Genomic DNA, 69,076 nt, shown 5'->3' on the forward strand with positions numbered 1-69,076 from the left:
GCTCTCTTCAGCTCATTCCACAGCATTACTGTTGGTTTAAGGTCTTGGATCTGGTTGGACCACTGCAACAGGTGGATTTCATTCTGCAGTAGATTTAGTTTGATATTGATGGTCATTGTCCATGAGCTTCAGCAGGTGTACAGCCACCCTGACATTATCCTGTAAGACACCTTGATAAACTTATTTTCCCCTCGAAGATTTGAATCTGTCCAGAGGCAGCAAAGCCCCAAATCATGAAGCTCCCTCCACCGTACTCCGCCTTTGGGATGATGCTTTCATGTTGTATACAGAGCTCTTTTTACCTTTTTACACTATACATAATGCTGCATGTTCAACCTTAGTCTCATCGGTCGATAAAGCATTTTCCCTGCAGTGTTGTGGAGAGTCAAGCTGCTCTCTGACAAACTTCAGGCCTGATGTTTTTTTTGGAGAGCAGCGGCTTCCTCTGTGGTGACCATGGCAGGACACCGTGCTCCATGCAACCATCATTTTTGTGTGTGGCAGACTCATGAGCAGCGATGTGAACCAGCTCCACTGATTCCTTTTAATCTTTTATCTATTTCTCTGAGCTCCTTTGTTTCATCACTGCTCATTCTGTGTTGAGATTTTTGGAGTCGTCTTCGCTGGACGCCCACCTCTGTGGAGAGTTGCCACATTCAGACTAACTGTCTCCATTTATAGACATTTTGTCTGACTGTGGGCTGATGAATACCTAAACTGTGATTAGACTGACTCTGTAACCCTTCAAGCTTTATGCAAATCAGCCACTGATCGTAAGTCTTCTTAGATGTCTTTTGCGAGGCATGTTTCACATCAGCAGATGTTTCTTGTGAATATTAAACTCAAAATGTTTGAGTGTTTGTTATAAGTCTCTAACCAACTCCTCCAGTCTGGTTTCATTGTTGACTCCAGTTATCTTTTTTTTAATGCCATTAGCCGAGGGGTTCATATACTTTTTCCAATCCACGCTGTGAATGTTTGAATGATGTATTCAATGTGGACAAGAGGAATACAATGATTTTTGTGTCGTTAGTTAAAATAGATTGTGTTTGTTCATAGTTGTAACTTGGATGAAGATCAGACTGTATTTTAGGACAAATTTATATCTAAATGAAGATAACTCAAAAGGCTTCACTTACTGTTTCTTGCCACTGTATGAGCATGCTTACACACTATTTTTAAATGTATATATGGTGGCTTTAAATTTAAAATAATATTTGCATGGCAAGAGATCATGCATTTGCAAATATGGACATGTTCAGGATAAACGCAAGCAGGGCTGCAACTAATGATTAATTTTGCATGAAATTGACTGAAACAATTCATGATTATCAAAATACACTGTTGCCCATTAAGTTGGAATAATATTGTTTTCAGTTTAATTGTGGTTTCATTTTCATTGTGATGTTTGGAAGAGATTGACTACTAAAGTTTTGAGAAGATATACACTTTATCTGTCAAGAATAAATCACATTGTCACAATCATTTCATGGAAAGAGGTAAAAGATATTTATATTCCAACTTCATGAGCGACAGTGTAGTTGCCATTATTTTTGATAATTGCCGAATCGTTGCAGCTCTAAACACAAGTTTGGTGTGTAGGATTGTTCTCACAGTGTTGGAGCCCACTCGGTGTTTAGTAACGCCACCATAGCTTTGAATACTAAACTCACCAGTAATGGCAGAAATGTAAGTACTGTTTGCTGAAGACATTGAGCACGGCACAGGTGTACAAATACAGTCTGAATTTTATGCCAAGGTACAGCGAGAGTTCACCTCGTATTATCTCTTCTGTCACTGCTTGTCAACACTCAAGGTTTTCAAAACTGGGGGTTTTTATTTTCCCCTGATTACAAGTCGAGGCAAGCTGAAAGGTCAAATCTGTCAAGGTTCCTGCTCTGCACTTCTCTTCTCTCACAGTGTCTCTAATCTATATACCATCATTAGTTGGTTGTAGACATTGTGTTTGATAAATCATAAATGTATAAATCAGCTTTTATATTATGAAAAAAAGATACAAAAAGATAATGAAGATATACAGCATATTATTTGTAATTAAACTGTGGCTTTGCTACAGGTAAAGTCTTGTTTATGATACACTAGAGACTGCTCAGAGGTCAGTATAAACAGGATGCCTTTCAGAGACAGACAAATGGAGCAGATGCAGTTTTGGGGATTCCTACGTGACAAGGCCAAGGATTTTATTTTGACAAAGAGCCCACACTGTAATAACAGTTCCTCCATAAGAAAACCTGGTGGAAGTTTAATCCACCCTCGCACACGTTTCCGGTGCTCGCCTTGTTCTTTTGTCATTGCACAGCATTCGGGCTGGAAAACAAAAAAGAGAGGTGAGAGCGGTGCCAAGTATATTCAGTAAACAGGAGCTGATGAAGCAGATGGGAAGGGAGTGGGTGACGAGCTGCCAGACAGTCTGAAAATACCCAAGAGAGAGTCAGAGATCAACTGAACAGAGATCAGTGTTATATGATCTACATATATATATATATAAAATGATGGTGTGTACTGAATAAAGAAATAAAAAAGTTTGGATAAAAAATAAAGTGTGACAGCCACATACTGCTGGAAGCATAATGGCTCTTCACATGCACTGAATCAGACTATGACATGCTTCACTGTACTGTTAGATAATCGTACTGTCGTCTGATCAGATATCATCACTGATGATATATTTATTTTAGTTTTACTATGTTTCATTTTACTATTTTACCATACAACACTATACTGTACTATACTATATTGTACTGTACTTTGGTATGCTATACTAGTACACATATTATACTACACTATACTATACCATGCTATATATTGTTCTATATTTCACTGTTCAATAATGTTCTATATTATTATTATACTATACTATACTATACTATATACTGTACTTTATTATATTATATTATATTAAATTATAATATACTATACTATACTATACCACTCCATACCATGCTATACTATGCCATACTGAACCATGCCATACTACTATGCTGTACTATACTATACAATACTATGCTATACTATACTGTACTGCACCATACTATACTATACTATATACTATACTATGCTATACTATACTATACTATACTATACTATACCATGCCATACCATAGCATACCATACTATACCATACTACTATGCTATACTGTACTATACTATACTATATAGTAGGTTATGGATGGCACTGCATGACACATCTTGGATCAGGTTTTGTGTTTTGAACCCAAGGTGAGAAAGTTGTGCAGTCACGTTTTTATCATTTGAGAGATAAAGCCAAGGTTAAGTTTTTTTATTCCAGCCACATCCATGCTTTTCTTTGACTACTCTAACTCCCTTTATACCTGTCTCAGTCAGAAATCAATACACCGCCTACAGTTAGTTCAGAACGCTGCAGCTTGGCTCCTCACTCATTGTCAGCTTCTCTACACTGGCTTCCTGTTTATTTTAGGATTGATTTTCAAATTCTTTTGATTACTTAACTTTAAGGTCACTTTGATTTGTTTGGATGTTTTGTATTTGACTCATGTGAAGCACTTTGTTCCTTGAATTGAAAAGTGCTGTAGAAATAAAGTCAAATTATCATTATCATTATTATTATTATTATCCAGAGGCTTATATCTCTGCATATAAACAAGTTCACCACTGAATCCCAACCAGTCATTCCAAATGCATTGGTCTTGGTGTTTTTATAAGGCTCTATTTTCTTTATGCTTGTGACTGAGACTAATGAAATCCATTTATTAACCACATGCCATTGAACACTGGCGTTTTCTGATGCATTCTCAGCCACTGGCAACATCTGATCAAATGACACCAGTGTGACCGTGTCCTTGAATGAAGTTGTTTACTTGAGTGGTCGGCAGTCAACTGCCCTCAGTCTGATGTACTGTCAGATACTGCAGACAGACAGCCATAGATTGACCTTGAATCAACTCTGAGATCCAAGGAGAGAAGAGAATAGAAGGCAAATAATTAAAAAAATATATATACAGTATATATTGCTTTATGTCAGAATAATCTACATAGACAGTAATAATTCAGGTAAATGTGAACTACATTAATACTTGCTACAATTACTAAGAGAAAAAGAACTGATGTTACACTCACACCTACTGGCCAGTGGTTGTACTAGCTCTGATTTTTGGATCTTGTGTCACCAAGGACTTTTTACTGGTATTCTTCCTCTTTGTATGAAGCAGTGTTAGTAAAACCAGCTGTCTTTGGTTTATCCCTCCGTTATTCATAACTAAATATTTGTAATGCATTCATTCAACAACAACAACAACAACAACAACACCAACAACAACAAAACTTTCCAAAACGTTTTTAATCGTGAATAGACCCCTGATCTGTCCACAGCGTACGTGGAAGTTACGTCACTCAAAAGTTTCTAACAGATGATGCCTTCATGGTCACTCATAAATGTCAAAACTATAATTTGAACAGCCACGCAAACTATTTAAAAAAGTTTTTATAGTAGCGTAGAAATGTGTATTTTATAAGCTAAACTACTGTTATTGTGAGGTGGTAGCAACTATATATAAAAGTAAGTCAATTATATAATTCACTGTATTTCTAATTAAGACGGACATTAAAAGCGTTTTAATGTGTGACTGTCGCACTAATGTGTAAACGTCAGATGTCAGCGCTCAGGAGGAGGACGTGAAGGCAACAAAAGTTCACTCTACAGAGTTGTGATATCTATGGCCATGGAGGAAAAACAGTGCAGTACGGACGACAATTTTGCCCCAGGTACCACATAGGATTTGTTTAATAACCCCTCCAATATAGTTCATATAATTGAAAACAAATGTGTTTAAATTCATGACGTAATGAACGTTAACTCTGAACCGTTAGCTAGTTAACAGCCAGAAGCCGCACGGTGACTAACAGCCAGCTGTTTTTAGCAGCTAACGTTAAGTGTTGCGTTCACTGTTTTAAGTTACACGGACTTTATTTGAAATAAAGGCTGTAAATGATGTTTAATAAAAACCCCGATGTGGGTCATATTTTAACAGTCTCTGTATGTTGAATTCAGGTCAGTTCATCAGAGACGAGATTAAAGGCACAAAGTTAAAAACTCTATGTAACCTAGTTCATGTAGCTATTCTCTTTACGAGGCTAAAACGAAACCTCAAACCAAACTGCATTGAAAAAAATCGGACAGTTTAATGCTGCGTTTCTCATAGGTCACATTAACAGACCCTGAGGAGCGTGACATGAGACCCTTATCAATCATTACGATCTCCTGATAAATTCGGCATGTGGCTGATCGACCAAACTGCATTTGGAATAAAAACATTATACACATTGTATGTGTGTACGCCCGAGTGTAAATATAACATCTTTGAGGTTCCTGCTCATGATTAATGTGTCTTGGACGTGTGCTAATGTGTCATGTGTGTCTACGATGTGGCTGAATCAAACTGCTGCCTTAAAGTTAATCATTACACTTTGTCCATTGATCACCTCAGATCCAGGGGGGGCAGAGACCACACAAGAAACCCTATGTGACCAAAGCCAGGATAAAGTTAAAGGCAGACAGCTGAGTGAACAGGGCCGGTTTGCTTATGCTGCACTGTGTGGTGTCTCTCTGGGCCAGTTGTTTACTGGACCTGACAACAGGTAACAGAGCTACAATGTCCTTCTTAGTAATATCAATGTGTTCATTGTGTTGAAGGGTACATGCTTCAGTTTTTTATGGTCAGCCATAAACCGCCATTCACCTTCTTCTCCCATACAGAAATGTAATATATGACATACAGTATATGTCCCTATATCAAGAGTGATGTTGCCATATATGTCACTTATAAGGGTTAAGGTCAGTTACTAGCACATATACACATCCTCTGGAAATATGAAAATATAGGTTTAGAACATATATGAAACGCCCATAGTAAAATTTGTATATGTACACATGTTTAACATATCTATGTGATGAATTTTTAATTAGAGCACGTATGTTTTCTATGTAAAAATCGTGTGTTAACATGTTTTAATATTATATATAATATTTAATTTATTATATGCAATTTATATGCAAGTTTATTAAAACAACATACATTAAAACATTTCTATATTATTATATATGTTTTTCTTATTAATTTTAAACATACCTACACATTCTGGGAAAGTGGTCTCAGACTTTTGGCCCCTACTGTTTATTATATCAACATATATTGACAGGCTTTGGGATGGATATATATTTACGTAACATCTGTCTACTGTCTATATTTGTATAGGCTAGATATTTATATGTCAATATATGAAATTGTTCCAATTTATACTGGGTTTCGTACATAATTTACACATTTACATGTATGTACATATAAAATAAAATTCAATGACAGCCAGATATTTACAAAGGCTTGATTTTGAATTTTGAAAAAAGTGAGCAGCAGTAGCCAGTTAGAACCTCTAAGAAATCACAAATGAAAGCTGCTTGTACTTTCCTTTGTCCACCATTTGGATTAACAACAAAACTGTGAAAAATAGTGTTTAAACTGTGACTTGACTTGACCTGTTACTTGTCTCTCAGTGTTTTCAGGGAGCAGTACCTGCAGGGCTTGGTCCGTTGGCTGGACCTGGACGAGTCGGTGATGCCGGTTATGGGGGCTTTCCTGTCGGGCCTGGGCTTCGAGGGCTCCGACACCTTCCTCTCCATCCTGCAGGCTGAACCTCTGCTGGCTGCAGGGGCCACCCCCATCATTCAGGTGTTTGTCACTCTAACAGAGGATGTGATGACATTTAACTGTAGTGGATGAAGAGTAGAAGTAGAAAGTTTAGAGTGAATTGGTTGTTTGTAAATTATGCAAAAAAAAAAAAAATAGATTAATAGTAAAAAGAGCTGTTTCCTGCAGGAATTCATGTGTAGCTTTTATATCTACATAGAATTTTATTGAATCATATTTAAATCTATTAACGGTCAAATGTGATTTTATTTCATGGTCATGCTAACAGATCAGTTCAGCTTTTTGCTTTGCCTTTTATTAAAATAATTAAATTTTATCGGAGTCATCTTGTGGCTGGATTTCTACAAACCTGTTACAACCAGCTCTTGTTTTGTATTTCAGGACCTGGTGTCTTTTTCTGTGAAGGATGGTAAGAATCTTAATGACACTGAAAACTGGTGTAAATTCATACAAGCCTGTAACTTTTATAACTTTCATGGTCTGTCATCCACATAACCGTCAGGCCAGTACGACGCCAGGTCGAGGGTTCTCATCCGTCATGTCAGCTGTCTGCTGCGAGTCTCTCCACAGCAGCTGGAGGAGTTTGAGGAAACGCTGGGAGAGAGACTGAGGGAAGCAGGGGAGGAGAGCGAGTAAGTTGTGATTGGATGGTGGGATGGAAGGATGGATAATGGATAATGTGAATCAGTAGCTATGTTCGCATTTTATCTTACATTTAGTCTGAAAGAGCTGTTGAACCTCAGTTGATGTAAATGTTAAATGATACTGCGGTGTGTTTTGTTTTGTTGAATCTTGTGTGTGTGTCAGACTGACTTTAAACAGCACAAGCACTGTGCGTGGCACGGCATAAACAAGGAGCTTATGGTTCAAGATGTCTCCTTAAATGCACTGGGGGCTCGTTTATTTTTAAAGCCAATGATTATTTCACTTAATACCGATGATCCGTCTGACTCTGTTCCCATTAGAGAGGAGTCTTCTCGGCGGCAGAGGAGAGAAAGAGGGCGAAAGTTACGGCGTTACCTCCTCATTGGACTAGCCACTGTGGGCGGAGGAACTGTGATTGGTGATTATTGCTGCTCCAACTTCAAAATTGACATTTAAAACATCTCGTATCTCATATGAAAGTATAGGCTTCACTTCATAAGCTAATCAACTGATAATTAAATCACCATAGAGTGTTAAGACTAGCCTTTTTTTTTTCTGTACTGATTGTCATCTTTGCACCTTTGCCAGGTGTGACAGGTGGGCTCGCGGCCCCTTTGGTGGCAGCAGGGGCCAGTGCCGTTCTGGGGGCTGGTGGCGCTGCTGCTCTGGGCTCAGCCACCGGTATTGCAATCATGGCCTCCTTGTTTGGAGCAGCAGGAGCTGGATTGACCGGTAAGACATATGATTGACATGATGAAGTCATCATCTTTGACCCCTCTTTTACCTTTCTTTAATTTTCACACATTGTCGCTCCAGGCTATAAGATGAATAAGTGTGTCGGGGCGATAGAGGAATTCGAATTCTTGCCGCTCAGCTCTGGGAAGCATCTTCACCTGACCATTGCAGTGACAGGTTGGCTCTGCAGTGGTAAATATAGTAAGTATGGCTTCTGTTGTCTAACTACAACCACAACATACAGTTTGTCATTTTAGATGTCACACTTAAAACATTACAAATACTCTGTATGTAGACACATATTGTATCGGGTTGTACGTCCCGTTCTCGTGGACACGACATCTCAGTAACGCCAAGACGGAACTTCCTCAAATTTGGCACAAACGTTCACTTGGACTCAAGGAGGAACTGAGTAGATTTTGGTGGTCAAAGGTCAAAGGTCGAGGCCACAGTGACCTAACAAAACATGTTTTTGGCCATAATGACAAAATTGAGGAGGTGGATGGTGAGGTAAGAAACCAGTCTAGGGCTTATATTAAAACCTCACCTCAACGTAAAAAATGTAAATCACAAACATGAGAGAGAATAAAAAAGAAAAAGAGAGAAAAGAAAAAATGTCTAGTTTCGGCTAATCAATGAAATATTAAACATAAATTTGCCTTCCTGCTCATTGATTCACAACATAGCCCACAATGCTCTTATACGATGAGAGATATCACAGGAAACATGATATGGTAATGGTGAAATCCCTGAAAGATGATTTCATGATTTATACACACAGTTCTATCACTAATAATCATATATTACATCTAAGCTCTTTGCACACAATTAGAATTGAAGCATGATAAGTGGCTAATATTTTGCATGCAGAAGTGGGAGACAACGCAACCCTTCCAGAGACCCTGCACATGTACGAAGTCTGTTATCAGAGCAAACACTTTACCTTCTGCAGCAGCTGCTCTCACCATGGCAGTTAAAGCCTGTAGAATACGGTTTACAGAGCAATGAATGAATTACAGTCCCGTCAGAGAGGAGGTACAAGTTCCAGGGCCGTTGTTGCTATAAGCATAAAGGAAACAAAACTTGGTACATTAAATAAAGGTGAAGAAAAATATTTGATAAGAAAACATGATGTAGTAACGCTGCTGCAGTGCTTCGCATAAACATCAGATTATGCAAGCCACTTAAATTTTGCTCTTACATAAAACAATGCACCCCCCCCCCCCCCACCACCACCACCACCACCACCACCACTAAAACATACACTCAATGACAAGTTTCACATTCAAGTACCGCTTATCCGTTCAGCCTACCTTACATAAAAACACAAGTGCTGTCTTCCAGGTTCGTTCCAGGCCCCGTGGTGCAGCCTGGGCGAGTGCGGGGAGCAGTACTGCCTGGTGTGGGAGTCCCGGTTCCTCCGGGATCTGGGCTCGGCCATGGCCTCTCTGTTGGACGGGCTGGTCAGCATCGTGGCTCAGGAGGCTCTCAAGTACACAGTGCTCTCAGGTAGGAGGATGCTCACGCAGGAATCGCATTGTCTTTGTTCAGTGGACCTGTGTTTTGACACAGGAGTGTTTGGAACCAAATCTCCTGCCTGTGAAGAGTTGATTTGAGTTTAACAATCGCGACGATCTCATCAAGCCAATGTCCTTCTGTTGTATTGATTATTGTCACTCCGGGCAGGCATCGTGGCGGCTCTGACGTGGCCTGCGTCTTTGCTGGCGGCAGCCAGCGTCATCGACAACCCTTGGTGTGTTTGTCTGAACCGCTCCGCTGAGGTGGGGAAACATCTGGCACAGGTTTTGAGAAGTAGACAGCAGGTATGGTTCTACATCTACATCCTGTGTTATCACACACTTTACTGTAGTTACCACAGCACTGTGTCAGCTGTCACTGTAAAAGGGGTAGTTGTATATTAATAAGTGATATTTCTGACATTAGGAGGATGACAGTTACTTCAGAGTTGTGCATCTTTCTTTTTTCTTTCTTTCTTCCTTCCTTTGTTACTTCCTTCCTTCCTTCCTTCCTTCCTTCCTTCCTTCCTTCCTTCCTTCCTGTATGTGAAGGGGAAGCGCCCCGTCAGTCTTATAGGTTTCAGTCTTGGGGCAAGAGTTATCTACTACTGTCTGCAGGAGCTTGCCAATGACCAAGGTATGAACACTTTTTTCCTAATGCTGACTGACAAAATGCTGGAATCATTTAAATTTTTTAAAATGCGTTTATACTTTTTGAGATATCCCTGAGCTGAAGTCATGATTTTAAAGGCCACACTGATAAACAAATCATCATGTTTTCTACTAAATCCTCGGAGAAGCAGAGTCAAATTTTCATGTTGATGGCCCTAAACAATTTAAATATGGTTTACCCTTTGGGATCAAACTGTAATCTAATTCAGTTTTTAATTTTCCAGAGGTTTTTACATTCTACATTGATTTGATGAACAGGTAGTGAAGGGGTGGTGGAGGACGTGGTCCTCCTGGGGGCCCCAGTGGACGGCTCTGAAAAGGCCTGGGAGAGAATGACCAGGGTAGTGGCTGGAAAAATAGTAAACGGATACTGCAGGTAAAACTGAGTTAATGCTGTAAAATGTTGACATTTTTAAACTAAATGTTTTTTTATGTACTCATTGTTTAGTCATTGTATATTACATTGTATATTGCAGTGAGGGGGTTTGTCTGCAGTAGATTTGGAAACTACAGTACTAACAGGAATAAATGACTTCTCTGTATTATCTCTGAATTATCTCCCTATCAGAGGAGATTGGCTCCTGGGGTTCTTGTACCGGAGTTCAGCGGCACAACTGTCTGTTGCTGGGCTACAGCCAATCAACGTCCAGGATCGACGCATAATCAATGTGGATCTTTCCTCTGTGGTGAGTCACAGCTCATATTTAAATTAGGAAAGTTTCTTTAATGAATACATTTTCAGGTGCATGCTGTATGAGCTGAAGGTTGTTTCACATCTCAAGGTTTTCACATTTTCAGAAAACCCATATGCAGCAGTCGTCTCAAACTGACACTGCTCAAGGTTCGGTTTGTGTTCAGTGCCACATTTGTTTGCTGGATTAAAGTCTCTGACATAATACAAGGTGGTCTTTGACTACTTTTAATAAGAGGGAACAAAGCTCACACAGTCCTAGATAAAACATTACTGACACACAAAACTATAATACATCTGCAGCTGCTCTGTCCTTCGGTTATAAAGGTTTAGACAAATAATTAAGTCAGAGATGTTTTTTCTCTGAAATTATACTTCCCATTGGTAAAAGTTCGCTGTGCTTTCTCTGGGAACAGGCTGCGATCCACAACCGAAAAGCACTCCGAGCACATACCTCCACCAAGGCCAAACAATCCTACACGTGTGTGAAATCCAGATTATTGTCTGGATCTGCACCAAATTGCACAAACTCATAAATCTCAACACCATAAATATATCTGATTTTTTTACATCAAGATCCGAACATTATTTCCTGACAAATTGACTAATATCAATGTCAAAAAACTGCCCTATCTTGTAATGTTAAAGGAGCTATTTATAAGTAAGCTACATAGCCAGCGTTAGCATTCACAGCTGTTTACCTACCGGTCTAGAAGACGTGTTGCAAGTTCAGCATCGAACTTCATTCCTCTTCTCACCCAGAGCTGTCTCCAGAGGTGGAAAGAAACACCTCGTCTCTATCACCTCTTTTCTTCTATGGAAGTTAGCGTGCTAACCAGCTAGCCTCGACCCGTCTCATCACTTTCCGATATCGACTCACTGTAGCCTCCAGTGAGTAGACGTAGCCCATTTTTTAAGATAAACATTCCTGGATCCATCCTTTTAACTGGATCAGCAACAGATTTAATGGGATAATAATCCTGCCGTCAAACAAACAAACAGACACGGGTGAAACATAACCTCCTTCAGGTAGGAGGTGGGAAGTAGGCGGTAATAATCTTCGTCAAATCATTCTCTTATTCTCAACTGTTAATTTTTGTAATCTTACCATGTCCCTTAATGAGAATTAATTCATTTCTATTTTATACAACACTGAGGAATTATTACTGAGGAGTTGTTACGGCTAACATTATGATAGCAAACTGTTGCCTATTTACACATCCGGAAGACACAGAGTAACATTAGTGTTCATTTGGAGTCGTAAACCTAATATTCACTCTGTGTAGCTGTTTTTGTCTCCATTGACTCCATTAGCTGCTAACTGTCTGCTGTCCGATGCTGGGCAGGTAGCTTACCCTGGCTTTATTCGAGCTTTCTCACTGTCAGCAGCTGCTTCTGGAAACAAGATTTATGGGAGCGGCGAGAAATTAACTAAAGCAGTGAAGTTGCATGGACATAAAACCAAAACAGCGAGCTGTAAGACGTTAAAACACTATAGAGCTAGAAGGAACTACAGAGTCTGGTCTCACCATGAACAACCCTCTTCTATACACATAATCATTTCACCTATTGTTCATGTAAAAACATTGGTTAGTGCAGCTTTAAACAAACACCCACCTTGATGTTTTTGTGGAAGAAATGTGTATTTTAGTAATTAATTAGAAAACTGTTGATAATAAATGTTATTAAAATGATATAATAAAATATATTTTTTTATGATGTAGTTATTAAATACATGATTTTAATAGCACTTTAAAATAGACAGGTATGTTGTTTAAATAAGATTAAAAGATAATAAAAATAATAAAAAATAAAAATTTAAAGTAAGGCCCCCTGCTGGTCTGTTTCAGCTCACTGCAATGCCTGACCGTCACCCTTCAAATCAACATGAGTCCACAAACTTGACACTGAGTATTTATCATGGTAGATGTTTTGTTGAACCAGGTAAAGCATCAGAGGTTTAAACATTTCACACGACTGAACATTAAAAAAGGACAGTAAAAACATACTTGACATACTGTATGTGAAGCACCAAACAGTATAAACTTGGGGAATAGTAAAACTTGCTGTACAAAAAATAATAATAGTATTATAATAACCTGAAGTTACAAAAAGATTTTACACTGTAATTTACAGAAATATGTTTTTTTAGTCAGACATTAAAGCCGTGTTTCTGCTCCCCAGGTGAAAGGTCACTTGGACTACATGCGTCAGATGGACACCATCTTGGTGGCAGTAGGGGTTCCCACCAAAGAAGTCCCAGGAGCCTCCTTCACTCTTCCTCAGCCTGTAACAGTTACAAAGGGGACAGTGGACGTCGCTGACCAAGCTCCCAGTGAGACACAAAACCCAGCTGAGAGGGCTGAGACTTGTACAGAAAACAGTGGACACATGAAGGAGGCGGAAGAGAACGAGGAGACGGGGGACGGCTGGGACATCCCTGATATTTCAGACCTGCTGGACTCTTTGAATGATACAGGAGCGGAGAATCAAATCGCAGTCACGAACAATTCACCACCTACGTCCAAGGACAAGGACACAAATGACGACACAGCGTCTGCTTTTAAGGCCCAGTGTGACGGTGCGGAGGAGGCCGACCCCGATAATGAACACATATCATGGAGCTGGGATGATACACACTGGACTACGGAGCACACGCACGAACAAAGGCGGCCGAATGTGTAAAGAGCATGTTACAGGACCAGCTGCCTCCTTCTCATCTCCTCAAGTTTTCCTCTGCATCAAAACCCAGAAAATATTTTTTACATTCACAACACACTGACATACGGCAGCTTCAAGTGAAAAGCCCCCAGAATTAACCACTAACGGGTATTTTTAGACGTATGTAATAATTCAATAACAATTTAGAGCAGATTTTGTTTTTTTTTTACGAACTGTAAATAGTGTCGTAATTTATTTTCTAAACTCAATGTGAGATCAAATACCTGTACATATTGCTTGTGTTTTGTAGGATTCAGCGGATGCCACAAAACAGGTGATAGCTCATCTAACTTTCATCCGTCGGCTCAGTTGCTATGGATATTATCGCAGCAATTGGATTTCCATAAGGCCGGCGGGCAACTCAGTGAATATGTCTTCTTCAAGGCCTTTCCTGTCTCTCCTCCACCTGTGCTAATGTGAAGTGCTGCTCACTTTAGAGCTTACATAAGGTGTTTACATTGCTTACATAGTGTACTGGCTCTGATAACTGGACACAGCCTTAACCCTGACTGTTTTGTTTTAATAATACTCCTCTAGTGGTTTTCCAACATTTCATAGATCAAAATTATTTTAAATTTGAATCTTTTTTTTTTTTATCTTAAACCTAAATGTTAATAATTGTCATGAACTGAATTGAGTCTCAATACTTGTCTTGAATCACTCTTCCACCATAAACCTTCACACAACACACGAGCTGACCTTTATTTTATTTTTTTTAACTTCTGTTCAATCCAGGTTGTCGACCTGATTGGGCAGAAGCATAGGCAGCTCAATCCCAGCATGCTCAGCGTCAAGCAGGTTGACGGCATCAGTGGCGGTGGCAGGAGGGTGGGTGGGGTCGGAGGCCAAGGGAGAGGTGGGGCTGCTGGCAATGTTAGGCTCTCCCGAGTTGCGTAGAGAGAGCGACAGCGCCGGCGAGGGTCGTCTGGGCGACTGCGAGGAACAGCAGGGCAACAGCTTCCCCAAAGCTCGCTTGAAGTCTCTCATGAAGAGCGGGTAGATGATTGGGTTCATTGTGCTGTTGCAGTAGCCCAGCCAGGTGATGGCGTCGAAGAGGGCAAGAGGGACGCATTCGCACACTGCCTGAGTGAAGACGGTGAAAAGAACAATCAGTTAATTTTGTGGTTAAAATGTAAAAATAATTAATTACAGGAATAAAGAAAATAAATTAGATAAAGAAAAAAAATAATTTCAAGGCACCCTGCAGAGATTTTATAATTATGTAATATAATATGATATAAGATTTATTTATAACCTATTGATGCGTTTATTTTTCCTTTTTGGGAACGTTTATTTCTTTTTGGCAAATGAACATTTATGAATGTACTTTCCCTGTTCCAAATCCCCATCCCACAACTGAGTTATGAAATCTTTACAAAAAAGACAGAAGACAGATTCTTTTCTCTTTAATCACTTGGACTGCTCATCACTTTTTTCTGATCTTGAACATAACAACCAGGTTTAGAGAGGGACAGAGAAGGAGGAGACAGCTGTTAAAGGAGAGCTTCCAATACTACCAAGATGAGACAGGGAGGCGGTGGGAATAGGACAGAAAGGAGGGGTGACTTTCACACACCACATTGAGTGTGAAAAGGAAAGAGAGAGCAGACACAGTCAAGTCTCTGTGCTCTATGTTAAGCAGGGGAGAAGCGAGAGGGCACAGATGGGAAATCAAAATGACTGGATCATTGAAAGCTTGAAAAACAGGACAAGTGTCATTACCAATTTAGATGGAACTGTTTCCCTGTTTTTGTTTTTTTGGGTTTTTTTTTTAGCAACGAGTGCGTGTGCTCAATCTAGTCAAATTAAAATCAACAACAAAAGAATATAAATTATAAATGGTACTTCTCTAGGTTGTTTTCTGGGCTTTGGAATGAGTCTGCTACATGAAGCTGAAACGCCAATCTAGTTCCTCGTCGGATGGCTTGGCAAAGCTGTGACGCCAAGGCTGGCCAATAAAAAATAGATCTGTATCCAAGTGTTTTTTTTTCTTTCTTTCTCTCTTTTGCATTTATTTCACACCGTTTTTGTGCTCGTCACACATAGGAATTTGTGAGAAAGAACCTCTGAATCAGAGATATATGAACAAAGACTGACTTGTGAAATGGGGAGGGAAATTGTTGTAGGCCCTAAATGGTGAAGACAGAACATGAGTGTGAATAAAGGCAAAACTGAATAGATTTGTTTCATATATCAGAGGGACACTAATATGTCATGTTACCTGTATTTTTTCCAGTTCACCTCTGTGTCATATCTGTGATGGAGTCAGTGTGTCGGTGCCTCGACTGACCTGAGCCATGTTGGTGATGAAAAAGGGCAGCCAAGCGCTGAAGAAGAGTCCCAGGAGAACTCCCAGTGTCAGACTGGCCTTCAGTGCCCTCCGACCCTGCCTGTGAGCCAGGCGGCGCTCACTGTTCACAGACGGCTGTGGACAGTAGAGAACAAGAAGAATTATAATTGATTGTATTTAAAAGAATTACAAATGTGAATCTCTCCTTAACACTCTGGGTACCTCTTTATGTCTGAATACCCCTGTGCATTTGATTAACGGTTTGCATAAAGATTACGTTTTTATCAAGTTAATTAATTTAGCTGAAAGAATAGTTTATTATTTTGGGAAATATGCATTTGCTTTCTTGCTTAGCGTTAGATTAAAAGATCAACCCCACTCTCATTTTTGTTCACTAAATATGAAGCTGCAGCTAGCGGCTAGCAGGCTACTAGCTTAATTTAGCACAGGGAAACAGCTAGCCTGGCTCTGATCAACACTAACAAACAAAAAATACAACAGCTAGCACCTTTAAAGCTGATTAACATGTTATACTGTAAAAAATAAATAAATAAAAACAAAATGTAAAAAACAATAAGTTTGGTGAAGAGAGTTGCGTGCTAGTACTATTTCATGGCTGTAAAATCAAACTCTTTGGCTAGCAGTTTCCCCTTGTTTCCATTCCTAATGCTAAGCTAACAAGCTGTGCGGTATCAATCTTCTTATCTAACTCTTAGCAAGAGAGCCAAGTGTATTTCCCCAAATTCACAAAACTATTCACATAAAAATGTTATCAAATACAAATATTTAATGGTAGCCAAATGGTTATGATGCATACCAGATACCAACATATAGGATGTGGTGGCCTTTGTGCTTCCTTCCCATGTTTCCTGTCAGCCTCTATACTATCATCATAATTTCTTCTATGTCTATTTTTTTTATTTTCTGTTTTTTTATTTTATTTATTATTAGATATTATATATTATATATATATATATATATATATATTATTTTTTGTTTTTATTTGTTTTGTTTTTATCATTACTTTCTGTCACGCTATTTCACAATTTTAAAAAAAGGAATGTGTCAGATCTATCTACTGACTGCAACATGTGACTTGAACAATCACAGTGTCACTATTTTAAGAAAAAAACAAAACAAAAGAAAAACGATTATTTTTCTTTTCCCTTTCTCAAAAATATCAATGTTATGAGACCCTTAAACCACATTGACCGTCGGGCCAGCCAACTCATGCTGTGCAGCCAATCATTACTGACACCCACATCTAGGATATTTCCATTTAATGAAATAGTGCAGTTGTAAAAGGTTTGCACTCAGGTTATAGCTGCAGTGAAGAGTTGAAACAAGTTGACACAAAATATGAGTGTGAGACAATGAGGAATAAGGTGATTTAAACCAGTTTTAATGGGAAAATTGAAGGTTAAAGGGTTAAAATTCACTAAATTCCTTGAGCTTGTTCTTTGAGACTTAATTTAACTGTCTTTTCTAGTGTGTGTGTGTGTGTGTGTGTGTGTGTGTGTGTGTGTGTGTGTGTGTGAGTGTGTGTGTGTGTTTGTGTGCGCTCTTTTACCGCACAGAAATGTGACAGACTTTGTGGCTGTGATCCTTGCAGCACATCACATCTGACACTGTCTGTACTTTTCTCACCATGGTTTCTGGGCAGGTTTTTACACCTCTTCCATTTTCCTGAGTCTCTTTTTTTCTACATTTTTGTGTTAAGACGAACGAAGAGCAAAACATTTCTCAGAGTGCAACTGACTAATTCTTTTGAAAGAGGCTGATAATGAATAATACACACACCTATAAACAATACACACACATTCCCTCTATTGGTTTCCATCCTTGCTCAGTAGGTTCATGTTTAATGACATTTACCACATATACTTACATATTTTAAATATTTTTTTATATTTTATTGTCAAACTTGACTCGCAATACTTACTTTATCTTTCTTTATATATTTCTACTTAAAATGTTTATTGTCAGACACCAAAACACCAAGGCGAAGTCCTCATGTGTGAAAACCTGAGTCAGTCGTACTTCCAAATATACTTCCAAACTAGGTAAAAGCACATCAGGACACTTGTGCAAAAAGTGGGTATAGACTCAAAACTTAGATCCTAGAAGGATTTTTTTTAAAAAAGTATGCTAATTTGACTGCAAAAAATTCATACCGTGGCCTATAATCATTAAAATAACCATCTCCAGGTTTATAATTGCTGCACTTACAAGATATTGAACTTGAGAGAGGATTTCAACAGTATAATTGCCATTTTAAGGGAAAGGCATGAGAAGTAGAATGAACTGTATTATGTAAAATCCTTAAAAATGTCAAGGAGAACTCTTACATTAGATGGACAACTGTAATTTGGTTCTGATCTTGGTGCTACCCTTTTCCACTCACAGAATCAACCTTTTCCCTCTTTATGCTCATTAAGATCGGCTCCATTTAAGGGTCAGTGTACTATTTTAACATCACTGCTTTTCATCAGGTGCTGCAGTTGAACTTTCACTTAGTAATTGCCCTGTTCTTGTTCATGTGCTGGTCGGCCCTCATACACTGAGCATCCTGGAGAGTATAACTGCCCTTTCTGGTTTGTTTCACTGTTTCTTTCTTACCGGTACATTTTGTGACACAGGAGGCTCCTGGTACCTGCAGTCATCTCCGTCCTGCTGAGCTTGTGCTGCCGGATTCCCAGGTGAAGGGGGCCGGGAAGGTTCCCCGAGAGAGGGATGTGGGTGCGGTGGGTGGCTCAGTGCTGCTACCCTCTTCGCCTGCCTCCGTGCTGCCAGAAGGATCCGGCAATAGGTGAAGCAAATGGCGCTGGAGGGCAAAAAGAAGGTGAGCACAGATGCCACAAAGGCAAAGGGCAAGGTGACCCGCAGGCGGCACTGGAAGGAAAGGCCTCCTGATGGTGACACTTGAAAGTAGGATGCTGGGTGCAGTGTGTCAGAGTAGGAGCTGATGTTGCTACCGCTGACCCCAGGAATGGACAGGTGTCCACTCCCGAGGCCTAAGCTGTGCCATTTCATCTCAATGGGCAGAAAGGAGGCCAGGGCTGCCAACCCCCAAGCGGCTCCCACGAGGAGTAACGCCCGAGGTGGGGTCATCCTCTGCTTGTAGCGCAGCGGTGAGATGATGAAGAGGTATCGGTCCAGGCTGATCACACACAGGTTGAGGATGGACGCGCTGCAGCACATGACGTCGAAGCAAAGCCAAATGGGGCAAAAGGCAGGCCACAACACCCAGGCCCCACACAGCACGTTGAGCATGGCCGGGGGCATCACCACCAGTGCCACCATCAGGTCGGACAGGAACAGAGACACCAAGAAGCAGTTTGAGGTACAACGCAAAGAGCGATGGGCGAACACCAACGCGATGAGCAACATGTTGCCACAGACTGTCATGAGGATGATGACAGTCAGCATGAAGGCCAACAACCACGGGCCGCTGCCGGTGATATTCCAAGCACTGGTGGTGGGAAAGCTGCCGTTGTAGCTTCCTACGGAGCCAGACAAGTGAGAGTCAGCCATGGTGCCAGGTTCCCAGCGATCAATCAACCAGCTCCTGAGGTTCCTGTTTAGCCACCTCTAAATGTTAAAGCGTTAACCTCCCGGCCAAAGCTCTCACTTCAGGAACATCGTTGAACAAAAGGAAGCCAAAGAGGTCGTGTGTTGAGAAGCCATCCAATCCTCTCCCAGTCAAGGTCAGTCGGACTGTTCTCCATGAATAAACATCTCCATCTTCCTTTGGCAGGGAATACGTCCGGGTGCCCCGAGGCTTACTCCCACCGCCACCAGGAGAGTTTCATTCATCTCTCCATGTCCCTGCCTCATCCACAGCTAAGAGCCAGAATGAGCCATTCGACGGCTGACAGAGGGTTTTCGAAGCAGCATGTCACAGTGATGACAGTCACTGGAGGAGGGCACACGGAGAGATGAGCCTTGACTAGGCATATGAGAGCAGTGCCGGCGAGAGGAACTACTGAAGATGAGGAATACAAGGACCAAATCCACCAAAGAATTATTCCTCACCTCTTAGAAGTGGCATTGTACAGCTTCTGCAGCTCCTTTGCTGAGCTGGTGCTCTGCTGCTTTTCACAAGTCCTTTTATTCAGGGAAACGGCACGCTGGGAGCAGAAAGCAACACAAAACTGTGCGGCAGTCATTTGTAAGCAAGGCTCCGTTCATAAGAGCTCTACAGGTACTGTGGTCCTTGTAACGCTGCCTTTATACCGCTCGCTCCTGCTAATCCCTGTGTCGGCCACTCCAGCGTACCTCCCAGCCTGAGCGCACACCTACTGAGAAGGAGCGTGTCAAAGCATTGAGCTGTTAATGCATAACCATGCACAATCACAGCCAAGAAATGCTCATTCTGCATCATAGGAACTGGTGTGGGTGGTCTTTCGTTTGCTCGTGGTATTTTTAACTACTGAGGTACAACTATTACAGCATTTTTTTATTTTTTATTATGCATGATAAAGATTTGATGTGAATGATTTTTCTTTAAAGTTAAATCTATGATCTATATATATATTCACCCTCTCTGACTGTTTTAAGTTTTAATGATCTACAATATTGAATAACACTAGTTATAATTAATCTTTTATACTTGTCCTCTCTTCTGAGTGATAGTCATGCCATAGTCATCCTTCCTTTTATTCAGTAACCTTGGTTGGATTTGTCTGGAAAATTTTTTTTTTTCCTTGTCTAACTTCAAGATGTAGTTATTGACAACAGACACAGGTGTATTTCATCTCAAACCACCTTCCACCTTCATTAAACACAAAAGATATACAGCTTGTGAGATCTTGGCTGCACCAGTCGTGATGATTTAGGTGCATCAGAGTAAAGGGTCTGAATACAAATATTACTTTTTTTTCTCTTGTCAGTGTCAAAAAAAGCCTAATTGATCCACTGTAACTCAGTTTTCCAAACAATGAAACATGAAAAATTCTTTAAAAGCCAAAGATAAGGAACATTTTGGTGCCACAAACAGTTTGTCAATAGTAGATAAAGGTTAAAATAAAACTCACATTTCCTGCTCAACAATCAGAAAACAAAGTACCTTCACCTTGCTCCTACTTCATTCTGAAGCTAAACAACCAGATGACGTGACAACAATGATTATTCATTCCCTGACAGGAGCACTTGAATATTAAACATGAGACAACATCATTCGCAAGGGTGAAGTCCAGTGCACTCCAGCGTTTCAATAGCATTGTCAAATACTAAACATAATACGCGACGCTCTCAATTTTCATTCGCCCTCATGACTAATCTCCACCATCGCTGCGCCCCAGTCATCTGCCACATCACATCGGCTGCTGCCAACCCTCTGACCCCCACCCTCTCACCCACACCGAGCCCACCACCTTATGGGACAGCGTTTGCATCGCTGCTTCCTCCTTCCTCCCTGACACATTTCAGAGAATCGCTCCCACTCGTGTTCACAAATAAACGGAAAACACGCCTTTTCAAAGCTGCATTGACACTTGACTCTTATTACTTTTTCAAGTATCACCAATACAACTTGAACTGCATGAGTTATGATCTGGCTGTCGTAGTCCATCACATACTTCTTGTTTTGGTTTTTTTTTGTACTGTTTTTATGAATTGTGAGGAAACATTAATCACCATGGCATCGTTTTTGTTGATATGATTATTTTATTAAATAAACCCAGACTGTACTGTCCTGATTAGGCACATACAAATCATACAGAGTCATACTAGGGATGGATGGATCGACAGGGAGATATTAATCTAACTGTAGAACAGTGCAAATGGTGACTCTCGCACAGACAAAAACAAAACAAAACAAAACAAAAAAAACAAAACAAAAACAAAATTAGAAAAAAAAAATAAAAGTCCCTCGTTGACTTGCTGATATTAATCCTGTTAAAGAAAACAGAAGTCAGTTACACACATCTTGATTTACGTAAACAACAACACAGGGCTGTTATTTTGAATTAGAAATAAGGAATTATTTCTGTAACTTGTTTTAAGATCCATATGTATTTTATTGCACAAACTAACCTTTTCGCCTCTGTGCAGCAGATAATGTGACCTTAGGTCATTCTGACAGTTGGCATATGCCATCCCAAGTCCCGCTCCTGAGCCGAATGAAATTGGCCATGTGTGCCCTACAAATCAAACAGATAACTTTATATCTCCTTACACACTAAAATACACAAACACGCACTTCACGATGTGATTTAAAACAAACCAGACATGGTGTGTGAAATCCTTTTCACTCCATTTTTTCTATATGTAACTGTAATATTCACATTTCTTTTTCTGCTTTCGTCTTACAAACAAAAGCACTAAATACTCCTAATAATAAATTATCATTGAATTATGTGTCCAGTTATAAAAAAATAAAGAAATGAAAAAGCCTTTTTAACTGCTAGTAAAGTAGCAAACAGAGCATCACTCCCAGCTCTGCTCCTCTTGTCAAGGCCCTCGGAGCCAAATTAAACATTCAAGATGCACTGCAGCAACAATTCACTGAAACTACTTACGTTTAAAGAACAGAACAGAAAACACGATTCCCAGCCCCAGTCCAGTGCCTGAAAAAAGAGGAGAAAATATGACAGATGATTAATTAATTAATTAATTAGCTATTATATTATTATATTTTTACTTTATATTGTAGGAATATGCTCTCATGCTGTCTCTGACTTATGTACATTTATTTGAATGTATTGTATATTTTTCATGTAGCCATAGTACATGATAATAATAATAATTAGATGTTAAGTCCTCTAACAGTTTCAAGAGCACATGTCTTAATGTAGTAGATGATGACGTACTCCATTCAAATATCTAGTTATTTTGAGTGCTTTCATTATTGGCAGTAGCCTACGTGCATGACTGCAGACTTTTTGCGATAATGCAGAATTCACTGGTCTATAATACCAGTTATTCATCAAGCAACGCCTTGTTTTAATAAGTAAAATTAACTTTAACCAGCTCACTGCCGGCATTTATATCTAGATATGTTCTTTACAGAAAACTGTTGAGCTCTAAGACGAGACAATGTCAAATTTACATGGTATTAAAATATTTGCTGGTGTTTTGTACATATGCTGAATTCAGTTGTGGGCACTACTGTCTCATAAACATTTTAATTAAATAATGCAAAAGGTGTCAATAAGCAAAAAGCATCAAATTAAAATTTTTCTGAATGGCGTTTCCTCTAAGGTTCCTTCAAATTATAAAATCTAAGGGAGACGTAAATGTGAATGAGTATAACGTTAAAGCAACAGCACCCATGTTTAATGAAACATAAAAAATTATACCTGTCGCAGTTAATTAAGTCATAGATATCTGGCTGGTCGTACAGTTGTCCTTTACAAGCCCTTTGTGGCTAGCTAGTTAGCCTCCCAGTCAATGACAGCAGTGGACTACAGTAAAAAAAAATGCTGCTTAGTTTTTCCTTATTCTGGGACAAGACACTGTCGTAAAATGTGGAAGAATCAGGGGTATTTACCGAGTTTAATGGCACCGTCTGCCAGGCATCGGTCCCACTTTTTCCCCAGCTCCTTTTCAGACATGCTGAACATTAGCTTGTGTCAGGCTAGAGGTGTCAAACGTAGCTCTGATGCTGCTTTCACGTGCTGTAGGAAATATAGATTTTTACATTTTCCAACACAGAGGAACAACCAAGTGACGAAGTGCAGAGGGTTTTGTGACGCCGGTTTAGAAGATGTTACTTATTCTGCTTGATGTTGTTAATAATAATAAAAAAATATATGAGAAAAGAAAAACACCTGAAAAAAAATGAAAAAAGACGAAAGCTCGGTTATGCCTTTTCTTGGAACATTGAACGCAGCACTAAGTCACTCCTGCAAACCTCGCGATGCGTTATAGCCAACGCGGCTTAATGTCGCCATCGTGCGGTAAAAGGGTTGAATGAACCAAAAACTAATTCACCTCCATATCATTGCTGCAGGTTTCCGCCACTGAAGTACACTGAGCTCTTGTCCTTTTGGAAATACTTGGAATATTTTTGTTTAATTATCCTTATCTTTGCATTTATTTATTTATTTATTTCTGTATTGTCCATATAATTTTACTATGTATGTTATTTCAGAAGTTATGTTTCCTCCATTTTCAATGTTTAATAGTTTTTATTAAGATGAAATGGAAAATGTTATGAATACTGGAGAATTTTGAAAAAAATAAAAAATACACTGAGGTCATTGTCGTGTTTGAGATCAGTTTGAGACTACTTTTGTTTTATGACATTGTGCATCATCATGCTGGAAGTTACCCACCTATCCCAAGAAAATATTCTCCACACTATTAGACCACCACTAGGACTGACAGGTTGGGTCCATGGATTCATGCTGTTGATTCCAAATTCTGACCCCACTGTCTACAGTTGAAATCACTGGGAACACATGATTGGCTGATTGGATAAATGCATGAATAAGCAGGTGTACAGGTGTTCCTTATAAAGTGCTCTGATTTGTTTTGGCAGAAAAAACATTCATGTTTTTTTATTGCAAATTTATTTTAAAGTTTCTGAATGAAATTTTGTTTGACACAAATCAATACACTGTCATGAAGTCAATACAGCATGTTCACCTTATTAACACCAATTTCCTGAGATGACAATATACAATTTCTGGGAACATACAGTGTGCAAACATTTGATATCCATTACACAAAAAGTTGGCATATTTTGAAATTGTTACCATTAAATAACAACAGCTGGAACATTTGATTACATCCAAATCTGACAACTAGAATCAAAGTACTAAACATGGAAGTCATGTTATATATGAATTCTACAAACAGACTGACAAACGTATCAAATTCATAAAATGAGACAACCACATATAAATGATCCACCGTCACTCCCTCAGCAGGCAAACTGTGTGAAACAGCCATAAGTCATCATGTTGGCAGAGTGATTATCAAGCACAGCTTCTTAAAATGGTGCAACCTACGAGTTGGCTTCTTAATATGATTTTGAGTGAACTCATAGTTGGGGGTGTGGGGTGTGGGGGGTGCGGGGTGGGGGTCATGAGCATTTTACACATTGTGAGTGTGAGTGAACAGCAAAGGGGCAACAAAGAGGTAGAAACTGTGTCCTTGATGAGTAAATGCATCTTTGGCCAAAACAAAATTAATCCCCTTTGCTTTTACTGCATTTACTCCAGTACGTGTGTGTGTGAACATACGTATGCTGTACATATGAAAGCTTACAACAGCTACCATCCAGATACACCCACAGGTAAATGCTACTGATAGCCAAAATATTGTGTTAAAGTGGCCTTCACTACAAAAAAAAAAAAAAGATGCTGTGGTCTGACTGCATTCCATCTTATGTAGAAAAAATAATTGGGTGAACACAGGTGAAGAGATCATCAACCCTGTCTCCTGGTCCTGAAGGACTTGATTCCCCATTCACAGTTCACACTGAAGCTGCTCTGTTCACTCGTCGGACCCTGGCTGAGGGGACTGTTCTTGTGCTACTGTTGCTGGCTGATCGGTTTCTTCTCTCGCTGTCTTCACAGAGCTCTTGCTGATGACCAGGAGGTCTCGCAGCTCTTTGTTCTCAATCTGAACGTGACAGGATAACCGTGCATTTAAGGAAAATAGTGTTCATGTGTAATATTGAGTGTTAAAGGGGGCATCTGAGTGGCTAGTGATATCTAGCCATGCAGACAGTTTAGGTTTTATTAGTGCAGGTTTTGATAAATCTGTCTCTGGGATTCCCCCTCCCCATTCCATAGTCAATGGAATTACGTTTATAGCACTGAAAAATTACAAAAATGTAAAATTAACTAGAGGTGTCCAAGCACCCAATACAACTCAGAAATTAAACAAACTAAACAGGATCATCGACTTCCAAAAACAGTGTCTGTTATATGGATAATCTAGAGATTATCATTGGAACAGTTATCATTGGAACTATTTTCTACCAAAAAAAAAATAGTCCCTTAAATTAAGATTTTTCAATGCAGTGAGTGGCACAAATGTGATTTTGTTTAACCTTGTTTGGGTGGCAGTACATATCTTAAGAGATGGACGTCACAAAACCTGGGCAAATAAAACCAAAACTGCTAAATGAAAAAACATATTGTTGTTGTTATTGTGTAGGTGAACCAACTCTTGAGTAAAATGGACAGAAATTTGGCTGACTCTGAATATAGAAAATAAAATGCATTATATATGTATATAATATATACAATATATAAGATAACATAAATAAATGTGTGAGAGTGAAGAAAAAACAGCTGCAGTATAAAAGAGATAAAAAAAGTGAAGGAAACACACAGAAGTTAAGGCTAAAATATGTTTAAGAAAAGGCATATAGTATTTATACCATATCCAAATGAACACATCTATAAGTTTTATACATATACATAAAGTGCTGTCATGTAAATTGTTTTGTATTAACACAAAATAGTCAATTACGGTATATTTATATGGTAATACAGAAGCACAGGTTCACTCAGATAAACATTTACAGTTGTTTTTGGTTCTACTGTGCTCACCTCTAGCTGAGCGAGCCTCTCTCGAATAGAGCAGTAGTGCTGATCATCCACCTGCACTGCTCTCCTCATCACCTGGCCCATCTCGCATATCCGCTCCACCTGGCTCTGCACTTCCTGGAGAATGAAGAAAGCAGGACATTTCCCAAAATCAATGTATTTCTAACACTCAACATCTATAGCTTTGTAATACTGTCCCGTGAATGACTGAGCAAACGCTAAAAGCCAGTGTACTTTTGCATGGTCCTCATGGAGGCTGAGCACAGGTTTGGTGTCCAGCTCCTTCTTTGCCATCATTAGCTGAAGCATCTGCTTGCGGTATCGACCCATGATCAGCTCCAGCGCATACTGGTGTTCTTCAAGAGACAACCATAGCTCTGCGGAGACAGTCATGAAGAAGGTTACCAGAAATACACCACCTTTTCATGCTGCTGCCCTCTGGAAGGTGATACAGGTCCTTAAGAACTGGCACTTCCAGTTTCCTGACAAGTTTTTTATCTGCCATCAGAGCACTAAACTGTTGAATATCAGGCTATAATAAGTACATAACCCATGTCCTGTACGCGTGCATTATTATCTGTGCAATTAACCTAAGTGCAATATTACTGAGTACATGTACTCACACTGCTTTTATACCTCCGTTTTTCATTCCATTTATTGTTTGTTTTTATTTATCTATACAGACTGTAATGTGTCCACTTGTCTTGTAGTTATGTTTGAATTCAACTGAATTGAATAACCAGAAATATAAAACACCAGCCTTACAATCAACAGAACAGAGTGGGTTTATTTTTTTTTTACCTTTGTTCTCCTGCTGTAGTTCCTTGATTTGAGTGTTTTCCTGAGTCAGAAGGACATGAGGCTTGTATTTGGTCAGCTCCTGAATCTCTGAAGTATCTTCTATGTGCTGAACGGAGGGAGCAGTAAAGGGGCAGTGGGTTACATTTTTCTCAGAATTGAGGGCTCAACTATATCCTGTTCCACCATTTATGTGTGCAGTTGAGCAGTGCAGCATTAAATGCCCATGTACGTGACTGAAATCTGTTTGTAACCGTCCTTACACTTGTCCTTACCTTGTCTGGAAGGGCATTTCCCACCTCTCTCATGCTCTGCACTCTCTGGCTGAGGGCCCCGGACTGTTCAATCAGTCCCTCGGCGGCCGTGTCGTGCTCTTTCAGCCTCTCAAGAAGGGTCCGAGCATCGCCCAACACTTTCTCTAAAGTGCAGGCCATTTACCGGAGACTGCCAACTCCTGTGTGTAACGTAAACAAGCTACTTCTCTCTACCAGCGAGGTGAAAACACTACGCAATGTTAGCTTACGTTGACTGTCTAGCCTTAGCTAGCCGAGGCAGCTCCAATGCCCTTAAAGCAACATGTGCGTACTATTGTGGGCCTTCGGAAATATCTGTCTGTAGAAAACATAAGAGGAGTACATTCAAATGAAAAACCAAACACTCTATTTTGTTGTCAAGTCTATCGTTTTCGTGAGACTGAACGATAACGTCACTTCCGTACCTTCTTCTTCACTGGTGTAAATCGAGTATCGTAAAACCAAATGGACACCGCCATCCACCGGAGAGTTCTGATTTTATGTAAGTTTGTGAGGTAGCAACTGTATATATTGATTGATTCAATGTTATTAATTAGTAATGACAGTCTATGATCCAAAAAAAAAAACAAAGCAAAACAGCTGTACAAAAGGGGACGAAAATCTAGGTGAATTTGTAAGAGTCGAGGACATTAAAACGAAAGGAAATTAAGGAAAATGTTTTTCTTTAAATGTGCAATTATTTCCAGAAGAAAGACAAATTCAAAATGTCTAATTCAAAGGTGCTTTATTGGCATGAAACTTTCAAAAACAATGTTGCCAAAGCAACAAAATGCAATTTAGCCAAGAACACAATATAAAACAACAGGAAGATCAATATTAATCACAACATTGTTGTTCATGTCCCACAATTGTGGTTTCAATGTTGACATACATAAAAAGTTAATTCACTTACAATTTTAAACTGTTTCATGTAAATTAAGATTTATAAATATGATTTTTTTTCATCTAAATGGTCTGTCCCAAACTTCTGAGTCCATACCGCAACACTGAACAAATGTCATATAGAAAGTTTTTTTCAATTTCTACTTAAACAAAAGTTACCAAGTGAGCACATGGTGCACCTGTAGTCACTACCTGCGCAGAAGACTCAAATGTATGAATTCTAAAATAAATTCCGATTACTGCTGAATTAATGTTTATTAGATGCTAAGAGTCAAATGCTAATGTAGCAGACATCGTTAACTAACATTTATCTGCAAAATTATTTAAAACTTTTGTAACATCTGTCTTCACGCAGCAGTTTTAGGTGTTCAAGTTCAGTTTGATGCCAGAGCTCTGCTATGAATTCTACTTTCAGAAAGCTTATCATTTTAATAAAGTTTTTCTTGACACTTGACGTTATAACTCTAGTTTTGTTTATTATTTAGGTCACAGTCGGTGGTGGTGTTGTATTGGTGTGTTTTTAAAATTCTGCCTATGTAAATGGGATGCACAAAATATTAGGAACACCTCTCAACATAACACCACTACAAACTACAACCTCAATAATAAATATGTAGTTAAATTAATACCTCTCTGACAGTGACAATCAAAACTTAACATTATTATATTTCTAAATGCAGCATTTATGGAAAAGCTGTAGCATCATATTAGATTGTAGACGAAATGAAGTGAGTGTAAATTATATTGATTCATACTAGAATTAGTTGATTACTAATGGTGAAGTGGTATTTGGTTTCATGACATCCAGAATGTTTTTGAGAAAATCATATAAGTTTTTTTTTTTTTTGTATTTACTGCCAGGGCCCAGTTCTGGCAGTACCTTTTCTACTATGTTCAGCTATTTCTGTAGTCCTCGTTCTGTAGGAGATATTAGCATTATTGTTGAAAACGTCTGTAATTGGAACTCTTAAGGAATTAAATGGACTGGAACCAGTCGACTGGAACTTGTGAAGGACATGCTGATGACTGTATTTCCTGTGAAACTGTCGTATGACTCTATCTGCTTTCGAGCCCAAATAGCAAGTAATTGAAGACATTGCCATTATTATACGCTACTGTATTCCAAGTCTCCCATGGATCATTGCGAGACCACGTTCGAGGTTACTCACCAGCAATTGCTCGGTTGTGGCCACTCCTTCCTATAGGCTCTTTGGTTAGCCTAACGTTGTCAAATATCGCGGTAGCCGCCTCCCTAATCACTACGTAATGTGCCGTGCTGCTTCTAGCGGCGCTGGTGACAGTGCTGAAAGCTGTTGGGGTGAGTTTTTATTAATACTTTTTCCCCATTTCATATAACAGTTGAAACATTTGTTTGTAACGTGCCAGTAAGACATTTTCTCTGTCTTATCCAGTAGGACTTTAGAAGTGAAGGGTTTATCCAGCGCTAAGTCATACGCAGAGCTCGGGCCTGGGTGGAGGCAGGCGTATTTTTCCTCACCATAAATCACCACACACAAGGACTAAATCCAGCAGCATGCTAGTTAGCTAGTTAGCTAACTAGCTAACTGTAGCCGCTATTAGCAACTTAGCATTGCCAACGGCCTAGTTACATTGTTAACGGTCTAAATAAACAACTCGGTGAAACGTGTCCCAGCGTACCGGAGACACAGCCCTTGTGTGAAATTGTTGTGTTAAACATTAGCGAAAGACGTGGCAGTTTAACAGAATTGAACACGAGCCTCCGAGCGTCTTACTTAGCGTCTTTGTTGTTCCGTCCTCGTGCCGTTAGCTCTGGCAACGTTATCTGTCCGTTATGTGTGTATGAAGAGAACAAATTCACTTATTGCTAATCAAGGACAATTTATTTTGACCTCGATTAGCACAGCTCGTATAACAAGTAATGGCGAAGGATTGGTCTTTGCGTCACTTACAAATCGGTTATGCCAAACTCCGCTTTTGTCTCTTCAATGTAATGTCTGCCACTACACCCGGTGTTAAAGGGATGCGAGCGATGCGACCCAATTCTATAAAATAAGATTTTATTGAAATAACGCCATTATTCGCTGATCACATGGGTGCCGATTTTTTCTTGCCACCACACCGGTTCATAACAAGCCTTAAGTGAGTTTCTATTTAGTGTGTACATGTTAAAATGATTCCACGAAACACTTAAAATGACATTTTTTGGATGGAGCTTTGTATGCCTGTCTCAGTGTACGAGAATAACACGACATGGTGCTCACTTTCCGCGAACTTTGTGATCAGACCCCAAGCCACGTACATATGATAACATCTGAATAATTAAAAACGACTTATGTGCTAACTAGTTGAGCTAATTTGTGGCGTAATTACAGTGTCGCAGTGAATTAATCTACATATAAGAGTTGGAAACGCCCGGGGGGTATTGGCTGTTTACGACTTTAGCGGTAGCAAGATGCTAATCTGTCCGGTTCTGTTTGTCCACACAAGGTCATTGAGACGATTACTTTTATACATAGCTGTTACTGTGTATATTATTCGGACTAGCGAGCTGTAATCCAGCGAAACGTAACCCATATTCGGTCGTTTGGGCACATATTGTGGAGTTTGGCATTTGTTAGAAATTAGCTGGCTAGCCTAGATGTGACGTTTTTCCATCCCGTTGCATGCCGCAACGTGTTGGATCAGGCCATATTAGCAGTTCCAGCTGAGGATGGCGGATTGCTAGGAAGTGACAGGCGGTTGTTATTCGGGCCCAGACTAGAGTAGCACCGTCGTGTTAAAGCTTGCGACCTTACCGTGGGTTTATTGGTTATTCTGTCGCAACTGAGGCAGTCGGCATGTGTCTTACTTTCATGTTTAGGGATTACCGAGCTAAACTGCCGTTTTTTACTCCTTAGAGAGAGCTGAAACGGCCAATAGGTGCTGGTGGTTTAGTGGGTGGACTGTTTTTTTTTTTTTTTTTTTTTTTTTTTTTTTTTTTTTTTTCTTCTCTCCCTCTGTCCTTCTGCGTCACCAAAAGCTGCAAAAGGGGGAGCAGAAAAGGCCATCTCCTCCATGGTTGTTTTCACTCGAGTGTTGTCTCTGTTCATTGCTCATAACCTTTAACCCACTTACCCAATCCATCTTGTTATAATTGAACTCTTTGTTTGTGCTACCACCAGGATGTATGCCTTTAGTGGGTCAAGTATTCATCCAAGTGCTGCAAATGAAAACAAAATAAAAAGGTGCTTCTAGGTTCATTTAGATTTGACATTTGGATATGAACACCAAAGAGGCACCTTTTTTATTTAAAAAAAACAAAAAACAAAACTAAAAAATCAACATCTCTACTTCTAGGAATCTCATTAGAGCACTTTCACAACACTATATATTAACCTTCCAGGGAGAATATGGAAAGGGAGTCATTGCAACACAGTCAAAGCAGAATATATCATGTGTCCTGGGTTGGCTCATCCAGCCTGTTTTCAAAGCGGTGTATTTTTGTCAACAACTCTCTTCCTCAAACCCTCTGCTCTAACCTACTGGTGGGGATCATTTCCTGAGGTTCTAACAAAGTTAAGCAAATTTTACATTTTATATATATATATATATATATACACACACACACACACACACACACACACACACACACACACACACATCTGTGTTGATAGGTGAGCCTCACCTTTACATTTAACACATGTACAACAAGTGTGCAAAACATGTATAGGTTCAATGACAAAACAGAGGGCCCTGGTCAGAAATGGTGCCATAAATATCATACCCTGAGCTGAAGTTATGCACAAGCACTTGTTGATCTACAACTCTTGTCTGCTAGTCAGCTGCCTGGCATTATGGGCTGTATCCAGAGGCATCTGAGGAAAACCTATTTTTACACTTGTGAGTCTGGGGGCAAAGAATCTAGTGTTCTCAAAAAAAACTTTAGGCGACTGATCCTCAGGTTTGTTCCCATTTTTCATGTGACAGAAAATGTGGGATTCTTATGACTTGATAATGTAATTAATTTTTTACTGTCAGTGCATACTCCACAAGCCCTTGGAGCCGTTTTGTCCTTTGTGTTAATCCTAAATGTTTGATATGTGAAATTGTTGTCGAGGTGAAGTCAAAGTGATCTGTTTTGCTCAGCTGACCAAATCTGCCTTTTCTCCACAGTATGAAGTGAAACGGAACTGAATTTTTGTACCATCCGCAACTGCTTCAAGTTCAGATCATAACACAGAAACAGAAGATAAACCTCCCAAAACAACAAGCAAAGTTGCAACACTGAAGACACGTGGAGGGAAAAAAAAATAAGGATCACTTCAAGGGTTTAACACGCAAGAAGCAACCAAATCCTGAAACGACCAAAGAAGACGAACAACAGCCCAACTGAAACACAGAAGAGAAGCAATCCTATGCCCAAGCATATTCTGAGAAGACAATAACTGATCTGAAACCAGAAGTTTGTGCCTACTCAACAGCTTTGACAAAGCACACGTCCCAACGCTGCTCCTAGCCCTCCTCATCCTCACCACACCACCGACTTACCGCCGGGGTGTGGAGTGGGCTGCTATCTGCTATTTTTTCCCCCCATAGGTCCCCCCATCTTTCCCCCCCTCTTCTCTTCCCACTGTTTTTCATTGTAATTTTTTCTAAGCAGTGTTATTGCACCTGCGTTTGCCTTTTTTTGCGCTAGATTTCTCCCCCATTTTTTGCTTTATGCAACCATCTAGAACTTGTGCCAGAAACCTGTAACAAGTGTGTGTGTTCAACTGTGTGCGTGAAGAGATCTGCAGGAACTGCATAGTCATCGAGATCCAGAGAATTACAAGATTCAAGACGACTAATAAAGGTGGGTCTCAGTTGTAGTCCCTTCATAACATGAGACCTAGCGTGTTAACATCAACTGTACTAATAATTGTTAAGTCACTTATGCTTTCATTTGTCATGTTTTGAATAATTTCCTCCACCCAATATTCTGAAAATGATTCCCTTTTAATGTCCTTTTTAAAAATTCAGATTTAAAGAATTTGTTATTGCAAGTTGGTGTTTACTTTGGGGGTTGACTTCAGAATCTGTAATTGGTAAATTCCCTGTTTGTACACATGACTCTATTATACAGATGTACAAACACAGACTGTAACACTCTCAATTCTAATTAAGTTTGGCCAGCTGTGCGGATTTTGGACAGCAATGCAGAGGTTGTTTTGTTTATCACTGAACAGAAACAACAGTTCATTTGTCCTCTTTGTTTGCTTAAACATCCAACTCTGACAAATACGTGTGCAACTCTTTAAAAAGAAAAAAAAGAAAATTGAAACTTGTATCTGGATTTGTGACCTCATCAGTTAGATTTGTGTTCTCAATTTCTGAATTGCAGCACCTTCAGTGATTGTCTATTTGTAGGAGCTGATTTCACTGATTAGCACACCTTTAACCAGAGAGAGAAATGTCAGTGAAAGCAGCTGCTGCAGTGCTTTGTTAGAAATGAATCCTGTGTATTCACTGCTATTTGCACGTGCTTACACATGTTGCTACCTGGGCTCGAAAGCACACATAATGTGGATTGACTGTGATAAGTGATACAGAGCTGAAGATTTGATTCTTATGTCATTGACCTCTACATTGCCGTTTGCCAAAGATAAGTCTTCTTAAAACTTCTCATAAGCCAGCTGTACTGAACCGCCACCACCTCCAGTTAAACTGGTTATTCAATTTAGCTTGATTAATGATTTGATTGCCTTCCCCTCACCCAGCCCGCACCTTTTTCCTGCTCTGTCGTTTTGAAGTCATAACCTCCCTGATTTTTGCCCTTTCAACTCCCTCCCTGGGGGATAAAAGCCCACAGCTATTTTCCTTTGTTTGTGACACATGGCACACTGGCTGACCTATTTGCCTTACCCGTTATGTTTGTTCCTCTCTTCACCCTTGCAGACATCCAGCGGTGTATCATTGGGTGGTTACATAAAAATAGTACTTAACAGTGAAGCAAAAAAAAAAAAAAGATTAAACAAGTAATCAAGTTCAGCAAGTGCTCAAGCAAGTTTGGTCCGAGTTTATGGGAAAATATGGGCAGCCCCTGGAAAGGCTTTGTTGAGTTTACCTTGCCTGCGTCGCCACCCACCGCGTTTGTTAGCGCTGACCTGAGCAGCACCTCCCCTGTCGGACTCAGCCTGTCGCCATATGGCCGATCCGTAAGTTTCACCTTCCCACCTCTTTTCTAAGTGCCCCACCCCATCGAACACCCATCCACCCACCTTGCCCTGCATCTCTCTGCTGTTGAATGGCCTAACCTCTTTCATCCTTTTCGGGCTCCCGAGACTAGCCTCTACTCAGATGTATTGTTGCAGGGCGAGGGGTGTTCTGCTGATTAAACTGCAGAAATTTGCCGCTTTTTTACAAATCCTCTAGAGCCATTTTTTTTCATTTCCCTCGTATTTTTACTTTGCATCACAACCCTGTTAAATTTAAGTCAGGCTGTGACATGGGCAAATCATGTTGGGCTACATTAATGCTTGTACATAACTTCACTCAAAGCAAGTCAACGCTAAACTACGTACTAGCTGATCCCTAGGGAAAAACTGAATGGGTAGTATTTAAGGTACTTGCCCGTCAGAGCTGAACTAAAACCCTTCATTATCTCTGAGACCAAAACGTTGGATGTGGATGTTTGAGAGTAATCACTGCACGGGCAACATATTACAGGGTAAAAGACCTGCAGATGTGTTATGTCTTCTGTGAAGAATAGCTTGTTTTGACAGTGCAGTGCAGAACAGGGCCTAACAGAAGAGGCTGCTCTGGGACCCCCCTCATAACCCATAACCCATCACCAACTCTCTGTCCACTGTAGATGCACCGCTATTTGACCTGTCATTTGCATTTTCTGATTCTCCATTTTCAGTAGTTTTATTTTACTTCACCTTGAGTACGATTTGTGACACTTCACTTAAACCACTTCACCGTAACTGGCTGAACAAAGAAGTAGGTTGGGCTCTTCAGGTTTTTAGTCTGCCTTCTCTGGAAAGACATTCCCGTTTGAATGCACAAGCGTTTTCAGCCACTTATTAGTGCTATTGATTGACGATGTGATGTGAGATTGTCATGGTAGCATATCCGTCGATACGGAGTGTCCTTACACCTTTTTCTGTGTGGTATTTTGGCATTAGGATTTCTCACAGGGTTTTTAGTATTGGTGGTGGTTGCGATGAGCTGAGATATAATAAAATGGCATTGGAGAAGTCTTTGTACATTGGTAGTGTTGTATATTGCTGTGATATTGTGAGATGTATATACGGTGTGCATGGGCAAATGCAGGTTAGATTAAGCAGAAGATGCAGTATTTTAGACCGTTGCGCTGGATAATAGCCGGTCCTGTGTAATCACAACTCAACAGTTTGTGATGATGGTAACTTAAAAAGAAAATAAAAAACATTAAATACTATGTCTGTCCTCTTTGTCAAAGCTGTTACTTCCTCCCAACAGCATATTCAAGTCCTATCCGCAGTGTCAGAAATGGAAAGAGGGTCCTCTGAACCTCCAGTGGCTCGCAACACTGGTGCTGCCCGATCTACCTCTACTGGTCCCATGAATATCCCCCGCTCCTCCTCTGTCTCTTGCCACCCCCACCCTGGGAGTAAAAAACATAGGCGGACTCCCTTGTATCAGAGATCAGTAAGGTGGCATGTTGGGTAGTGCCAGCACTGAATTAACAATCAACTGTTGTTGTGTCATGTGACTTTCGCTAACAGCATGGTTTGTTGTTGTTGTTGTTGTTGTTGCGCAAGTTCAACCAGGGCCCAGTGGCAGATTTTGATAAGTGAGTTTTGCTGGTATTTGTCAATAATCACTGGTTGGTCTGTTGGTAGAGGGAGGTGAACAGTTTTTGTACACTTGTCTGTCTAACCAGAATTGCATGAAATTGTTTACAAATTTTCTTAGTGTTGAGAAGATTTAGGAGCGGGCAAATTGAGTGACTTGTAGGTTTTACTGCATGACATTAAGCAAACCAGGAAGCGTTGCTGTGTGTTGCTAAAAATAGTTTTTTCCAGCCAGCGGTATGAATTAAACTGAAATTTTTTCAGGGTATTATCAATGTGTGTTCCCTTCTGTTGATGACCAGATAGCCCCTGAAGGCTCTAATGTAGCTTTACATTAGCTTTTTTTCCCCTTCCCCACTTCCTCTGAAATGTGCTGTTCCTGCATGTTTGAATTTTGTTTTTGTTTTTTTTATTTGTTTTTTTTTGTTAAGGTTGGCATCAAACCCTACCTTAAAATTGCAGTTACTTATTTTGGTCTGCTTCATGTTGTTCCGCTGAATGCAATTTAACACTTAGTTCTCATTTTCCCTAGATGAGTTTTGACCCAGGCATGCTCCATAACAATGGGCACACTGCATACGCCAATGGCACAGGACCTGGCATTAGAGAGACCGGTGTGGTGGAGAAGCTCCTGACTTCCTACGGGTTCATCCAGTGCTCCGAACGTCAGGATCGTCTCTTCTTCCACTGCTCTCAGTACAATGGCAACCTGCAGGAGCTTAAAATAGGAGGTGAGAGGCTTTGGGCTTGTGTACAAAATCATAAATACTTAATCTGACTCTATCTTCGCTTGCTGAAAAGAGAAACACATGAGCTACGTTACTGAAACTTAAGCTTTCTCTGTATCATTTGAGGTGTGCTAAGTGTTTTTGGTGTTCTCCCGTTTCTCTCTCCTCAGATGATGTAGAGTTTGAGGTATCCTCTGACAGGCGCACTGGCAAGCCCATAGCAGTGAAGCTGCTAAAGATAAAGCCAGAGGTGCTGCCAGAGGAGCGCATCTCGGGCCAGGTGGGGCCAGACCTGCACGCCTATCCCTTTACTGTGCTGCATGGTTATATTCATCCAGTTAAGGAACACCATTTTATTTTTGGTTCTGTTCTTGTCTGTCAAGTTAACATTTATATGGCCCATTGTGTTTTTTGGGCAGGGGATGTTGAAGGTCTCGTTAAGCGAATAGGCGTCCCACATCTAAATTTAAAAAAAAAAGATAACCTTTTCAGTCAAGATTTATTATACATTTGAATTTCAGATTGGCTTGTTTTTTCGCTGACATGCATGTTTGTTGGAGGTGTTGAATGTCCGTTAAACAAATATGGTCAAGTGGTCATTGGGAATGCCCAGTGGGTGTATTATTTTTCTGAATGCTCAAAGCAGCTAGTGTAGCTCAGCCGGTCAGTCTCTCAAACCAACACAAATCTCACATGTGCTATTCTGTTATGTGACTGTGAAGAGTCAATGGGCCTGACCGCTGCAGCAGTAAGTTGAGCTCAGCAGCGGAAGGCGGAGGCACAGACTGTCGTGCTCGGCTCATTGGTCGTGTTCAATTCGTGACATGCCAGTGACACCGCCTGTCTTGTAATGCATTCACATAACACATCTAACTCCACATCCAGAGCACAATGTGACTCCACAAAGCCCACACACACTCATCCTGATTCATTCGCTCACCGACTTGTTTAGTCAGGTTATCAGCATGGTGGAGGCCGTTAGGAGGCTGGACAGTGTATAGAGGTTTTTACACTGAAGCGCAACAACAATGCACATGCAACTCTGCTAACCCGTAGATGATGCTCCACATCTCTGACACTTGAAATACTTGTTACTGTGACATTTGAAATTCAGCCATCATTTCATCCATCCTGTGTGCAGAGATATTGTCATTGGGCTGTGTAATTGGAATGAATATTCAGTCAAGGATTTGCAAAGCAGTGTGTTAATGGCCTCCGTCTGCTATTTCCTCCTCTTCTGCAGGTTGTGTCGGCAATCCCTGTGCACTTGGATGGAAAGTCTGCCCCTGTCCAGGTGCCCACTGGCAGTGTTTGTTATGAAAGAAACGGGGTAAGAGAAGTAGCAAAGAGCACGGCATGTTTGATCAATAAAATGCAGAATGGTAATGTAACTAAAATGTCGTCGTTCTGCTCCTGAGGATTTTTTTTTTTTTTTTTTTTCATGCTTGGCTTGTGTTTGCCAAAATACTCACTTATTACCTATTCAGTTTAGGTCTGCTCAGTTTTATTTTAATAGTGCCAAATCATTATGTACATTATCTTAAGGCACTTTACAATATTAAAGAGAGAAACCCAACAGTCCCCACAACGAGCAGCACTTGAAGATGGTGGAGAGGAAAAACTCCCTGGGTTGAGAGGAGAGAGAGAGACCAGGAACAGCTGTATATTTTGTATTAAGGCACTATAAGGCTGGTTGTTGTTGTAATAATAATAGTGATACTTAAAGGTGTTATCACTAACAGAAATGCAGCTATGATAGTGGCACCAATTATTTATAATAATATAAATAATTGAGTGTTTGGCAGATCTGGATCCTGCAGCTCTGGATACCTGCAGAAGGAGAACAGGGAGAGAGAGGGAAATACAAACTACAGGAGAGAGAAAACACAAAGTTAATGACAGTTAGTGTGATTTTATAAATGCATGGGGAGAGAGCAAAAGAGAGAAGAGCACAGTGCATCATGGGAGTTCCCTCAACAGCCTCTAAGGGATAGTTTATCAAAGAGGTGCAGTACATAACTCTCAGATATGAAAGAGTTTAAGGATGAACAGGTGAACCATCAAACAAAGTCTGACACTGGTGTGACTGTTCCACAGGAAGTGTTCTACCTTACCTACACTACTGATGACGTGGAGGGTAATATCCACCTGGACACAGGTGACAAAGTCAGCTTTTACATGGAGACCAATAAGCAGTAAGTCCTCACAAAGCATGTCAGTATTGTCTTAATGATTCCCAGCTTGCGCTTGATTTTTATATTTGTCACTCTTGTACATCAGTACTGGTGCGGTCAGTGCTCGCAATATTCAACTTGTGAAGAAGAAGCAAATGAGGTGCCAGGGTGTGGTGTGTGCTACAAAGGTAAGGTCCACTGATATTACACGAACCGTCTCTTATTTAAGCTAATTAGACAAATCATGAGTGTCTTTGTGGTAGCTGACTTCGCATAAATAAATGTACTACTCAGAATGGTCAAGAAAAGAGGCTATACACCTTCCCTGACAACCCAGAATGATGTCCTTGTTATGTTGAACCATGTGTTGTCTTTCAGGAGGCCTTTGGATTCATTGAGAGGGCTGATGTGGTAAAGGAGATCTTCTTTCACTACAGCGAGTTCAAGGGTGATCTGGAGGCTCTGCAGGCTGGAGATGATGTTGAGTTCACCATAAAAGACAGAAATGTAAGTGTTGTCAAGCTTTTTTTAAACGCATAAATTTTAAAACAGATTCCATACTCGTGACTCTTTTAACGACCTTCCTGAACATGTATAACATTACTTATATTTTATGTTCTTGCGGCGCAGGGTAAAGAAGTAGCCACAGATGTGAGGCTGCTCCCCCAAGGAACAGTCATCTTTGAGGATATCAGCATTGAACAGTTTGAAGGCACTGTTGTCAAGGTCATTCCCAAGGTCCCCACCAAAAACCAGGCAAGTAGATCATAAGTCTGGCAAGTTGAATTATTATATATTTGAAGAGGCTTCGTTTGTAAAAAAGCAGACCCCAGCAACCAAGAATATAACGTACCACTTTGACAAATCTCTGCTTCCTTCTTCCACAGAATGACCCTCTTCCAGGTCGCATCAGTGCCCGGATTGGTTTCACTGACAAGGAACTGCCGTTTGGCGAGAAGGACACAAAATCCAAGGTGACCCTTCTGGAGGGCGACCACATACAGTTCAACATCTCCACTGACCGCAGAGACAAGCTGGAGAGGGCGACAAACATTGACATCCTCCCAGACACTTTCAACTTCACGAAGGAGACACGTGAAATGGTGAGAATTACAGAAGACCAACTTATATTATGTAATGCATCATTTTACAGTTGAAAGAAATTGAAGTGAATTCATAGACGGCAACTGTTTCACCAAATCTCTTTCTAGGGGGTGATTGCGGCCATACGTGATGGCTTTGGCTTCATCAAGTGTGTGGATCGGGACGCCAGGATGTTCTTTCACTTCAGCGAAGTTCTGGAGGAGAGCCAACTGCACATCTCAGACGAAGTGGAGTTTACTGTTGTGCCTGTAGGTCCCGTTTATAAGCTTTTCACCAAAGTATGTATTCTGTGTTGTTACGTATGAAGGCATTTTCTAATTGTCTGTTAACAGCAAGCTAAAGTAATATGTCCTATGGTTGCCAGGATATGCTGTCGGCTCAGAGGAACCACGCAGTGCGCATCAAGAAGCTGCCCAAGGGCACAGTGTCTTTCCATACCCAGTCCGAGCAGCGCTTTATGGGTGTGGTGGAAAAAGAAGTGGCAGTCACCGCCAAGAACGCCAGTCCCACCAAGGGCAAGGAGAAGGTACTATAGTGCACAATTATGACACGTATTATTGCACACAAATCTACCCTGAGTACACTAAGAAACAATAGTGTCCCTGGCCCACCCCCCAACCGACTTCATCTGCCCCTCGTCCCAGTTTTTTTTTTTTTTTTTAGTTCTAATTTTCCTCTTTGCTTTCTCCTCCTTTGACCTCCTCCTGTTCATCTTGTCGGTTAGAAAAAAGACAAGGTAGGACCGAAACCTTCTGCATGAAGCCACACGAATAATGTCTCACAAATCAGTAATGATGCTCATATTAGTGGCAAACTGCACAAACTTAAACCAATAGTCTATACAGTTCACTAACATTTAGTCTAAGAAATAATTACATTATCCCTAGATCTTAGATGTTGAATTTAAAAGTCAACCGTTGACAAATAATGCAATGTAAGAAAACTGTTTAGTGCGCCTTGCTGTCTAATGAGTGTCTGTTTCTCTTACTTTTCAAGGGTAAAGTTGTAGAAAAGGTTAGTCTTTGCAGGCCTCTGGCCCACTGATTGCCTCCTTTACCTCAATAGTTGACGGCATGGTATTTGATCACCGATTAACCCTTAACATGGAATCAAACACTGCACCAGTGATTTCAGCGAGTAGTCTGGCTGCACAATCAGGGCTGAAACTCTAATCCCGATTACTAGTATGGTTTTTGGGAACAGCCTGTTAACTGTCTTTTTGGTCCTTCCTAAATGATGTTAACGTCACCTGGATTAGTCGTTCGATCAACATTTCTCTGGCCTCCATTACTCTGGTCCTTTTTTTTTTTTTTTTTTTTTTTTTTTTTTTTTTTTGGAAGCTTGAATTTAAGATAGTTGATAAATGTTTTCACACTCAAAACAGTTGTAGTAATTTAAGTGGCAGCAAGAAAACCACAAATGATTTATAAAGCATAAAAAAGCCTGTCCTGCTGAATTTATAGACATACTTTTCATCATCTTTTGTTGGGAATAAATGTGAAATGATCTGTCAGTTGCGTACTGTGATTGGTTCAGGTGATAACTCTGAATCTGGGTATTACAGGACTGTTCCCAATAGATGAAACTACATTAGTGATGGGTAATTATGCAGCCCTGCATTAGAAGGCTGTAACTCGGTGCTGTCGCAGTAGACTAGGCTAATGCTAACCAACTGTGCTGCTATTGAGTGATGCACTGCACACACTGGTGCCTCTCATGTGCTTGTGTAGGCTATCTGCACATCATCCTCTAATACACTTATGTTTGAGGCGTTTAGTAGCTTAAATGAGTTTTGTTGAGAAACAAGTGTAGCGTTGCTGAGAGACTTCATTGGCTGGAGCCGGCTGGATCAAACACTGGTGATGCTCAGGTGATGCAGGTTTTGATGTGTGGCCTTCTCTGCAGGAATCTGAGGAAGGAGTGATTGCATATGAAGACTGTGGAGTGAAGCTCACTGTGCCATACCATGTTAAGGACCTGGAGGGAGGAGGTCACCCACAGGTCGGAGACAAGGTAAACTGCTCAGTGAAGGGACTTAAAGTAGTGACCTCAGCTGTTGTAGATACTGCTGAAGACATGGGCATCATGAGGTCTGTAGCAGACTAACGCTGCTACTATCGCCACCTTTTATAGTCTTTATTTTGTCTACGCCGTGTGAGACTTGTGATGCTTGTCCTCTAGGTGGAGTTCTCTATCAACGAAGTGAAGCGAACCGGCCAACAGAGCGCCGTCTCCATCAGGGTCCTGAACCGTAACGCCTCCAGTGCCAAGAGACTGCATGGATTTGTTGCCACACTGAAGGACAACTTTGGCTTCATTGAGACAGCAAATCATGACCAAGAAATTTTCTTTCACTACAGGTAGATGTTTAAGTTGTAAGATGCGTATTAAGTTGCTGATTTTATTTATTAATAACACCCAAAGAAATGATAATTGATATCTAAGTCACGGTTTATCTGTGCTTTCTCCTCCAGTGAAATGTGTGGAGACTTGGAGAACTTGGAGCTGGGCGACACAGTCGAGTACACTCTCTCTAAGGGAAAAGGAAACAAAGTCAGTGCTGAGAAGGTTACCAAAGTGGCTGCAGGTACGAGGGGTTTAACTCTAGCTGATTTCTAATATGGCAGTTTCAGTTCTTGCAAATAAAAGCTATGTGCAATCTCGTGTTTTCCCTCCTTTTTAGTGAATGGCATTGGAGATGATGTTGGTGTGACAGTGATGATGGGGAAAGTCATCCGTCCTTTACGCAGTGTAGACCCCTCCCAGACAGAATACCAAGGGCTTATTGAAATCACAGAGGAAGGTGGGTGTCAACGTATGATGGCACTTGAAAACCCAAGATTTTAAAGCACAATTATTCTTGGGAGGGAGGGAAGTTGAGCTGACATCACCCCCTTCTTGGTTGTTTCAGGTGGAACTAAAGGCCAGAATTATCCCTTTGGAATCATGGGTATGGCGAACAAGGCAGATTGTCTGCAGAAAGGAGAACTTGTGAAGTTCCAGGTTTGCACAGTCGCTCAAACTGGACAGAAGATGGCCTGTAATGTAGTCCCTCAGCGTAGAGCCATGGTGGAGTGTGTCAAAGACCAGGTAGGTCGTCGGTTATTAATTTACAGTTTCATTATTGTTTAGAGCACTTGGTTTCTACAGCACATGTGACACTGCAGTGAAAGGCTCCCGATTTTTAAACCCCTAAAGTTTTGCTTTGTTTTTGTTGCCCCCAGTTTGGCTTCATCACTTATGAAGTTGGTGAGAGCAAGAAGCTGTTCTTCCATGTAAAAGAAGTGCAAGATGGCCTGGAGCTCCAAACCGGGGATGAGGTGGAGTTCTCAGTTGTCCTCAATCAACGCACAGGAAAATGTAGTGCCTGCAACGTGCGTAGAGTCAGGTAAGGACTCCACCCGGATACGTGCAATACAATATTTGGTCTCGGTGTCAATGTTTTAATTCTTATTACGCCCCTATCATGACAGCGAGGGGCCAAAACAGGTGGTGACCCCTCGTCCTGACCGTCTGGTGAACCGACTGAAGAGCATCACCCTTGATGACGCCAGTGCTCCTCGCCTGGTCATTGTAAGACAGCCCCGCGGTCCTGACAATTCAAAGGTACATTTTGATTTTAATCGTTCTTTGAGCAGATATGTCATTTCACTGTCTAATATTAAACGATAGCTTCAAATAATAATTTAATTTTTTTTATGTTAAATATTATAAATTTGTTTAACGAATTAAGACTTTATACTTCTGTATGGGTATGAAATTTAAGACTACTTTTCCATTCATTATTTTCAGCTGTATGTGCAGAATACTTGTAAAAGTACTTGAAAAATCAAGGTGCTTTATCACAAATGTTAAAGACTTACTTATTCATTTTTTTAATTGGCCATAATAGCCTAATACAGACTTAAAAGTCAACCTTTCATCTGCACTGAACGTGGCAAAGTTGGCTGTGATACCATTAGTGGTGTCTCATTTTATCGATTTCTTTCACACATAACGAGCTACGAGAACCAATATGAGGCTTGTGAGACTGGTGCTTAGCTGTTATCTGAAAAACAAACAACAACGACGCTAGATAGATAAATAGGCTGAGGGGGAGGTTGTTGTGTAATATTTAAAATCAGATCAGGTTTTTAGATTGTCCTTCCATAAACCTTCAAATCCCACTGGATAACTTGGATTTGGCATGGAATATAAGCATCAACATTCAGTTTGTCCTCTCCTCTGTAGGGCTTCAATGTGGAGCGCAAGACTCGTCAGCCTGGTGTCATCGACTGAGCAATACAGAGCCCGCCCCGTTCAGTGTTGGTGGGATGCTGTCCCATAGGGCAACAGCAGGAGATAAGGGAATTTGATTTGACACATGCTTGTACACACAAACTCACACACAGAACATACACACACATACAGTAATCGGCATGTGTAATCTTTGTCCCCATCGATACCTGCGCGGGAACTTTTCTCATTCCACGGTTCCCTGCCTCCCATGTATGATGTACTTGATACAGAGTCCACACTGCAGTGTACATGGGATCTCTGAGTGTGTGTGTGTGCGTGTGTGATGTACCCTAGAAGTGATTATAGTGTGTAATGGAGGTATTTGTTTCTGAGGGCCTCGTCCCTCTAAATCAGAGTGATGACTGTGTGGCTGTCTATGTCCCTATCTTTTTGAATCTGCTTTGACTGGAATTCTGCACCTGTAATCTGTCCAATAGTCTGCCTGGGTGAATGAGTGTGACTGTTGGCATGTCTTTGAGCTTCTGCTCCATTTTTTTTTTTTTTTTTGTTTTGTTTTTTTTTTCTCTCATATATTTGCTCCTTTACCCATGGAAACTTGAAATGGTTTCATTATCAAAGTTTCCACTACTGTATGCTTTCCTAAAAAAAAACAAAAAAAACGCATAAAGCAAAGCAAAGTTCCCTCCATAAGGAGGATCATATTTCTCATATGTGCGGGCTTAAACTGAGGATTCTTCTCTGCTCCGTTTTTTGAGCAGTTTTAAAAATGCTTTATTGAAGAGCTGAAGAGAAAGCATGGTGTGTGTGATGTATGTGAATGTCAAAGTAGTCGATCTAATGGGATTTACTTTACCAATCTGGAGCCTTTAGATACCTTTTTGGTATTCACATGCTCCACTTAAGCAATTTTTCCCAGGTGCAGAATTCCTCGTGGCATCTTATATCTGCAGTTCTTTTATACTATGTACTTTTTTTCTTGCACATATGTTTTTGCTTTTTTCCATTGAAACTCAATCTGCTAATATTGAATTAAGTAAGAATAAGGTGCCTAAAAACTACAAGCAAAGTGAAATGAAAAAAAACAAAAAACAAAAACAAAACAAAAAAACAAAAATTAGATGTATCCTCTGTTCCCAGCCAACCGCCAAAATATTCAGAACAATCTTAGGGTGGCTGTCTTTTCTAGTAGAAATAATACTGATATGCATCCCAAACCTGTGGGTTGAACTATACTGTATGTAATGTGTGCTTTTTTTTTTTTTTTTTTTTTTTTTTTTTTTTTTTTTTTTTTTTTTTTTTTTTCCTTTCTTTCTTAGTGAAAGTTCAAACTTCAGATATAATGAAACAAATTTAACTTAAAGGAGAAAGGTAAAGTATTAGAAATTCAGTAAAAAAAAAAAAAAAAAACAAACAAAAAAAAAACATTAAAAATCAGGACATCAGTTATTGTGCTCTGGAGACATGTTGGGTGAGCTGTTGTGCCTCTGCACATTAAGTTACAGTCAAAATTAATTTCAACTTTAGAGATCACCGGGTTTCAGTTGAACCACGTACAGAGGTTCTCATGTACTTTTGTTAATGGTCTTGAATGAAACAATTGAATTAAAGTTTTATGAAAATCATGAGCTGGTTTGTATTTGTCTTTTTATTTCAGAGAGCGGCTGCAAATCTGCTTTTAAGACTATTCTAAGAAAGTTATAATGTAGCTGTGAAAACGATTCATTGACATGAGGGCAAGAAACAACCCAGATATTTTCATTCTCCATTATAAAACATTAGACAGGTTTTATAACAAACACAAAGGTATATAGTTGAAACTAACAGAACCATCGTGCCACAGCGAAGAACATTAACATCCAGGACTTCTCAGCAGCAGACGACGACATTTACAAATTCATCTGAGACAAAGTTTTCTGTCCAGTCCTCCTTTCTTTTTTTCTTTTTCTTTTTAAACTGAACGCTTGCATTAGCTCTGAGTCGCACAGAACAGGAAAATGCATCATCCACAGTCCATCTCGGTGCCATTAGAGTTCCTATTGAGGTCAGAATCCCCATGATGCACAGATGAAACGCTGTCTGCCAGACAAAGCCGGTGCAAGGACATTTATTTGATTTCCCTCTCCAGTAAAAGGCTTTTAACATGTACAATTATATAGTGTTCCATAATTGACTTCAACACAAGGTCACATGGGCTGGATACTATTCATAGATGCCAAGAATGATCTACCTCCAGGTTTAATTATAAAATAACATTTGAATTTGTGACTCTGCTTTCTTGAGGTTAAAATGTTGCAGTGAATGGGTTGTATTATTAAAAAAATAAAAATAAAATAATGCTCTTGGACCACAGGGTCTCACCTCTGACATGGAGCCTATTCAATCACTAGGGGGCTCACCGGAGGGAACAAACCGTGGGAGGACTGGGCTCGTGTGGAAGTGAATGCACCACAGTGCTGGGGCTCCATTCCAGCCACATACATACAGGAAGTCTTGGGTACAAACACTCAATACAAGTTAAACCCAGAGGATTGGAGCCCTGCGACGAGAGGAATTAAACTGGCACAAAGGAGCATTCATTAGATTCTAAACCTTCGTGCCGCCCAGATATATAGTCAGTTCAGAGCGGTGAATCACCTTCTTTTTAGTCTGTAATTGAGAGCTTTGGGCTTCAGACCAGCGTGTCCACCACTCCCTGAGCTCTGCAGGACCCGTGGGCCGCCGCTCTTTCATCTGGCTGGGAGAAACTAGAGCATGAGGAGCGTTGAAGTCTTTTCTGGGCAGGAACTTCCTGTTAACGTTTACATCCCCATCTGGGTCAGATCGTTGGCGATTCCCGTACTTGGTTGAAAGCTCAGTGGCGGCGTTTGCACCGGCTTTTGAAATCATCTCTGAATCCTCTCCAGCGACGCTTTGAGAGGCAAAGAAATCCAGCCCCTGTATTTTGTGCTTGTACTCCTCCAGTGTGGCCTTGCAATCAACAGCCTTTGCCCTCATCCCTAGGAACTGACGCTGCAGATCTTTCTCATAACCTTCCTCTGCCTTTAATTCATTCTCCCAAAACCTTATCAGCTCCGTCTCCTCTTCAGCCGTTCTCTGCTGCGCTTCCTGCTCGGCTCTTTTGGCCCTCTGTTTCTCCTCCAGCTCAGAAATCTGTTTGTCTATGAGTGCAATCTGCACCTGTAAATCCTGCAGACAGCCGAGCTGACATATGACGGTCTCTCTCAGGCTGTTTTTCTCATCTTCAACCGTAACGCAGCTTGAGCTGAACAGGTCGTCGGCTTTAGCCTCTTGACTTTTCTTGTAGTGTTTGCTTTCTTTACCTCTCGTCTGACTTCCCATGCAGCAGGACGTTTGACGATCCAAGTCTGACTTGAAACTTTTCTCGCCTCTGACTTTGCCTCTGCTGCTTCGACCCAAGTTGTCTTTGTCAACAGTGAGACAAACATCCAGAGAGGTACGGTTCCTTTTATCGGCCCTCTTACTGCTTTCCTTATCGCAGGCAGTACTGTAGACCTTGCCTTTCCCCAGACTCTCCAGCCATTCCCAGGCCTCCTCCATGAGCGTCAGAGACTTTCTTTTAGGCCTTTTCACTTCTTCCTTTTGCTGCTCAGCTTCCTGCCTCAAACAAGTCAACGGCGGCAAGCTTTGGCGATGCAAACTAAGTGAACCGCTGCTCCGCCGCATCCGAGCCCCTGCATCTTTTCTTCTCAGTGGCGGGCAAGGTTGGTATCTGCCGACTTTTGTTCTGCTCATTTCATCCCAGACAGAGGCTCCGTTGTGGAGCAGTGTGAGCTGGACCTCCCTGGCCTGCTCACCGTACTTCTCCAGAGTCTCCAGAAGGCGTTCGTTGGGCGTCATGCACCGCTCAAAGTCTTTGAACTTCTCCCGTAACGTGTAGCGTCCGGGCTGACCTGAAGAGAGAGAGATGACCGTGGTTACCAGCCGGGTCAGCACCGCGTCAGAACATCAATGGTAGCCACAATAAACACACACACACACATGTACATACCCAGGGCTTGAGCCAACGCTATGACCACGTCTTGGCATGTTGTTTCCTCTGTGACTCCACAGACCACGCGTGGGATACCGTCCACAGACACCTTCACTTCCATCGCACCCAGTCTGCGTTTTCCAAAAAAAGACACTGAAAGCGTGTTGTGCGGGGGCTGTTGTAGGGGAAGTGGTGGAGACAGCTTAAATGACCCTCATTATCATCCACTCTAATCTGTCTGCCCATCACGCGCTGGTCGAGCTTCAGGACAGTTTCAATCACTGTCTACAGTGAAAACAAAAAGTAATTAACAGAAACAAAAACCTTAAGAACAGTTAATGTTGAAGAATAAACTCGCAGGGACCTACCTCTCTGTCCTGTCTGTGGTACCGGCGCTCAGACCTGTCTGCTCAGGGAGGGGGGGGTGAATGTTCTGGTTGGGAGGAACAGTGGAACAGTTAAGGCCAATTAAAATTCCTAAGGGCATCTACCACTGGAGGACAGTTTATGATCCCACCCATCTTGCATAGTTTCCATTCTGCCTGAACAAACACGCGGAAGAACAGATTTTGTTTTAGATTTCTATGAACTTGTACAACAACAAAATGTTTTCAGACAGAGCCAGCTCTGATCGTTTTAATCGTTTACCTCATCAATATTCACCAATAATCAGACAAAGTGCGTACACAGCTCCTTTACCCTCCCTGTCAAATATTACTCCAATAAAAGTGAAAGCTCCTCAGATTTTTACTTGAGTTCAAGTACTTCAGTAACCTGCTTTTAAAAATACTTAGGTATTCAAAAGTACATTTTTTATGTCAATACATTGTTGTGTTGCTCCACAGTTACTACGACAACCTCCTGAATGCACTGACAGAAAACCTGCAGAATAAAAAGCTATGATAGAAATTGCCATAAAAATACATTTCAATCAACAAACGATTTCTTTTTTTTTTAGACAGTGACGAAGTTTGATCTCGGTAAACACAGCACAACATTTTGAAAACAAAGGAATCTTTTCTAAAATTATGGATAAGTCTCGCTGACAAAAAAACTCTGCTTCATAGAAATGTAGTGGAGTCAAAAACATACAGTATGTTTCCAAAAAAAAAAAAAAAAAACTCAAGTAAAGTGCAGATTCTTATGAAATATACTTAAGTGCAGCACTCAAGTTTTTCCCAGGAGGCACTCTGACATATCACGCTGGGAAAGGTGCAGGTGAAGAATAAAAATGAATGTCATGAACAATTTTAGCAATTTCATACTATAAGTGTTTGCAGCATTTTTTTTGTTTTTTTTTTATTCACATCAACAACCAACCTCTTGACCACTGGAGTTTTGTTTTATTTTGCAGTCTGTGTTTATTCACCCTGAACCCATAGCTGTAGCTGTGTGTGTGTGATCAGAACCATTTCCTTCTAGTGTTTCACCACAGCCTCTGGATTTAATTGGACAAAGTGCATGTGTGCTTTATTAGCTAATGAGCTCAACTTTTCATTCGAGAGAATAAATATTCTGCTTCTTCTTTTAAAAGTTGCACAGTCTCACTTTAAAGATACCGAGCACAATTTTATCTGCTGTTAAAGGCAGCGTCCTGTCTGATCCCGAAGTCACACACACCACCACGACCTCCGCCGTTTGTACCAATCAGCAAGTTCTATTTTTATAGGCTGTCACGCCGTGAGATTTTATAATGTGAAATTGCTGCTTCTGCTTTTTTTTTTTTTTAAGGCGCAGCACAGTTTAAGAAAACACTGAATCTGTTTTGTTCCTTTTGTGACTTGGAGCAGCATTTAAACAGTCTGATGGAACGATCAGGTCATGTATATGTGCAGTGAGCAGTGAGGATCATGCATCAGTGCTGTCTTTAGATCTGGGTGTTCCTCCTTATCGCTCTAACAGGAAGCGTGATTACAATCCAAACGGCGCACGTAAACATGTTGGACTTGTAAACCGCAACCAAAGCCGCCACTATCAAGCACATACCTCATTCCTCTGTGATATTCTCAACCTCTATTCATTTAGATGAGGGCTGTTCAATATTTTATGCTGCTGTCAAGATTTCAGATTTCACTTAAATTAAAAATCATTTATTTATCACGGAGATCCATCTTTTTTTTAACAGTGTGTCAGGTTTGGCTTTTCGCTCAGCGTTTGAACAAGTATCTTGATGTCAGAATCAACAACATGTCAACACTTGCAGACAATACAGTGCATGTACGCCGTTTTAACGCTGCTGTCACACGACTGAATGTGGCTGTGGGATCAGACGTTTGAGATTTCTTCCCACATGCACTTGGAGGATCTGTACTCACCCATGAATTTGACACCAGTAATAATCAATACAAAAACAAACATTGTTATTTGACACCAACTTGAACTGTTTATATATTGGAATTACAATCTGGCAGTTAATTAGGAACACCCGGCTCAAAGTAATGCAATCTGATACAGATGTTTTGTGGTGCTGTTGGACTGTATTGCATCATACAGAGAGGTGTTTCTGTTATCTAGCCTCATTGGTGTAAATGTGGAAGACAAAATAATAGAAACACCTGTCACTACAGTTCAACAGCACCTTACTACTGTTTATCATTGGATTATTTTAAGCACACTCACCATTTTAAATTGTTTTACACTAGCTAAGCTGGACTTGTTTGTCGTCTACTCCCTGTTTTTCATTTTGCAGACTATGTGTTGTGTTTGCTTTTACACTAATTAAGTTGCTAGCGGATAAATAAAGTTGTTTTGAGTTGAGTGGACCATCAACTGCAGCCTCCAAAATGATCGTAAAGTTTGAATCAACAGCTCTTTAAAACAGTTTCAACACAAGCTGAATATTATAACTGTCATACAAGGAGGATTTATTGCAGGACTGCTACATAAAAACTACTATACATATATATACTGTATAAATTTAGGTGGTTCCTTTTGGATTTAGATGAAAAAAATCCACAGCTTTAATTTTTCATGTTCGTTTTTCAGCTCATGTGACGTCTATGACATCGATTAGAAAACTGAAGACCGCAGGAAATGCCCGTATGGCCAAACTCGACCCAAACAACTCCCAGACTAGAAGCAGGACAGGAGAGCACCTGTTGTAATTTGGTAGTGTCTGACAGTCCGGGTGATGACGATACGGAGGTAATGCGAGACGGGGGGGGAAACTTGGACTCCCTGCTCGAGTGAACCGCACGTCCAGCCTCTCACAATCTCTCAGGTTCATGGTGAGGAACAGTCAGATCTCTTTAGACCAGGGAAACGAGGCTCTTCAGAGAACTTTTCACTGACGTTGGCCTGTGTCAGGGTTTGTCCTCGGAGGTCACATTCACATGGCAGATTGGCGATGGCATAAATCTGAGATGTAGCATTAAAAATGAACGCACAAAGAAGAAATGTTCATCTGAAACTTGTCCCCATCAGTGTCAGATCAATTGAGATGAGTGGCTGAATTACTAAAGTATTTGGAAGCTATCCACCTGAAATGTTACTATCTACGAAGGTTTGTCATTTCCTCAAACACGAGCTTTTCACAAGTTTAAAAATCCTGTCTGATCATTTTAATTTCCGAGGGCTGAACTGACAGACTGCCCGTTTCAAACTTGATCTCTTTAACTAGTTGCACCATAAGAGGAACGCTGACATTTAGGATCACATTCCCTAAAAATAGACGGCTTGTTAAGTGTTCTCAAGCTGCACAGCGTCTCAGGATGAACTCAGGAGCAGAAGTGTGTGACATAAGTGAATGGTAAAAGGTGGGTGAGGGCAACAGGGAATTATCTGTCTCACCAACCAAAGAGATTACTTCCAAGTTCCCAGGAAAAAAAAACTTTTAGAGTTTTTCAAATATACATTTTCGTTGCTCTGAGGAGAACAAATGAAAATGCATTCACCTCCAGTCTAATATGGTGACATAACAGGTTTATTTTAAATTCCAACGTAATTAAGGTAAAACTTTCTGCATTTTTAGATGCTATAACTGAACTGATATTGGACATTTGAAAGTTTAAAACCCCCCCCCCCCGATAAAAATCAAGTTTTTAACCTTGTTAACACCCACATGGTGTTTTTTATACAACACAAGACATATCATGAGCAAAAGAGTCTGTCAACACCATGACTGCATAGTTCCACCTTTAACTGCAGTGAACCAATGACAGTCTCATAAAAACAGATTCAGACAGCCAGGGTTTTCGATACATCACAAACCTAATGAACCAATCCTGTTGACTTGTGGGGATGGGGGGGCGGGGCTAAATAAACCTGAAACCTTGTCAGTACAGAGAGAGAGAGAGAGAGAGTTAGCATTGGCACAGCCACCAACACTGTGTCAGCCACTGCCAGTTACAAGCTAACAAACAATATAAACAAATAAAAGATGCTAACTACGCTAACAGTTCTGACAGAATGCTAAGTGTGCTAACCGTTCTGACAAGATGCTAACTATGCTAACTGTTCTGACAGGATGCTAACTGTTCTGACAAGATGCTAACTATGCTAACCGTTCTAACAGGTCACTAACTACGCTAACCATTCTGACAGGATGCTAACTACGCTAACCGTTCTGATCCATCTGCTAGTCTCTGGCTCTGGTTTCAACAGACTCCTCATCTGATTCATTCTCTCTGATGTTTCCTCCCGTTTCACTTTTTATGTGGGAAAATTATATTAAACTAAACATGGATCATAGCAGAGTATTTTTACATAGTTTGAAATATGTCTGAAGAGGAACGTTAAAAAAAAATCTGATGACGATATATCAGCGGTTGGTGTACCACTGCAGGGTGCAGACAAAAATCTCTCAACAGCAATTAGCAGATTATTATGAAACTGGATACAGACATTTATAGTCCCCAGATGATTAATCCTAATGACTTTAGTGATCCACTGACTTTTTCTCCTGGTAATATCATGATGTTTGTGTCTTGAGAACTAGCCACAGACATGACACTTTAAATTGTCCAATACCCATCAGCAGCGTTCGTATTTTATGCCTCATGCTAATTAGCAAATAATAGCATGCTAACATGCTAAACTAAGATGGCTAGCAAGGTACATTTTATATAATATTTATTATTTTCTTGACACTTTCACCCAACAGCAACAACAATAACCTTTTTTTTTTATCTGTTTCATTTGCATTGTATAGAATTTGTGTAGTGAATCTGCTCAAATTAACTCATGAGCAACCATCCAAGCACCCACCTACCATGTGTAGAGCAACTTGTAGAGCTATCAGGGTGTTATATAATACAAGGCCCCTCACACACACATACCCGTCTCTTTGTCTACACGGTGTGCCTGTCAGTGAGCCCTGGGTTGCACATAGACAACTTAAAATAGAGTTGGACACATATGAGTTCCCCGTTACATCTAGGCGTGTCCCATTTGGACACAGCAGGTTCCGGTTACACGTGAGGCAGAGGGAGCTTAATATTGCACTGCCCAAGCTCAGGGCTCCACACTTCCCTACTACAGTGGTCCAGTGGCTGACCACCTTTTACCAGTCCTCAGGGAGCGTTTCTCAGGAAGAGCGTCACCATGCCTAAAGTCTTAGTGCCAGGTGAGTGTGGGCAGAATGACTCTGGGGCTTAAACGTGCAAAACTGGACCTTTGTGTCAAAACGCCACCCTCATGTCTGTTTGTTGAGAGCTATGGAAAGAATGGAAGTGAGAGCTCCCGAAACTTTTTTCAAAATGCTTTGAATGTATATCATGTGTAGGGGTCACACTCCTTCCTAATGTAGAATATCAGCAACTGTTCAGATAATAAACTCCCATCTGTTTGCCAGTTGTGGCAAACAGACACATGCGGCTGTGTCTCTTTAAATGGATGCTACTGACAGCTTTAATGACAGGTTCACTAGGGTTGAAATGCATATAGTTCCACTATGGAGTACACACCAGCTAATGTATAGGCATCACAAGGAGTCATCCTCACAGAATTGGACATTTTCTTTAAATAAAAATACTGTTAACCTTCACATTTCCTTTGTGTTTTTTGCTTGAACTAAACTGCAGATTTTTGTATATTATTCTAATTCCAACATCTAAATAAGTTTCTCAAGCTCAGCTGTAAGGATTCATGTCGTGTGTATGAGCTTCAGTTAATGAAAATGTCAGGAGGTTTCATTAGATGGAGGTGATCTGTCATCAGATTCTCGCAGGTCAAGCGTGACATGCGGTTTGCATTGTGTTCCTTCTTGTAGCATGTCCCCAGTATGAAGAGCTCTATCATTACCGCTATGCTGTTGTAATGGTTGCTAATTATAGGCTTACCTCCACCAGGGCCACAAGGCCACTGGCAACTTCTTCAAAGGGGGAAAAAATAGAAATGCAATGGTCCAAGCAGCTGCTGTTTGAAGAGCTTGATTTCACAACTGATAGGCTTGTATTGATTTCGCAGGTACTGGCGGGGAAGGTGTCTGAGACTGTTTACACTTGTTGTGACAACAGAGATTTCACACCAGTTTTGCCATGCAGGCACATTTTTATTTTATCAGCCGGAGCAGGTGTGTGAGGCTGACAACAACTGTGTTACGATCAAACTGATCAAACTCAGATCAGTCTAATATTAAAGAGTCAGTTCAGCCAAATCACAGAAAACATAATGCTTATCTTAACTGCTTATCTCTAAAGGTATTTAGCCATGTAGAAAGTTTTGTTTATTTACTCAGGTATACAAACCTGATTACTTGGATTTAATGTGCAGAAACATTGTCATGAACGCTGCACATTCACAGAACTGGATGACTTTCAATGGGACTATTTTTCTTTTTTTTACTAACGGAGGAGTCCCAATAATAAGCAAAGCTCACTTGTTTTGATGTTGTTGCTGCTCTGAGACATAACCACACTTGTTTTGTTTCCCTCTAACCTGGACACTCCCACACTGACTGGGATTTTTTGCTAACTCAACAGAGGGAGGAAGTAAGTATGGAGCTGGGGAATATTAGCAGAGAGTATGAGAGACAATGTGAAGCATTACAAATGCATGGTTTACTGTATGGATGTGAGATAAGTCACATCCCCAAATATTCTTTTTCCAAGTGCACTTGAATGCAACCAAGTAAATTTGATCTTGGTAAATGAATATCTGTTCCTTAGAAATCAGAAAGTGATGACATTTATTAATCCGGTGTTCACATTTGATATCAGTTCTCAGTTTTGTCATGATGCTGATGCTTCACAAACATGGCATCACCAATCAAAACTGAACTGAAAGTGAACATTTACATTAATAAATGACTTTTTTCCCAAGTAGCTCGCCGACTCTTCCGCCGTGGGAATGCTTTTCAGTTGCCAAAGCAGCACCCAATCAAATACGTCATTGACCTTCAGACTTGTTTGACTGACCCAAAGGATGGTCACAAACGAGGGGGGGGGACATATTTTAATGCATCTTCACATGCGTGGAGACGTTTAAAAATCGAATTTGAGATCAGAAAATCGTCTCTACGTGTGTCATGAAGATGCAGTTACCAAGACTTTGTCCAGCTTTGGTGTCCAACTTTATTTAAACAGTAACTAAATTCAATTTAACAGTCATGCGTCCTCTCCATGATCCATCCTTACACTGTATGTTACCTTAATCCCACTTATCCATTTACATTCACACTCCCATTTCATTGCTTACAGTATATCCTCGACATATACTGTTGCATGTATTTCTAATCTATGCTCTATATTGTAAATCTACTGATAAATATTATATTATAACTGTTCCTCATGTACTGCAGTTCCATATAACATGTTTTAATCCATGCTTTTCTAACACTCTCTTTTTTTGGGTTTCATTTTGGGTGACGCTACTCTCTTGCTGGGCATATTCAGGTCCACAGAGTAAGTATGGAGGGTGAGAAACGGAAACCGACATCACTTAAGTCGTGTGATATGTGCCGTACTGGAACATAACACATATTGGAGTAGAAAGCCTTGGCTCTTGGCTAGTAAGTGCATGTAACAAGTAGAGGTTGACCTAAAGAGCAGTTATCTGTCGCAGGCGTCAAGTGATGTCACTCCTGTACATGCGTGTATTGTCCTTCTACTGTATTGTAAGTACTGTTGTTCATAGCTTGGTTCATAACTCGAGTCATTTTGGACTTTGACCCTCTTTTCCTGTCACTTTTTCAGCATATCGATGAATTCTGATCAAATCCGCCTCATTTACATCTATTTAGAGCCACTAACATCCTGATGATGGGGTGCAAAATGATTATAAAATGCAAAACAAACGATGAAAGATGATAAGAAAACTGGGTCTGGAGTTGTACCGTACATACCATTAAGAAAGGTTTTGCTTATCTACTATCTTGTATCCATATGAGTCGAGCTGACTGTGTGTCTCAGTGCTTCATCACTGTAGCTCTTCTATTTGCATGGGACTTTGTGTTTGCAGCCCAGACCAGAGGTCAGAGTTGCAGACGTGTAGTGTCTGCGTCAGTCTTTGGTCATGTATACAACGCATGTGCTGGAGTCTGTACACGTCAGTTTAGGTAAGGTATATGCTTTGTATGTTATAGATGTAGTACGTCATGTGCAGAATTCATTCTTGTAGCCGTTGCAGTGATAATCATGCGATGTAGAACAGCACTCAAGTTCTGTTTGTGACTTGCTTCGTCGCCTGTTAAGTTTGGTGCTGCATGATGCCCCCGGGGAGCAGAATCCATTTCTATCATTAACAAGAACGTGCTTTTGCTTTTGTCTGACAGAGACCGATGACAAGATGCGGGCCTTCGCGGAGGAGGTCTTTGCGTCTGAGACCAAAGACGAGAACATCCGCGATGAGATCTCCATGTTTGATGTGGCTGAGGACTGCCCCATCCTCCACCATGAGATGGCCCACCATCTGCACACTGAGGATGATGCTGAGAAACGGTAAAGACGGATGGTTATTTATTGTGATTCACCATCTAAGGACTGCTAGGTTCCCTGAAAGAACACTGCAATACTATAGGCCTACCTGATAAGAACCAGGTATATGAGAGAAATTTGATTGGCTGTCAAAACAAACATTTTGACAGTGGATGAAGCCATCCACTAAACCTCACCTCTCCTTATCCACAGCAAGAGGCTCCAGCGCAGCTGCACCATAGCCATGCCCGCAGGTGCTGCTAAGGCAGCTTCCTCCAAGGTAGTGTCCATGAAGGTGGAGACGCCCACCTACCTGGAAGTGCCTGACTTCCAGAGAGTGGCCATCATTGGAGACTACGCCTCTGGGGTACTGTGTACTGTGTATTGTGTATTGTGTCTGGTTATCTCAGAAAAATGTCACTGAACATCTCTGTTGACTGAACTAAGATTGAGTAATTGTTTTAAGGTTTCCTTGTAATTTTACATGTAAAACATATTGATTTAATTCCACAGAACCTGAGAGGTAAAACATTTTGTTAAATGTTTTGGAGACAGTCCTTTATCAGCGTTAGCAGCTTGTTTTTCATTATTCATCACGTAACTTTTCTTGAACCCTAGAAAAGGTTTTTGGAGAGGATGCTAATATGAAAGTTAATTTGATTAGTTTAGTGAGTGCTCAAGAGAACATTGATTCAATCATCATTTCAAATTGGAAGAAGAAGAAGAAACTTTGAGTTGACTTGATCTGACTAGTTTGACATTTACCGCTCACTGTCCGTTCAGTGTCACAATAATAACCAGCTCCCAGTTAGCTTAGCTTAGCATGAAGACAGGAAAAAAAGGGGAAGCTACCCTGGCTCTGTCCTGAATGGACAGATATGAGAGTGGTGTCATTAAGTGCTGGGCAATATTTCCCTGTTCTTTTATTTAAACAAAGTTAATTACAGAATATTAGTTGTTTTGTTTGAATTTTTAGTAGCAGTCTTTAAACGTTCTCCTCCTGTACCACTGCATGTTACAAAAAGTTCCTTAACTAGATTAGGAGTCGAGCTGACGCGGATACAGGAGGCGTTTCAGTGACTGTGTGTCTGTGGGTCAGTGACCTCAAAGCATCCCTCCCATGAATGGAGCTCATCTGAGAGCAGGCCGGGGGGTTTGGGTTTCATGGTTGTGGGGTTTGACATTTACGAAGAGAGAAACACTTTGGAAGAGCTGAAAGTTATTTCTGCTTTAGCTGACTTAAAACTGCATGTTTCTCTTCTCGGTAGCTGATGACATAATATAATGCATAATATCACGTTGTGCAAGCGACACTCTAATGCAAAATGTCTGAAAAACCAGGAAAATAATTAATAATTAATCTTCTTATCTCAATATAAACTTAAATAAATGTGTTTTTTTAAGACCTTTCTTTTTGCGCAGATTTCATTAATCAAATGTTGTTGCATCATTTACTTCAGGTGACCATGGATGACTTTGAGCTGTCCTGTAAGGGTCTGTACCGCGCCTTGACCATCAGGGAGAGGTACATGAGGCTGGCCTATCAGCGCTTCCCACACACGGCCTCCCAGTACCTGCGTGAGATCGAGGGAGAGAGCTTCAAAGCTGAGGATCAGCTGCAGCCAGGTGTGGAGAAACGTGGTGATAGACCTGAGGTTTACATAAATGAGCATAATTAAACGTTATATATGTCATATGTATATCTTACATACATCCTCAGTCTTCACAACTCCTCCAAAGAATGGAGAAGACCCCTTTGACACCAAGGACCTGCCAAAGAATCTGGGCTACGTCGCTCGTATGAAGGACGGTCTCATCTACGTGTACAACAACGCTGCAGCTGCTGACAAACATCAGCCCAAAGACCTGCCCTGCCCTGACTACAACACCTTCATCGATGATATGAACTTCCTCATTGCTCTCATTGCACAGGGCCCAACGTGAGTCCGTTTACTCTGTTTTCACCGTTAGAATTGAAATATCTCACGAAAATACCCCTGCATGCACTGCACCCTTATCCAGTTTCTGAAAAATGATGTCAGGTATTTACCACTTTCAACTGGTGACTTGTTGGCCTTCTTTTAGATGACCCCCCATGGTTGTCTGGGCTGTTAAATCATCAAGTCACTTCACAGTGCAGCTCATGTGTCAGTATGCCCTTGTATTTTTTTTGCAGTAAGACTTACACCCATCGCCGTCTCAAGTTCCTCACATCCAAGTTCAACGTGCATGAGATGCTGAATGAGATGGAGGAGATGAAGGAGCTGAAGATGAACCCCCACAGGGACTTTTACAACTGTAGGAAGGTAGCCATGAACAGCATTTATATCCTGCTTCTAAATTTGCTTAAAACAAAAAAAAGATGCAAAAAAATTATGCAAAATCAATTTGAAGCCTATACTTCTTGCCATCTTCATTTGGAAAATACATGCAGTATGGATGTAATTCCCTCAAAGGCAGGATTTTTAGATGAGGGGAAACTGTAAAATGCATCTTCCTCCATTGACTGATTTAAATTCTTCACACAGACTTTTAATGAAGGTGCTGTACAGTAAATATGAGAAGTGTAGGTACAAATCGGATTCAATGATTATTTCATTTTATGTGTGACATAAAACATACATTATGTTTATATAGAAAAAAATTGGAAACAATAATCCAAGAGTGAAAAACTTCCTTTGAGTACACTGAATATCAACATTTTATAAAATTAAGTTTTATCATATCAATTTTAAATATATTCACATGTACATAAATGATGAGATGAATTTTAGACCTCCCATTTCCCATTTAGTTTTCTGTTATTTTCCTCACTCACAGCTGCCATGCACCTTGTGTACGCACTCAGCTCCCTCTTGTGTCCAAGCAGAGTTATTACATCACAGAAACCCTAAACCTCAACACTGGCTCACTTCATCCCCTTCCCATTCCAGGTCGACACCCACATCCACGCTGCCGCCTGCATGAACCAGAAGCACCTGCTGCGCTTCATCAAGAAGTCTTACCGTGTGGACGCTGACCGCGTCGTGCACAACCTTAAAGGCCGGGAGGTCACCATGAGGGAGCTGTTTCAGACGCTCAACCTGCACCCCTATGACCTCACTGTGGACTCACTGGATGTGCACGCTGTACGTAACCTGGTGGAAGTAGATTACATGTGAACAGAGTTACCGTGGATATAAATTGTAGGCTTGTTTACATACTGGTAGGCGACACAATAAATGTATTACATCCAAAATGGCCTGTCAGGGACCATGTCATAAACCAATCATTTTACCACTGTGTAGAAAAACACTATTAAAACATAAAAACCTAATCAGGATAACAAATATCCTGTTGAGAGAAAATTTAAACATCTCAAGTTTGGATAAGAGATGACCTTTTTTTCTCAGAAATCTGCATTATTGTGATATTTGCTTTTAGAGTGCATTGATCCAACTGTTCCATCCCCGGAGTCAGCTGTCCTTCATCTAAATCTCTTTTCTTGTGTCTGTGTTTCTCTGAAGGGCAGACAAACCTTCCAGCGTTTCGATAAGTTCAATGCCAAGTACAACCCCGTGGGAGCCAGCGAGCTGCGCGACCTGTACCTGAAGACAGAGAACCACATCAACGGAGAGTACTTTGCCACCATTATCAAGGTTAGTCTCTATGTAAAAAGATATTCTGCCGGCTGAAGATCAATATTACTCTACTGACATCCATACAGTATGATAATACAATCAAGGAAGTTTGAGATGAGCCTGATTTGACCTTTGTGTAAACCAGGAAGTAGCCAGTGACCTGGAGGATGCTAAGTACCAGTACGCTGAGCCTCGTCTCTCCATCTATGGCTGCAACCCCAATGAGTGGACCAAGCTCTCCGGCTGGTTCGTCAAGCACAGAGTCTTCTCCCCTAACCTCAAATGGATGATTCAAGTACCCAGGATCTAGTAAGTGTTCGGTTTCTGTTCTTTCCCTCATGTAATCTGGAAGAAAAGCTTCAAAAGGCTTGAAAGGTGCCTAGAATCCAGATTTCATTTACTTTATTTCCTTCCTCGTCTGTCTCAGCGACATCTTCAGAGGCAGGAACTTCGTGCCCCACTTCGGCAAGATGCTGGAGAACATTTTCCTTCCCGTGTTCCAGGCCACCATCGACCCACTGTCCAACCCAGAGCTCAGCATCTTCCTCAAGCATGTGAGTCAGAAACAGTCATAGCAGCTCAGACACAACACAGACATGAGAGTCAATGTTATCTTGGCCAAAGCCACAAATTAGGTTTATAATTGTAGGAAAGAAACCAAAACATCGACATGAAAGTGGGCAACTGACGTGACCAGACGTCTGGATAGCAAATTAACAGAAGATTTTCATTTGCAGGAAAATGAATCTTTGCTGAAATGTCTGTAAAAATCAACCGTTTGCCTCCTGGTGTGTAGGTGACAGGTTTCGACAGTGTGGACGACGAGTCCAAGCACAGCGGCCACATGTTCTCCACTAAGAGCCCCAAGCCAGAGGAGTGGGACATCGTCAAGAACCCCTCCTACACCTACTACATTTACTACATGTATGCAAACATCGCTGTGCTCAACCAGCTCCGCAAGTAAGTGACGTAGTTTCCATACACACAGGTTTGTCTTTGTTTGTATTTACTTTAATGCAGGAATATGATTATTAAATACTTGTTGTTTTTTATTTTGAGAGTTGTTTGCTCCCACTTTGTATCCATATCCCTGATGCTTTCACCTTTTTCTCTATACCTAATACTCACAGTGAGCGCATATTTGACGATTAGAGGACAAGTTCCTCTAAGAACATTTCTCCTTTCTGTAATATAATACTTGTTTGTCCTCTGCTCTCCAGACAGAGGGGGATGAACACGTTCATGTTCAGGCCTCACTGCGGTGAGGCCGGTGCCGTCACCCATCTGCTGGCTTCCTTCATGACCGCTGACAACATCTCTCACGGCCTGAACCTCAAGAAGGTCAGTCCTCTCTCTCTATGAGGCAGCTCGGATGCAACGTCTCACTTCACACTTTAATTCAGCAGTACACACACACACACACACACACACACACACACACACACACACACACACACACACACACACACACACAGTGTAAAATCATTTACACATGATCAAACACTAGTTCTAGGTGTCAGACTAGAGGAGCCCTAACTTAGGTTTCCATGGTCCTAAAACACAATATGACCATAATAAGAAAAGATTGATGTCATATCTCTACATATATCTTCTTTAAGGCACATTGGTGATGGATTCATTAAATTTGGGAAGACACATGCACTCATTGGATTACTTGTTTTGTTTTTTTGTGTGTGTAATGTTCCCCATATTGTGTCTTCTGTAATTTCTACACCCAGTTCCTGAACACCAACAGATTAATAATCTCTCATAATGTTGTATAAGGCACTGCCTGGTGTGTCTTCTATGCTGGAGACATTAAAACCACTTAACAAAGAATTTTTTTTTCTTGATATAACCTCATATCTGAAAGTACCAAAATACGTCCTTTAAGGTTATATTGTATTTTCACGCTCTCTGATTAAAGGACCATAAAGACCCCAGTCATAAAGAGGTCCGAGAGGGAGGAAATGCCCTTTTAAGGTCTAAGGTTTGAAACCCAGATCTGAAATGTTAAGTAACACTTCAGGTTTGCTAATAAGAGTGGTCGTTATCCTGAATCTTACTTCAAAACCTTGAATTTCTTTCCATTTATTGGGTTCAGTTATTGGGTTATTGCACCAATCTTTAACTGACAGCAGGTTTTGTAAAAGAGCAAATTCGTAAAGGGGATATTTGGACAACTGCACAAGTGATATACTAATGTCTTGCAGTTAATACAATAGCTATTGCCCTTTAAGTATTGTCTGCTTTACTATCATAAATAAAAGTCCAGAAAACAAGTCAAAATTCCAGGCTTTGACAAATACAGTCATACGTTGACTTGCCACTGATCATCTCTACCTCTCTCTCTCCTCCACCACCAGAGCCCTGTGCTGCAGTACCTGTACTTCCTGACCCAGATCCCAATCGCCATGTCCCCACTCAGCAACAACAGCCTGTTCCTGGAGTACGCCAAGAACCCGCTGCTGGAGTTCCACAAGAAAGGCCTGGTCGTGTCTCTGTCCACCGATGACCCCATGCAGTTCCACTACACCAAGGTCTGAGCGCATGGACAGAAGGCCTTTGATGAGAATGTAGACAATGGTGCACAATGTGCTGCGTATAATGGGCATTGTATTGTGTACTTATTGTGGACTTGTGCATTTTAGTTTTTGTGTTTATATTCCACAGGCAAAGTCATTTACAGCACATCCAAACGAAAATACAAAGGAATAGGTTTTGAATGAACGCTCATTGGAAACACATGCACAGGCGTCATACAGAGATGTAATATATGACATTTATGCCCCTATATCGGGACAGATGTTGCCATATATGTCGCCTGTAAGGGGATTAATTATTATCAAATATGATATGATGATATAAATATCCAACATATATGAAATCAAAACAACATACTTAAAACATAATTTAAATTGTATATGTTTATACATGATTTTGTTATTAATTTCTTATTAATTTTAAACATACATGTCTACATTTTATATTTACATATCTAAAATCAACATATGTTGACAGGCTTTGGGATAGATATACTTACGTAAGATATGTCTACAACTTAAGCATACATACTAAACTGTCAATATATGAAATTTCCAACAGGTTTCATATGTCATTTTTACAAACATAGGCTATATATACATGTATGTACATATATGTGATTTTACTTCATATGTACATATATTTCATATATGGAAATTCAATACATGTAGATATATTACATCTGTGTATGGGTAATGTCATATGTAGAGCATGCAGATTTAGATGTGTGCAAGATTAACTGCTTAATGATGTTAATGACATGTGACCTTAATGTCCACAGGAACCCCTCATGGAAGAGTACGCCATTGCAGCCCAGGTCTTCAAGCTCAGCACCTGCGACATGTGTGAGATCTCCAGGAACAGTGTGCTGCAGAGTGCCATGTCTCATGAGGTAATGGAGAGCTTTAAATATGGTATAATTTAAATAAACACGTTTAATAAATATCCAGTAAGATTTTTCTTTCTTTTTATATTGGCAACATCACTGGTGAAAATCTGTATTTGTAGCGGTGCTTCTGCTTCTGCATCTGATAAATACACAGATTCTATCCTCACACTGTACAGACTGTTCTTAAATCATAAAATAAATAATAAAATAAAATACATCATGTTCCATCTAGAGGTGATTTATACTCACACTATAACGTGCTGGTTCTTTTCTGCTTCAGGAGAAGCTGCACTGCCTGGGTCACGACTACCTGAAGGAGGGTCCAGAGGGCAACGACATCCGCAAGACCAACGTGGCCCAGATCCGTATGGCATATCGCTATGAGACCCTGTGCTATGAGCTCAACCTCATCAAGGAGGGCCTGAAGACTGAGTAAACACACTCAAAATACGCCCCATTAAAACTCATCTTTATTATGATGTAGAAAACCTTTCTAAATTTGTTTTACACAGAAACTCTTAAACAAGTGAATCTTAAAGAAACCCGCCTTCTAACACACTGATGTTCTCTCCTTTGCAAGAAGAAACTTGTACATCTTAATTCTAATCACCATGTACGTTACAGTATAATGGGAAACATCATGTATGAGAATGAAAAGAAATAAAATGTGAAAAAACAAATGTTTCTATGTGTGGTATTTGCCCCTTTGATGCATCTCATAATTTAATCATTATTGCATCACAACACTATTTATTTGACAACAGGATCTTCAGACGTTCCTCATAACCCTCTGACCTGTGAGTCTTGCTATGACTTATCCATCATCGTGTTTCTTATACTGTCCACTGTGCACTGAAAGAAGTTTTCAGATGGATGTTGATTCCTTTAGAAGTTTCACTGTATAACCACTTGAGCTGTATCAGCAGGATGGGAACATCAATGTGCATCAGTCATGCAAATTTAATGAAGTTATGAGTCTGAGTTGTTGCATAATGCATCGCTTGTACCATCACCTTTTGACAGAGCCTCCATGATGTCTGCCATTTCCAATAAAAACACACCGCCCATATTATTGAACATCCTAACCGGAATGGCAAAGTCAGCATTTTGCATATCTTAGCAGAACCTTGTTCTATGGCTGAGATATATTTCGAGGTCATGTCTAAAGAGCAAAAGTACATCACAGAGTTTAAGAGTAATATTCCCTTGAGGTTATAGTTTTGTGGCCTATATGATTTGTTAAAATTATAGTTTTCTTGATAAATGGCACCTGCTGTAAAATATACATTTATTCTTACGTCAGTTTGAGTTTGGTGAATCAAATTATGTTTTAAACGCTTTCAACGCTGTCAATCATTCTCACGGGACTTTATGAATGAAAATAAAGCCCCGGTCATGTTTATTAACTTGTGGAGTGGCGCCGGTGCCGTTTATAACACAGTGTCTATATTTCCCAGGACACCTGAAGACAACAGTATTTGTTCATCGTTGACAGCTGCAGGAGTTGATATGATGACGTCTTCCCTCCTGAATCGGGAGGATTCAAACAGACTTTCTCACAGTCTCAGCTGCGTCAAGTTCGATGGAAACCCGGAGAGTTAAACCGGAAGTCAGGTGAATTGTATAATAAACTGCTGTAAATTATAGATGTAACAGATTTGGTATTAGTCTACGATTAATTGTGTATATAGTCTTAAAAAATAAAAAGATAAACATTTACTTACAAGTAGGCAAAGTAGGGTTTCAGATAAGCTTATATTGCCTTAAATAAATAAATAAAAAAAAACAATAAAAAAAAAATAAATTATTGTTAACTACCATCAACTTCTGCGCAGTTTGAACTGACCATATTCTAAATAGCAATTAATCGCTAAGTTATTATATAAAGTGTGAGTTAGAAGCCCCAGTCCTCTGTTGATTTTTATTTTTCAGTTTATTTTTATTTTTCATTTTTTTCTACTCTTTTCATTATCATTTGAAATGGGAATTTTAGTGTTCGCAGGACAGTGACAGGTGCTGCTGACAATCACCTGTCCAGTCGCTTTATGATATAATCACTCTGTACGCTGATGCAGAATAACCACACAACTTTGGTCTACATATGTAGTTTTTAATTAAAATGTAATTGCCTTTAAAACCCATATAGTTTAACATGTTTACATGACACTGAAAAACATGTTATCAAAAATAAATGGAGAAAAATTCTCAGGGTGAATATAGATAATAAATTGTGTATTTTCATCCTGCAAGTTAATAGAAGTTTGAATGAAGGTTTTTATTTTGGAATTTCCGACCGGAAGTCACATGTTCTTTCGCCGACTTGACGCTAATTGTGTTGAGAAGGAGGGCTAGGAGTGTTCTGCTTTTCTCTAGTTATGGCCACTTTCTTTGTTGTTGTGTGTAGTTATTAGACTGGGCGACACGTTTTTGTGCCCTGTAAAGTTTATTTTCTGAGCAGCTGCCAACAACCGGCTGTGCGGCTGAATTAAAGTTAGCTTGAACTTCTTCAGACTGCTAACCTCTCCAGATTGGAGGATGCGAGCGAGTGGAGTTGCATTTGATTTGTTTTTTCATTTTATCGAAAGGAAAATGAGGAAAGAAGGAGATTTTTTCTCTTCATTTTAAAAAAAAAAAACTACAAAAGGTAAGTCACGAAAAATAGACCTTATGTAACTGTTCATGCGGTGTTTGGCTTCAACGGTCATATACTCACTCTTAAACGTTATCACTCAACTGTCTGACACTGTCTTTCTCTTGTGGCTTTAACGCCTGCTAGGTAAATGAGTTCAGAGCTGTTGTGTTTAATTACATAAAGTAAACTAAAGTTACGTAATTGTTGCTAAGCTACATTTTTCCAATACTTGCGGTTTCTTCATTTAGTGAAAAGTCAAACCAAACTCAATTGAAAACATGGCTAGTTAAAACTGACTTCATGATCTACAAATATATTGATATTATAATATTAGTATCAAGCCGATTTCTATATCAGCATTTCGTGTGTTTTTAATTCGGCACACATATAATAATCTAAACAGCGTTTGTTTTCTTACAAATGTGAACTTTTAGAGGTAACCAAAACGTTATTCCTGTGGCTAACTGCAATCTGTCTCCCGACACATTCACCGTGATGTTTGGAAGTGAGCAGTGTAAACCAGCCACCTACTTTAGGTAATTTCTTCCTTTTGTTAAGGCCGAATTACAGGTTATTTGTTAATGAGTGAGATGAGTCACCGAGTTTCATTCATAAGTTGTGCAATTTTTGCAACTAGGAAGAACATTGTAAATTTTATAGCTTTGAAGGGAGGTTAGTGATGTGTTTTTCTCATACAACGGAGAGTGAGCACACATGGAGCTAGACATAGACATTTTTTTCCATCTCTCTCTCTCTCTTCTCCTGCATTTATCCCTACTTTATTGCAGCCTTAACCCTAATACCAGGAATGAAGCAGCTAATTCAAGTCACAGAGTTAGTTAAGGTCATTGGACCTTCTTGCTGAGAGGATAGCTGCTGTATTGAAATGATCTGCAGGTGTTGGCAAGTGTAGGAAAAACAGCTGAGCTAATAAATAACTGCAGACTACAGAATAACTACAGCTACTACAACTTAAAGCATTTGAGATGTTTATTCCACTAAAGTGAAATCAACTCTAGGGACAATATCGATTAACTGACTTGCATTTATTTTATGGTAGGCCCAAAATAAATGTAAATGTTTTGACATATTGGATATCTTAGTCTGAGTTTATGAGAGAATTTGGAGCTGTTTTTAGGCACCATACTGCGACAAATGACACTAAATGATGGAACGTGTCGTGTTAAAAGTGAGATGTCATTCATGCAGCAGAGCTGTTGAAATCATTGCCTGGATGCACAGAAGCTGTTCTGGTGGCTGATAATGGATCAGTCATTGTGAGGCACTTTATCTTGGTGTGTCCGTTTACGCCGGCATTTAGCAAACCTACATTTTTCTTCTATTATAGCTCTAACTGTCTCTGTTGTTGGTAAACCACAGTCGTGCAACGCCTCACCTACAACGTGTTGGGTCTTGCCGCACTCCTTCAGGAGAGCGTTTTGTGGTGCTTTTGAAGGCGCAATTAGGTTTAATTTAGCTGCCAGGTGATGATGGGATACTGGAGCTTTATGGGTCCCCTGACTGGTTTCTACATGGATGAGTCAGTGAGTTTCACAAAAAAAAAGAAAAAAAAATACAAGGATACCTTTCTCCACAGTTGACAGACATATAAACATCAGTGGAGTTCATTTTTAACTCACCCTCTGGCTTTGTCACTTGATATCACAACGCCTCACAGTTTGCCTCTCATTTGATTTTGAACTGTATGCCACAGGAAAAGGGGGGACGACGACTGGCAGCTTTACATGTGTGTTTGCAAATGTCACTGTTACTAGCCAGTATATTTTTGAATCTACGGTATTTCAGTGTTTGATTACCATCACAGGGTTTGAGTATAGTTGATCTAAACATAGCTCAAATCAGTGGTTGCAGCTGGGTGCAAATGTCTCTGCACAATAATTATGGACAGTCTGCTGATCCTTCTTCCTGCCGTTCAGGAAACGCAACTCATGCCTTCCTGTACAACATACCGCACACAGACAAGTAATGCAAGTGGGTCAGTTTGGGACTCGCATTGTCATTGCGTGGTCTGGCAATGATCGAGCAGC

General features: G+C 40.4%; 8 protein-coding genes across 17 annotated transcripts in view; 4 read left to right on the forward strand and 4 right to left on the reverse strand.

The window, feature by feature from the left end:
• Positions 1-4,695: 4,695 nt before the first annotated feature.
• Positions 4,696-14,376, forward strand: tmco4 (transmembrane and coiled-coil domains 4). Its single transcript, XM_022757523.1, has 14 exons — positions 4,696-4,764; positions 5,487-5,637; positions 6,551-6,725; positions 7,086-7,113; positions 7,207-7,336; positions 7,670-7,767; positions 7,938-8,081; positions 8,166-8,285; positions 9,429-9,593; positions 9,771-9,907; positions 10,154-10,238; positions 10,532-10,649; positions 10,842-10,959; positions 13,149-14,376. Exons 1-14 carry the CDS (start codon positions 4,716-4,718, stop codon positions 13,647-13,649), a joined length of 2,019 nt encoding a protein of 672 aa, XP_022613244.1. The 5' UTR covers positions 4,696-4,715; the 3' UTR covers positions 13,650-14,376.
• Positions 14,377-14,394: 18 nt separating this feature from the next.
• On the reverse strand, positions 14,395-19,509 carry htr6 (5-hydroxytryptamine receptor 6). Its single transcript, XM_022757524.1, has 3 exons — positions 18,595-19,509; positions 15,976-16,110; positions 14,395-14,768 (listed from the first exon to the last, which is right to left on the reverse strand). The coding sequence occupies exons 1-3, from the start codon at positions 19,507-19,509 to the stop codon at positions 14,412-14,414; spliced, it is 1,407 nt and encodes a 468-aa protein (XP_022613245.1). The 3' UTR covers positions 14,395-14,411.
• A 2,128-nt stretch (positions 19,510-21,637) lies between these two features.
• minos1 (mitochondrial inner membrane organizing system 1) lies at positions 21,638-23,569 on the reverse strand. The gene is made up of 4 exons (XM_022757520.1): positions 23,468-23,569; positions 22,497-22,544; positions 22,012-22,118; positions 21,638-21,870 (listed from the first exon to the last, which is right to left on the reverse strand). The coding sequence occupies exons 1-4, from the start codon at positions 23,538-23,540 to the stop codon at positions 21,865-21,867; spliced, it is 234 nt and encodes a 77-aa protein (XP_022613241.1). The 5' UTR covers positions 23,541-23,569; the 3' UTR covers positions 21,638-21,864.
• A 918-nt stretch (positions 23,570-24,487) lies between these two features.
• Positions 24,488-27,993, reverse strand: sike1 (suppressor of IKBKE 1). Its single transcript, XM_022757504.1, has 5 exons — positions 27,557-27,993; positions 27,285-27,390; positions 26,718-26,860; positions 26,487-26,600; positions 24,488-25,548 (listed from the first exon to the last, which is right to left on the reverse strand). Exons 1-5 carry the CDS (start codon positions 27,713-27,715, stop codon positions 25,420-25,422), a joined length of 651 nt encoding a protein of 216 aa, XP_022613225.1. The 5' UTR covers positions 27,716-27,993; the 3' UTR covers positions 24,488-25,419.
• A 1,720-nt stretch (positions 27,994-29,713) lies between these two features.
• On the forward strand, positions 29,714-46,125 carry csde1 (cold shock domain containing E1). 8 transcript variants are annotated; one of them, XM_022757475.1, is made up of 23 exons: positions 29,714-29,795; positions 32,612-33,290; positions 35,921-36,109; positions 36,788-36,986; positions 37,154-37,320; positions 38,227-38,313; positions 39,081-39,178; positions 39,264-39,345; positions 39,536-39,664; positions 39,788-39,913; positions 40,045-40,260; positions 40,369-40,539; positions 40,626-40,787; positions 40,986-40,997; positions 41,258-41,275; positions 42,167-42,274; positions 42,443-42,621; positions 42,736-42,848; positions 42,945-43,064; positions 43,173-43,351; positions 43,486-43,649; positions 43,735-43,867; positions 44,492-46,125. In XM_022757475.1, exons 3-23 carry the CDS (start codon positions 35,951-35,953, stop codon positions 44,537-44,539), a joined length of 2,670 nt encoding a protein of 889 aa, XP_022613196.1. In that variant the 5' UTR covers positions 29,714-29,795; positions 32,612-33,290; positions 35,921-35,950; the 3' UTR covers positions 44,540-46,125. The 8 variants fall into 8 exon arrangements, with proteins under 8 accessions (XP_022613196.1, XP_022613197.1, XP_022613200.1 ...); XM_022757476.1 differs by having other exon boundaries at positions 40,369-40,509; XM_022757479.1 differs by having other exon boundaries at positions 37,154-37,263.
• Positions 46,126-46,821: 696 nt separating this feature from the next.
• On the reverse strand, positions 46,822-48,699 carry LOC111230677 (ras association domain-containing protein 8-like). The gene is made up of 2 exons (XM_022757483.1): positions 48,510-48,699; positions 46,822-48,411 (listed from the first exon to the last, which is right to left on the reverse strand). The coding sequence occupies exons 1-2, from the start codon at positions 48,610-48,612 to the stop codon at positions 47,084-47,086; spliced, it is 1,431 nt and encodes a 476-aa protein (XP_022613204.1). The 5' UTR covers positions 48,613-48,699; the 3' UTR covers positions 46,822-47,083.
• A 5,258-nt stretch (positions 48,700-53,957) lies between these two features.
• ampd1 (adenosine monophosphate deaminase 1) lies at positions 53,958-65,054 on the forward strand. 3 transcript variants are annotated; one of them, XM_022757489.1, is made up of 17 exons: positions 53,958-54,054; positions 55,412-55,420; positions 56,324-56,332; positions 57,202-57,367; positions 57,557-57,710; positions 58,804-58,969; positions 59,064-59,283; positions 59,520-59,649; positions 60,277-60,471; positions 60,850-60,981; positions 61,109-61,272; positions 61,391-61,517; positions 61,760-61,923; positions 62,184-62,304; positions 63,330-63,503; positions 64,289-64,399; positions 64,677-65,054. In XM_022757489.1, the coding sequence occupies exons 1-17, from the start codon at positions 54,033-54,035 to the stop codon at positions 64,830-64,832; spliced, it is 2,220 nt and encodes a 739-aa protein (XP_022613210.1). In that variant the 5' UTR covers positions 53,958-54,032; the 3' UTR covers positions 64,833-65,054. The 3 variants fall into 3 exon arrangements, with proteins under 3 accessions (XP_022613210.1, XP_022613211.1, XP_022613212.1); XM_022757490.1 differs by lacking the exon at positions 55,412-55,420; XM_022757491.1 differs by lacking the exons at positions 55,412-55,420; positions 56,324-56,332.
• A 1,704-nt stretch (positions 65,055-66,758) lies between these two features.
• The window catches only part of dennd2c (DENN domain containing 2C), a 22,332-nt gene continuing 20,014 nt past the window's right edge, over positions 66,759-69,076 (forward strand). The window contains exon 1 of the mRNA XM_022757517.1: positions 66,759-67,040. The gene's annotated coding sequence lies outside the window, so the exon portion shown is untranslated. The remainder of the gene's footprint in view (positions 67,041-69,076) is intronic.

Source organism: Seriola dumerili, unplaced genomic scaffold, assembly GCF_002260705.1.
Source record: "Seriola dumerili isolate Sdu_G_001 unplaced genomic scaffold, Sdu_1.0 BDQW01000278.1, whole genome shotgun sequence".
NCBI classification, from domain to species: Eukaryota; Metazoa; Chordata; class Actinopteri; order Carangiformes; family Carangidae; genus Seriola; species Seriola dumerili.

Coding starts and splice junctions, on each gene's coding strand:
- tmco4 (XM_022757523.1), top strand. CDS start 4,716: ATGGCCATGGAGGAAAAACAGTGCAGTACGGACGACAATTTTGCCCCA. Junction 4,765..5,486: donor GGACGACAATTTTGCCCCAG/GTACCACATAGG, acceptor TGATCACCTCAG/ATCCAGGGGGGGCAGAGACC. Junction 7,114..7,206: donor GTCTTTTTCTGTGAAGGATG/GTAAGAATCTTA, acceptor CATAACCGTCAG/GCCAGTACGACGCCAGGTCG.
- htr6 (XM_022757524.1), bottom strand. CDS start 19,509: ATGGCTGACTCTCACTTGTCTGGCTCCGTAGGAAGCTACAACGGCAGC. Junction 16,111..18,594: donor CTGTGTCACAAAATGTACCG/GTAAGAAAGAAA, acceptor TACTGTCCACAG/CCGTCTGTGAACAGTGAGCG. Junction 14,769..15,975: donor TCATCACCAACATGGCTCAG/GTCAGTCGAGGC, acceptor GTCTTCACTCAG/GCAGTGTGCGAATGCGTCCC.
- minos1 (XM_022757520.1), bottom strand. CDS start 23,540: ATGTTCAGCATGTCTGAAAAGGAGCTGGGGAAAAAGTGGGACCGATGC. Junction 22,545..23,467: donor AGACGGTGCCATTAAACTCG/GTAAATACCCCT, acceptor CTCTTTTTTCAG/GCACTGGACTGGGGCTGGGA. Junction 22,119..22,496: donor TTCTGTTCTGTTCTTTAAAC/GTAAGTAGTTTC, acceptor TTTGATTTGTAG/GGCACACATGGCCAATTTCA.
- sike1 (XM_022757504.1), bottom strand. CDS start 27,715: ATGGCCTGCACTTTAGAGAAAGTGTTGGGCGATGCTCGGACCCTTCTT. Junction 26,601..26,717: donor TCCATGAGGACCATGCAAAA/GTACACTGGCTT, acceptor TTCATTCTCCAG/GAAGTGCAGAGCCAGGTGGA. Junction 25,549..26,486: donor AGAGGCTCGCTCAGCTAGAG/GTGAGCACAGTA, acceptor TGTCACGTTCAG/ATTGAGAACAAAGAGCTGCG.
- csde1 (XM_022757475.1), top strand. CDS start 35,951: ATGGAAAGAGGGTCCTCTGAACCTCCAGTGGCTCGCAACACTGGTGCT. Junction 39,179..39,263: donor TACATGGAGACCAATAAGCA/GTAAGTCCTCAC, acceptor CTTGTACATCAG/TACTGGTGCGGTCAGTGCTC. Junction 42,275..42,442: donor ACCCACAGGTCGGAGACAAG/GTAAACTGCTCA, acceptor CTTGTCCTCTAG/GTGGAGTTCTCTATCAACGA.
- LOC111230677 (XM_022757483.1), bottom strand. CDS start 48,612: ATGGAAGTGAAGGTGTCTGTGGACGGTATCCCACGCGTGGTCTGTGGA. Junction 48,412..48,509: donor AGCGTTGGCTCAAGCCCTGG/GTATGTACATGT, acceptor CTCTCTCTTCAG/GTCAGCCCGGACGCTACACG.
- ampd1 (XM_022757489.1), top strand. CDS start 54,033: ATGCCTAAAGTCTTAGTGCCAG. Junction 57,368..57,556: donor GAGGATGATGCTGAGAAACG/GTAAAGACGGAT, acceptor CCTTATCCACAG/CAAGAGGCTCCAGCGCAGCT. Junction 58,970..59,063: donor TGAGGATCAGCTGCAGCCAG/GTGTGGAGAAAC, acceptor ATACATCCTCAG/TCTTCACAACTCCTCCAAAG.